The sequence below is a fragment of the Nuphar pumila genome, chromosome 2 (genome assembly GCF_984573655.1).
Source record: "Nuphar pumila chromosome 2, dmNupPumi1.hap1.1, whole genome shotgun sequence".
Classification (NCBI taxonomy): domain Eukaryota; kingdom Viridiplantae; phylum Streptophyta; class Magnoliopsida; order Nymphaeales; family Nymphaeaceae; genus Nuphar; species Nuphar pumila.
The window spans coordinates 145,584,784-145,656,872 of NC_143250.1; the positions used below are offsets into that span (position 1 = coordinate 145,584,784).

Sequence of the window (72,089 nt, forward strand, 5' to 3'; positions counted from 1 at the left end):
TCCTAATACAGAGGAAACTGCATTAGATGATTTCAATGATAATCTAGGCAAGAAAAATTTGCTTCTATCGGCTAAAGGATATCCACGAGGAGTTTCTTATGGTACACCCCAGGTTAGCTGTTTTAATGTTATTTAAAATCAAACACATTTGTCTGTTCCACATCTATTTTTGATAATGGATAACTTTGTCAACCACCTAGCAAAGTTCAAGGAGTTATGTACTTCAGAAGGTAGGTTTGAGGAGATGGTTCTTGTAGTAGTTTGCCATAAAAATTTATCTTCTGGATTATTAGCAGACCCAAATGCTGATGTATTTAAGAACTTTGGAGGCAGTAAGTGAACAAGACATATTCTTTTGCGGTCACCATTGAATTTGAAACATAACTTTAGCACGACAAGAAGTGTTTCCATTTACTCAACAAATTCTGTAACCATGATAGTTGTATGAGAAATTCAAAAGGTACACATTTTTAACGCTCACAGAAATATCACATGAAATTCATGAAAAGTGTATTTTCAAAGTATCATGGGAGAACCCTGATTTTTTATAGCAATGTTGTATTAAAAGTTTCTTTGAAAATTGATGATATTATCCTGGAAAAACGCCATGAAGAACAATCCAGGAAATTTCCTTGCTGATGTCAATAAGGGTTTCTATGCATGTGTATATAAACACAATGAAGGACATTTTAATGCGTATTCAATGAGTATCTTGTATGGCATATGGCATGATACCTGTCTGACATATGTTGTATTGAGGGAAAATGGAGTTCTCATGTGATATGGCTAAGCGTCAAGTCCAGACATTTTCCACAATGACCTGATGAACTCTGCTCTGCAATGGATTTAAACTTTTCGTTAACTCTTTTGTGGATGAAGAGGAAGATAACAAACTTAATGCTGGTCCATGTCGAAATGTTTTTGCATTGGAATGGCTTTATTAGCTGATATGCATCTTTCTTCCTTGTAAAAGAGAGTATGAAAATTCATAATTAGTGATGATATTAATTTGCAGTATGGGAGGATCTATCGCTGTGCATTTGTCAGCAAAGAAAGTGATTTCGAACTTGGCAGGATTGGTTGTGGTTGATGTAGTAGAGGTCCGGTTCCCAGATTAGTAAGCATATCTAGTATATATGTATCAGTTAGTGACTGTGATTTCATGTTGTACAGGGAACAGCCATGGCATCTTTGATACATATGCAGAAAATTCTTTCAAGCAGGCCAAAGCATTTTCATACCATTGAAAAAGCAGTATGTGCCATTCACAATATTCCTTCAGTTGCTGTTTCTAACATTTCTTCTATAGTGAAGTGATCTTAGTTTCCTACATTTGTCTAGTTGAGAATGCTTGGTTGCATCCACCAGAAATTTCAAGTGGATGTACTTTAAGCAGATTGAATTTTAGTGGTTATTGTTTTATGCCAGTTTGATTTTTCTTCATGCTCTGTTCAAAACTGTGAAAGGCACCTGTTATACTGATTCTTGTCATAGATTGAATGGAGTGTCAAAGGAGCCTCTTTGAGGAATGCCGATTCTGCTCGTGTTTCAGTCCCATCAACTCTGACATATGATGAAACGAAGAAATGGTATCATATATATATCTTCATGCTATTTTATATTATTTTATATGTATATTTTTTGTTGGGGTCGTTATGTTGTGTTTATGGTTCATCATACCTATAGATGAGTAGTTATATAATTCTGAATTTGAAGACATGTTGCAGTTATACATATCGAACACCTCTAGAAGAAACTGAAAGATACTGGAAAGGCTGGTAAGACAATATCTATTTTTGTGTTCTTCCTTGAAATCTTTTGTGTCCACTGTGCGAATCGTGAGATGCTTTACATTGTTTCTCATTTGGATATTTTTCCAAGAGAGCTATATTGATCACAAGAGTTGAAAGACCTTATTGGCAGCCTAATTGCAGATTTTGATGAATTTTAAGCTGCGGCAAATGGTGATTGTTCATGACGGGTTGCTGGCAAAAATTAGATACTGGGATTCCTAGCAGTGCTTATTTTTCTGTGCAAAAAGAAAGGAATTTTAAAACAGGAATTATTGTGATTTCTTTGAATGCTTTATTGCTCTGCATACTATAACTAAGAGAAAAATAATATTTACTGCCTATTAGAGATCTTTTCTTTGGAAATTGTATATATATATACATGAAAAAATAAATTTAGCATTTCAGAAACTTAACTCTTAAAGTTCATGTATGTTGACAGTTTCAAAGTTTTCACATGAGAAGAGTTTCTGATTTTCCTAAGCAGTTCCAGTTTTTGTTATAACTTCAAGCTGTTGAGATTGAACATCCAAGTCCTTGGAGGGTGATGATTCTTATGTGTAGTAGGGTTTTAAACAGTACTTCTGGAACCATTGTTAGTCATATATTTGGCCCTTGTAATGCTTCTTTGCTTATTTTTAAATGTATTTACTGAATTATTGATTGAATCTATTTCTTCTGTTGTGCATTTGAATTATATTCAGGTGAACTTCTCTATAGTGCATGCATTGTATTTGGTATGTATAATGAACTATGGTACATCAAGTACTAATTGATCTATGTATGACTAGCACTCAGATTTCATGAACTTGAGATCTGTGGGCAGGGTGCCCAATGCCATGGTTTTTGCTGCTCATATGCATTTGTCAGTGTACACCCGTAATCATCGAGCTTTGGTAGTTAGATCACAAATTTTATAAAGGTGTACCATGAACTAAGAAGGTATGGCTTTGCACCTCGATGGAACTATACTGTTCAAGGCATTCACCTCTTTTGGAAAATAGCAGGTGTGTGACACTTGGTCATTGAGTCTTACGCTTCTGTGAGAGGTTTATGGCTTTGATAGTCATGGCAAGTTTCAGTTGCCTTGTTTAGTCTTGTTCTATTTTACGAGAATACTATCTAAATTTAAACCTTGATTGGGCAGTTGTGTACCCATAACATGTGTCTCTCACAAGACATCCTGATATGGAGGCATCACATACATGGAAATGTTGGTTCAACTTTTTTTTTTTAATTCTTCAGAAAGTCCGGCTATATGATTCTACCACATTAGGGTCGTTTGAGCCCTAAATCTTGTTCATCATATGAGGCTTCATTTTTTCATATCGCTAAGGTTGTTTATGGTTTCCAATATGAGAAATTTTAGATTACTGAAGGTTCTTCTCTCGGTTGAGACTAATTCTTAAATTGATAGTTATGGGATTGGTGAGCTTTTTGGCTGTTCTCTTCCTTGAATACAAATAAAATGGTTGATTCATCGTATCCTAAATATCCTAAGGCCTTAATCTTTCCTCATTTTCCTGGAGATTTCATTAATTAGAATAAAGTACTTTTGGTTCTGTAAAAGAATCACGAAAAAATATGCCTATTCTTACTGAAATTGTTTGTTGTCACTAGAAATTCTATAGAATCAATGTCTTGAAATATGCCTAGTGGGTTCTTTTTAGTAGATTTTCTCCTTGTATCATTAACGTACAACTGAGGTTCTTCTTTTCATCAGTTTTGTGGCATGGAAGTTATGAAATATTTATTTATTGCAAAAGTCTAATTGAGGCGAATGTTATATTTTTCAGGGTCATGTCTCTAGCTTTCCATCTAAGTGTTTCTCCTTCATTGGCTTTTATTATGATTGTTGGACTGTTAGTGTTAAGTGCAGGTTGGATTCACTATAGGAATTAAAAGATAGTTTATGTTGCATTTTCTTAAATTCTACATAATTTATTCGCTGATATATCATCGGTTCTGTATGTACTAGTATACTTAGCATCTGGTTCAATATGCCAGGTATGAAGGACTTTCAGATAAGTTCCTCTCTAGCCCAGTGCCAAAGCTCCTATTGCTAGCAGGAACTGACAGATTGGATAGGTTTTTAACTTCTTTCTTTTTTCTCCTCTTTCATTTATTATCATATCTTTAACTTTGGAGATAGTTTGTCACATATTGTGCTTAAAAAAAAGTATATCTTTAACATGTGAGTTCTCTACTTTCTTGCATTGAAATGTGCATGCACACATAAGTGCTGCTTTAGTCTTTTTACAATTAATTCCAACAATGTGACATTATGATTGTAATGTTATTTTACAGTTCTGATTAGTTAACTTTTTCCATTTCATAATTGCATTCCTATTATAAAACTTTAGCTACAATTAGACTGCTTTATCATGTTACTACCAAAGCAAAAATATCCAAACATGGGACAGTTTAGCAGTAATTGTTGATTGGCTGACCTACTTCCTTTATGGAACTGCGTTTGAGCTTTCAAGTGCACAGAAATTCTAGCTTTTCTATTTTTTATTTGTTTTGTTTTTGCAGTAAAAGGAAAGTGATTTACTTTGTCCAAATGAAGCATGGCTTTTTTCCTTTTCCCCCTCTAAGATGGGGATATCTTGAATGATGAGGTCATGGAACTATGTTAGAGCATCTACTTCTGGTGAGCGTCACCAATTTTTTCAGACAAGGCCTCTGGTGGAAGGTGGAAAGTTCATGGGCTAAATGCTAATAGGGGGGCATACCTTAGCCATTTCCTTGGGGAAAAAAAGAAAGAAAAAACATCAATTGGAATGTTGATAGAATAGCACTGTTGCAAATTAGGATTGGAAGGAATGCGGTTATAACTTATATTGGTTCATTTATGTTTAGAGCTGTGAGAGGAATCTTAGTGGTTTTGAACTTCCATCAGTGGTCCAACCAAAAAATTCTGCATTGTGGGAAGAGAGAGGGATAGTCTCTTTATAGGCTTTCATATTCCTTTTCCAATATTAGTTTACAGCCAATTGCATTCTTAGAAGCTGGACTATAAGAATCACGTCTAATAGAGGTTCAAGGCACTGACTTCATTATTCACAGCTTCAGCTGATGGGATGTCTTTAGCTTCATTATCCTACAACACCCATGGTTATTCAAGGCACTAGAAATTAATGCTTCATTCTGAAGACATACTTTGGATCGCTAGTGTGTCAAATTGAAGATGTTGTAGTGACTCATCCAGGAAATCGTAGACTTCAAGGGAGGTGCTTGGCTGTATTTGGATCTGCAATATCGAAAAATAATTCAATTAGGATGCCAAACATCACCTATTCTTCTCTTGGATTTCCTGATGAAAAGGGATGCTGTTCGTCTGGCAGGATTTCTTCGCATGTGCTACAAATATGTTACCAGACTTTTCACCAGATGGTTCAGCATTTTTGTTAACATCAATTATGTGCATTATTTAGTATTAAAGCTTGAGGGATTTCATTGTATATAGGATCTTTCAAATGATAGTTATGGATCTGAATCTGATGAATAGGTTTGGATCATTATCCAATCCAGATATGATCTGGATGTGGATGTAGATCTGCTGGATATGAATCAGACCAATATCCAATCAGATATATTCTGGATGTGGATATGGATCTGATGTATCGGATTAGTTCAATATCTAATTCAATAAGATTTGGATGTGGATATAGATCAAATCAATTGGATCAAGTCGTTATCTGATCTGGATACGATCCAAATCTAATCACTCGAACTAGAACATTATCCTATCCAAATATGATTCAGACATGGATTTGGATTTAATAAATTGGATCGAATTGTTATCTGATCCGGATATGGATTCAGAACAGATCAATCAGATTAAATCATTATTTGTTCCGGAAACAATTCAAATAGGTTTGGATTGATCGGATCAGATGGTTATTCAATTAAAATGAGATCAAGATATGAAATCGGATCTGATCATTAGCTGATCCAGATATGATCTGGATATAGGACATATCAGATGAATTAAATGAGATTTTTGCCTAATCCAAATATTATTTGCACCCTATTTGGATCGGTTCTAGTTATTTACAATCAGATATAATTCAGATATGGATATTAGCTTTATACCAATAGTTCTGTTGTAGATGTATTGTTGTGGATCAGTTTCGGTCCTTTACATAGTTGATACTATGTTGATTTATGTTTGCTTTCAATTGGATCCGAAAATAGATCCAATTTAGTAAAAGTATATTAAATACATTTGTTATAAAAGAATTTTGAGGAGTTTTGAACCATTAGAAAATAACGCTTTGATTATCTTTGTTCCGAGTCTAATTTTGGCTTAAATATTTATTTTAAATGAAGTTACAAATTTTTTTTGATGGATTATAATAGGATCCATTTTAATTATAGTTGGATCCAAATAAGATTTCAGGGTTCTACTTATAAAATATGATATCCAAATTAATCCAAAATTTTAAGGCATTTTTACATATTTTTTTTGTTGGTTTTATACTACATGCATGCATAAATAATACTTTATGTTGCCTAGATGAATATTCCGTTTGTATGTTTTAATCTCTAGCGAAAAATTTGTGGCATGACATGTGCTCGTGTAATGAAAATGCAACATGTATGCATGTTTTATGTGGATGCAAACTTATGGATAATAGGGCTATTCCTCATATGGATTTATGTATGAGATCTATGACTATGAGTTATAATAGGATAAATGCATGTGAATGACTTTTTCTCCTCTATTATCCTTTCTTTCTATCTCCTAACATGTACCTCCTGTAATGAAACAAGAAGTCTTCACACACCTCACTCAAGAGGCACAAATTTTACCCACAAATGGTCCAAACCACAAAAACCACTTAGGACTTACGAAGAACACAATCACAAAGTGCACGTGCACAAATCCACTATGGGACAATCCAAAAAGCACTAAGCCTTACACAAGGACAAGAGTGGATACAATATCAAAAGAGAGACACCACTTAAAAATAATGAATTTATTCATCAAGGAGCTTCAAACAAGCTTAGAATACAAGGGGCCTGAAACCCTTATTTATAGACAAGAGGAGGCCAAGAGGTAGCCTTGAAAATAGACGTTGGGAATACTCCCCTATGTGGAGGCATATACAACAATGCCTTTACATAAAGAAATAGAAAATACAAAAATTAAAAAAAAGAAGAATAAATAAAAACCTATTTTCTAACTTGTACAAAATGACCAAAATGCCCCTGGCGGGCAACTCAAATTACATTATTCATTATAGTTATATATATTTTGAATATATATAATATAACTATATATGAAGTTATACATATAACTTAAGACCTTGCTAAGGATGACAGGTCTTATGCAGTTTCTCTTTTACAATGGATTTAAGCTGTCGACTCCTTAAACAAAGCTTCATCTAAGGAAGCCCTATAAATATAGGGGCGAGCTATCCTCTCTTTAAAACAACCTTCATCTAAGGAGGCCCTAAAAATATAAGGGTGGTTAGGCGGAAGAGAGGTACATCTAGATCTATTCTGGATTGGATATTGATCTGATCAGTTTTATCATATTCAAAACGATATCCAGATCACATCTGGATTGTATCACGAACTGATTCAATCCATCAAATCTATATCTGCATCCAGATAAAATTTGGATTGTGGATATAGATCTGATCTGTACATTCAATCCAAATCTGAAAAAAACAAATCAAATGTTAAAGGAAATGCATTATCTAGGGGTTTTGAACTCTTTAACCTCTAGAAAGTGTGCTAAAAAAAGATCACCAATAGAACAAGATGGTATAACATGATGTATGTAATGTGCACAGTAGATACATTTATGCTGAGACAAGTCTGGGACCATAAAGTGAAAAGTGCAGGGTACTGTGCATGACCAGACTGCCATGGCAACTAGTACGGTTGGACAGCTGTACGAACTCACGTGAATACTAAAAAAATACAAACTTTATTAATGTGCTACAAATACCATCACTTAACATTAAATATAAAGAACAAAATCAATAGGAAAACTCCAATCTGGAGCTCTGATATCGCTCTAATGATTAGATCATTAGAAATGCATGACTTACAAGGACTGTTAAAGGATTTTTAAGAAGTATATCTATGACTTTTCGGACATTGCAGTTTGTTCATGTAATCTCGTTTTTGTAGTGTTCCATCTTACCAATTGGTTCTTGGTTTCACCAATACCCTGAACATCTTATATAACAAAAGATTGAAGTCAATGTGCTCATGATTCGAAATTGATCCTAAACCAACGTCTTTTCTTCCCAAGTTCTTGCCTCTCATGAACAGCTTTTACCTGACTGATCATATTGGTCAAAATGTGTAATGACGTGATTTCAATAACTGTGAAACGTTATCTGAAACAGTCAATTCACATGGACATAACACAGTGCATCTTGTTTACTTTGTTGCAAGTGTGGATTTTCTATTTATCAAAGCTCATGACATTTATCTTTTACTGCATGTTTTTTCTCAGTTGTTTCCCTCCCTTTTTACCTGAACTTCTACATGTTTTGGCTTTAGGACCAATAGCTGTTTTGAATTCGGAAATCAGTACTGTACTTAATAAAAGAATAGTTTAACTCTGAGCTCCCTTTACCATGGCAGAACCTTAACAATTGGTCAGATGCAAGGAAAGTTTCAAATGGTTGTTGTTCGACATACAGGACATGCGATACAGGTTTATGCTGTTAGATTCTAATAAAGGTTTCGGCAAATCTTAAGAATGATATTTCTCAGGACTAATTTAATATATCCGTATTTTTAATATTTCCAGGAGGATGTTCCTGAAGAATTTGCTTCTCTTGTACTCAACTTCATTTCTCGTAATCGGATAGGCCCTTATGGTGTTGAGGTACATTCTTTATCCTCTATCAGTTAACTCAGCATTGGCTGATCTGCTGCTGTACTTGCATTATCCAAGTCAGCAGAGTAAAATCTGTTTGATCTTTTAATTTTTCTAATATCCTCATGGATATAAAGTGTCCAATGTGTATTATATATGGCATCTCTGGTGTTCAGGTCTCTACTGGATCACATAATAAAGGTGGCCCATTATAGTGATAATTTTTTATGATGCTTAGCTTTACTTGCATAATAGTTTAGCTGATTGCTTCAATTTACTTCCTTTAAGTGGTTTACTGCTAACTTTTGCTTCCAATGTTTTATTTAATCTGATTCCTAGTGCTGGGAGGGTGTATTAGAAATGTGGTAATCTCCTGTCTTAGCATTCTTTCCACCTTTCCTGTACTTTCCTTATCCAGCTTGCGCTTCACAGCTCAATAGCAAATACAACACTGCTAAGTCCAGAACAGAGACATGTACATCTGCGACTAGCACAGAAAAGAGGCAGCCTCATGGCCAGCTGAGCTTGCTAGTTCTATCTCTACTAAATTTCTACTGAAGGAGACCCCTTTGCCATTCTGTATGAATAGGCTAACCAGTGTATTTAGAGTATGCTAAATCAGTATAGCCATTTTTCCTCTGACACAGCAGTAATTGTTTCAATCAGCATTGAAATGATGCGAAGCAGATTTGACAGGAGATTGGCGGTGAGCCTCCATTCTACCTATTCAGGTGCATTCATTTCGGGTTGGTAAATTTCATATATTTGATTAAGCTGTCACATGAATTTTAGTGCAATAGCATGACAACAAAACATTGACAAACATATGAATTAGGTAAAATTTGTGAAGGCACGGGAGGTAGATCTGTCATCTTCTTTTGTGGATTGTGCTGCAAAGAGGTGGAGTTTCTTATTCCATTGCCTAATTCAGCCTTATAGATGATGCTTTTGCACTTTTAGGGATTCCTTGTACATGCACCTTTAAACTGTTTCAGGACAATGTACATAAACAATTTGGTATATGTGTTATTATATTTGCTAGAAGCGACACTTATCTGGTATTGATATTAGTATACTAGAAACAATCTTCAAGTACTTAGGGTCATGAAACATAGCATAAAATGGGTGCACATTTATGTGTGCGTAATTCTACTGCATACCTTTGGATGTTTTGTCAAATATGAGCACAGAAGCTTAGTACAACTAATCTGAAAGGGAAATGGATGCTGAGGCAAGAGACATATCTAGCACTGTCTTTTGCATTTAATCATTGGATGATGAATGCATAGTTGTTGCGGTGTTCCTGTTATTTGATAAGAGTGTCAGATTTTGGCAGTCTCAGCCTAAATATGAAGAAGAGAGAGAGAGGGAACTCTATGGGACGTTCCTCTGTTTCTGCATATACATGAGGACGTCCCCGTGTATGTATTTATAGAGAAACTATACTAGATATTGAGTTACAATGAGCCTGTTATACAAGAGATTGTATTTGACTAAAACTGGTCCAGCACAATGACCAAAATACCCTCAGCTGGGACACCATCTAGGATCTGAGTCATAATAGGATTGTCATGTCTAAATGACCAGAACACCCCCTCACGTCTCTATCCTTAACACTCCCCCTCAAACTTGGTCATTTTTAGACCATATGGGTAAATCCGGATTTCGTACAAGTTTGTCTGTCTGCTTGCCATCCTTTGATTCAGACTGTAGTAAGAACTTCGAAAGAACAGGTAGATTCCCGTCGAGATGCCCAATCAAACCATAGCTGCTGATAAAGGGGATGATCTGTTTCTTCCAAGTAACAAAGTTGGAACAGTCTAACTTGTCAGGGACAAGTTGACTAAGGAAGGAAGAGTTGATGGTAGAGCTGGAACTTAAGGTAGCCATGACAAGGGGGATACGAGGATTTGAGAAAGATAGAAGAAAGGGAAAGCAGAAAACCAGCACCAGTCTTTTTTTTGCTAGTCGATAACAGTGACTGCAGACTAACCAGATATCTGCTGAAACAGAAATATATATACTCTTCCAAGAAATAAAGAAAGAAAGAAAGAATCAAGAAGAAATAAAAGAAAGGGAGAAAGGACTCAAGAGAGTAGGCTGTCAGCAGATTCAGATCTGGAATAAAACTGGGTTCAGATCTGAATCTTTGAAGATTCGTTCCACCTTTTTTTTTTCGGAACGACAGTTTTTTTTTTTTTTTGAGAAACAATAAAGGAACCAGGCCAGTAATAAAGGAAGAAAGGAAAGGGGCGACTCAGATCTGAAATAGAACAAATCAGATCTGAATCATTTTTTTAGAGGGCATGATTTTGCATTTGGGTATTCTGGAAATAATAAAAGGATTTTTTTTGGCTTGAACAAGAATGAAAAACAGGATTTAAGAAAGGAGGAAGACAAAAAGTAGGAGAAGAAGGTAGAACACCTTACCAGCAGCCTTTGATATGATGGGTGCTTATTCTCGCCCCTACTCTGATACCATGTCAGATTTTGACTGAGTATCAGCCTGAGAGAGAGAGAGAGAGAGAGAGAGAGAGGAGGAACTCTATGGGACATTCCTCTGTTTCTGTATATACACGAGGACGTCCCTATGTATGTATTTATAGAGAAACTTTATAAGATATTGAGTTACAACGGGACTGTTATACAAGAGATTGTATTTGACTAAAACTGGTCCAGCACAATGACCAAAATACCCTCATCCGGGATGCCATCTAAATGACCAGAATACCCTCATGTCTCCATCCTTATCAAAGAGAAGGATAAGGAGGGAGTCAGTGTATTCTGTTTCATTCTTTGTCATGTTACTCTAAAATGTTGTCTCACCTCCCCTGATCTCTCTACCTCCCCGCCACCTATGTCACATGGGTGCAGGTGCGGTGCGGGTGCGGGGATGCGGCATTTTAAAAAAACTTGGGTGCAGGGGTGCGGGAGGGCAAAAATATAAATCTCTCTCTCTCTCTCTCTCTCTATATATATATACAAATTTTTGAAGTTTTAACGGTTAACAACAGTAACACTAATGAAATAAAAATGTTTATCCTGAGTACATTTTAAGAAAAAAAAATTATATATATGCTAAAATTCATCATTATAAGACTGCATTAACCAAGCTTAATCGAGTTTCAAAGCTTCATTCGGGTTTAATAGTTTAATCGAGCACTGCTAGATGCATATATGGTTTTAATTTTTTGCTATTGAATCAAACAAATATCAGGATTTGATGAATATTTGATTACATGTAAAAGAACCAAATAAGGTACGAACACCGGTCCAAACGGGGTGAGACTCCATTTTCCCCTTGGCCAGGACATATCTGTTTGGTTTCCCATCCGATTCTTTTAGTTATTCTCTCCTAGTTACGTAACTGAGTTACTTTTGAATGGTAACCAAGCTGGTCATCCCTGAAGAAAGGCTGTATTGTCCATGATCATTACATCCTGCCCCCAAATCTGGCAGCTCATTGGGCTTTGGATATTTTGTATTAATTTTTGTAGTACGTAACCTCCAACCCAGCACATATCTCGAAAGGAAATCAAAATTTGATTTAATATTTGCAGGCAGGTACAGTGGACTGCAATCTGTACGGGCCAACATGGGCATCATTACCCTTTCGCCTTCCTTTTGTGAACCCTCTATTTTAACAAAATCATCAGTGCTCTCTTCAATTTTCAGGATACAATATGGTTGTTCTCTGAGACCATCCAGATTTTCATGAAAAGTTAAGCTCTCATCAACTACGAGAGGTGTCAGATCTTCAGTAAAAGGTGAGAATGATGAAGAAAGCCACCAGGTGCAGTATCAATGCATTGCCTGATTCACTCTTCATCAAAGTTCCGGTGAGGACCAGCATCCTGTCCAAGAGATGGAGGTATCTCCCGACCGCAATCCCCTCCGCAGAATTCAATGAGGATCATTTCCCTTCAACCACGAAGCAACTCAATAGACAAAAGAAGCTCGACGAGTCACACTCGCCGCTAGAAGGAATCGATCTCTTCACCACTGTCAATCGATTTTTGTTGAACCAAGCACTTGCGTAGGTTTAGCCTGCGCTTGACCCTGATAAACGATTCAGAGAAGAGACTCCTTGGTAGTTGGCTACAACATGTGGTTGCCGTAAAGAAAGTTGAAGAGCTGTGTCTCGAAACTCGCCATGTTGACAAACCAGCTCCTAAGTTTTCTGCCTGTCATGCCCATTTCAGCAAGTCTCTTTTTTTTTCAAGTCCAAAAGTTGGACATAAATGACCCTGTGTGCATTGACCGCACCCAGGGTCGGGTTGACCACACCAGGTGCCACACCCGGACCCGCACGCGCACCCGCACGCGCACCCACATCGTGTCGATGCTGGTGCGGCACCTGGTTGGCCGAATCCTTGTGACATAGCCCGCCGTTGTCATATGTTGAGAAGAGACTATTAGGCAAATATTTTTGTAGTTGTGAATCCAATTAAGGATATGTGGATCTCACTTCTTTTTGAGGTTCATGCAAAAAGTTCGTGTGGTAGTCATAGGATGTATGCTGGTGGAGGAAATACTATACATGCAGAAAGTTTCTTCATTTATTTTAATAGCAATCACCTGGACAAGCATAATTAAGGAAAAATAGTGATATTGTTCCAGACCGTCATGCTTTTCACCTTTTTGTTTCTGATGTATATATCTCTTTGACACTCTCGAGTGCCCCACAAAGCCTTACGGCTTAAGAACCCCGTGTATTCGAACCCTCTCTTCTCCTCTCGATGCACTTTGCTTTCAAGTATCTATAAAGAAACTTTTTGCATCCTTGCCTCTTTACTCTCTTTGTGATTGTGCATGCGCATACTCTAGCTTTCGCTCGTGCGCGTGTGCTGTACATAAAAGGCATGCTTTCGGTGTTTGCGATTATTAGAAGCTACGTCACGAGGGCCTTCGCTTCTAAGCCCGTGACAAGTTGATACCAGAGCCTTGTCGATATTGGGATTGACAACGGTGCCGAAGAAGAATGTCATAACTCCTTCCTGCAGTATGGTTCCTCCTGAAGAAGACTTCATGGTCGATGATCGGGTGTCAGCTATCTCGCATGATGTTGCCAAGCTGACTAGGACAATGACCAACATGGAGAAGTTGGTTAATGGGACTTGTGTTGCTTTTAAAGATCTCAATGCAGAGATCAAGACAACGGTAGAGGGAGTGGAAGACTGTATAAAGTCTTGCCACTAAATTTGGTTACTCAGTGGAGGACCTTGCCACCAAATTTGATGATCTGTTGGGTTGGTTCAACATCATGACTGCTGAATTAGATGTTGTCCGACGGAAGAACGATCAGTTGGAGCGGCAGTTGAGGACTGCCCCAGTTGGCGGTGCTGCGGCGTACGTGGATAGGCCACGTTACAGGCTACCTAAGCCCACAAAGTATAAGGGCATGTGGGACTCAAAGGATCTCGAGAACTTTATCTACGGGATGGATCAATTTTTGGAAGCTGCGAGAATAGAGGAAGACACAGATAGGCTGCGGACTGCAACAATGTACTTTACAGATGAAGCGACTCTTTGGTGGAGACGTTGCTTGGGTGATGTTCGACGTGGGTTGGTTGCTATAGTCTCGTGGGAGGACCTCCAAAAGGAATTGCGAAACTACTTTTTGCCTAAAAATCAAGAGAAAATGGCTTGCAAATGGTTGCTGGCATTGAAACAGACAGGGTCGGTGCATGACTATGACTATGTCAAGGCATTCTCTTCGATAATGCTGGAAGTCGAGAGAATGGATGATCAAGATCGGTTGTTCTATTTCAGTAACGGGTTGCAAGGATGGGCAAACACAAAACTCATTCGGCATGACCCTGCAACACTAGTTGAGGTGCTTGTAGTTGCAGATAAACTTGTCGAGCTTGATAGGAAAAACGTGGCATTTCAAGGTAGAAAGCAGGGAAATGACCATAACAATCGAAGGAATGATCATGCACAGAATGCTGGCTGTGGGAACCAACAGAATCATGGTCGACATGATGGCCAAAATAACAATCAAAACCAGAATAGCTTTCAGGGCGACAACTATCATCGTCGTGACTATCGTATCTGCCACGGTGATCATTGGGCGGATACATGTCTTAACAGAAATGACGATCATGGAAATGAAGACAACCGTGTGCCCCGAGCTACGAATGCTATTTAGGGTGAGGAAGATCATCAACCTGCAGAGATGCCAACAGTTGGTGCAATGTAGATGATGAATGCAATGAAGGTGACAGTTGTTGCGGAACCGATCGTATTCAAAGAACTGATGTACTTGAAACTTCTGCTCAACGGAAGACTCACCAAGGCATTGGTAGACACAGGTGCTATGCATAAATTCATCTTGCGTGAAGAGGCAGAACGGTTGGGACTGCAGTGGGAAAAGAAGGAGAGCCGCATGAAAGTGGTTAACTCGAAAGCCAGGGCCATCTACGGTGTTCGTGATGCGTCAGTGCAAATCCACAACTGGTTAGGGAGGATCATGCTATCAGTCGCGCCCATGGATGATTTCAAAGTCATCCTCGGAATGAAATTCTTGAGAATCAACAAGGCCGTGCCGATGCCTCACCTCAATGCTGTCAGCTTTGAGAGTGAGAATTAGCCCTGCATGGTTACTACGATACCGGTGAAGCCTTATGGGTGCTTGGTGTCCTCACTCCAGTTAAAGAGAGGCATGAAAAGTGGTGACGAGACTTTTCTTGTCACAATTTGTGCTATAGGCGAGGCAGAAGAAGCTGCAGATGTCCCAGAGGCCTTAGCGCTAGTATTGAAGGAGTTTGGCGATGTTATGCCCGCTGAACTGCCAAAGAAGCTACCTCCGATGCGCGAGGTAGATCATCAAATTGAACTGGTGCCGGGTGCACGACCATCCGCAATGACTCCCTATCGCATGGCAATTCCTGAGTTGCAGGAATTATTCAAGCAATTGGATGATATGCTCGAAGCGAAAATCTTCAACCATCCAAAGTTCCCTTTGGAGCGCCCATGCTGTTTCAGACAAAGCACGATGTGTCAAAGTGTCTGTGCGTCGACTATAGGGCACTGAACAAAATGACTGAAGAATAAGTATTCGCTTTCCTTGATTGCGGACTTGTTTGATCAACTTGGAAAGACGAAGGTCTTTTCTAAGTTGGACCTGAGATCTGGCTACTGGCAGGTCAGAGTTGCGGAAGGGGACGAGCAAAAAACTACCTGCGTAACGTGATATGGGGCGTTCAAATTTTTTGTTATGCCCTTCAGCTTGATGAACGTGGTGCCCACTACTTTCAAAACTCTAATGAATAAGATTTTTTTCCCGCACCTTGACAAGTTTGTCGTTGTGTAATTGGACGATATAGTTGTGTACAACGATTCTATCAAGCAACATGTTCAACACCTTCATATTGTGTTTCAGACTCTGAAGGATCACAAGCTGTATGTCAAGCGGGAAAAATGCCTATTTGGTTAGAAGGAAGTCCACTTTCTTGGCCATACTGTGAGAGGAGGCACTTTGAAAATGGACCACAAGAAGATACAAGCTATTTAAGCATGAGAGCCGCCTTCTAAGGTTCCTGAATTATGCTCTTTCTTGGGGCTTGCAAACTGCTATCGGCGCTTCATCAAAGAATATTCGCAGATTGCTACTGTGCTCACAGATCTGCTGAAGAAAGACAGACCATGGCTATGGTCTGATGCATGCCAAAAGGCTTTTGATGGGTTGAAGCGCGCCTTGACAAAGAAACCAGTGCTAAGGTTGTCTGATTGTCGGCAACCGTTTGAGGTGTAGATCAATGCGTCTGACTTTGCTATCGGAGGGGTGTTGCTCCAGGAAGGACATCCCATTGCATTTGAAAGCCGAAAGTTGAACGTCGAGCGTCGATACACTATGCATGAGCGCGAGATCTTGGCGGTTGTGCATTGTTTCCGCACATGGAGACACTATCTTTTGGGGTCGCAATTCGTTGTGTGTACTGACAACGTTGCAACAAGCTACTTTTAAACTCAGAAAAAGCTAAGTCCAAGGCAAGCACGCTGACAGGATTTTCTTGCAGAATTCGATATGGTCATCGAGTATAAGCCAGGAATGCCCAATGTTGTTGCTGACACCTTGAGTCGGAAGGCGGAACTTGTAGTTGTGCTTGCTCGGGATGGCAATGTGAGCCAACTGACGAACGATCTTCTCGAGCAGGTTTGAGAAGCTTTAAAGAGTGACCCGACGGCTCAACAACTGATCACATTGGTGAAGGAAGGAAAGACGTAGAGATTTTGGTTGGAGGAGGATTTGCTCTGCTCAGCGGGCGACCACCTATATATCCCGCGACAGGATATTCTACGGAGACGCTTGATGCACGAGTGCCATGATACTATCTGGGCAGGTCACCCAGGACAACAGAGAACATTGGCGTTGCTAGAATGTGCATTCTACTGGCTGCAGATGCGCGATGATGTGGATGCTTATGTACGGACTTACTTGATTTGCCAACAACACAAGCCCATCAATCAGAGACCTGGTAGATTGCTGGAGCCCCTACCTGTGCCAAGCCGCCCATGGGAGTGCATAACCATGGATTTCATTGTGCGCTTGCCAAAAACACAAAGTTGCAGTTCTATCTATGTGATTGTGGATATGTTTTCGAAGTATGCTATCTTCGTGCCTGCCCCTGCCCCTGCTACATGCTCAGTTGTCGATACTACGAAGTTGTTCGTGTGGAATGTAGTCAAGCATTGGGGAATTCCAGAGAGCATTGTCAGCGATTGCGATGCCCGCTTCATTGGCAAGTTTTGACGAGAAACCGTTTCACGAAGATGAATGAGACCCTCAACGAAGCATGCCTTAACGTGCTCCTATTCCGCAACGTACACCCTCAACGGTCAGCACCCCAAGCAGAGAACCAGAAGTTATCCTCGACCATTCCAACAACTACTTTGGGGAAGTCAAAAAATATTTAGTGCAGTGGAAGGGATTGCCAGAATTTGAAGCTACCTGGGAAAAGGCCAACGACATGTTTCAACAGCGACAGCTTGTAAAAGACTACCATGAACAATTGGCGTCGAGGACGGTACTAACTTAGGCGGTGGAGCGTGTTCCGGACCGCCATGCTTTTCATCTTTTGTTTCTAATGTATATACCTCTTTGACACTCTCGAGTGCCCCACAAAGCATTACGGCTTAAGAACCCCGTGTATTCGAACCCTCTCTTATCCTCTTGATGTACTTTGCTTTCAAGTATCTATAAAGAATCTTTTTGCATCCTTACCTCTTTGCTCTCTTTGTGATTGTGCATGCGCGTGTGTTGTACATTGCTTGTGCGCTAAAAAGGCTTGCTTTCGGTGTTTGCGATTACTCGAAGCTACGTCACGGGGGCCTTCGCTTCTAAGCCCGTGACAAATATGATGGCCCATGTTGAACCCAAGCATCAAGTCTCGATCATTTCGTGCTGGTAATCATACAAAATAGGGGTACTTATGGAATTAATAAATAAAGAGCTATCTATCAGGATTTTTTGCCCCAACCTACAGATGTGCGAGAAATCCTTACTGAACCTGAAATGGGTACTTCAGGTATAAGATAAGCTTTTTCTTTGAAGCTCCTTAGATAAACAACCTCAAAAGGGTGCTAAGTGGACACTGCACCGACCTACCTAAGATAGGTACATTTACCAGCCCCTCGTACCCACGTCATACCCACATTGGTACTTGTATACTTCGGGTATGGTTCAACTAAGTTTTGGACTGGACTGGACTGGACTTATTCTATCCATTTCATGATCCAATTGAAGTGTAGATAATACCCAAGGTCTAAGGTGTCCAATATTAACTATAATACTTTTTTATTAATAATTGTTAGTTAATTATATATCTTTAATATGTTTAGGCCTTTAATTCTTATTCACAGTCTACAGCTCCACGAGTAGAACATTTTGCAAATCATAGTACAGTAGTGCATTTTGCTATGTTTACATATATAGCCGTACCCATTCTTTTGGAAAATCCCATGTAGTACCCGGTACCCACACCCGTACCTATGTGACATAGGCGCCAACACTCCAACAAGATGTAGTGGATATTTAATAACTTAAAATTTTCTCGCTAATCATAATTTCCTGGTAGTTATTTTATTTTTATCCATGTTGCAAGTTTTGATCATAAAACCCCTTCATACCCGTATTGTACCCCATACCCACACCCATAGTGGAGATTTAATAACTAAATTTTCTTTTTATCTATGTTGCAAGCTTTGATCATAAAAAACCCCTTCTACCTGTATTGTACTGCATACCCACACCCGTACCTAAGCGACATAGTCACCAACACTCCAACAAGATGAAGTAGTGGGGATTTAATAACTAAAAATATTTATAACTAATCATTTTCTTGTAGTTAAATTTTATTTTATCTATGTTGCAAGCTTTAATCATAAAAACCCTGATTATGTTCCTGTTTTCTTTTTGTTGATTCATGTTTAATGTGCAATTCTTATCTGGTTTTGTTGATTTAATAAGTGCACTTATAGGTTCAGAAACCTTAAATTATTTTTATTGTCCTTTGGTAATTTATGTTATGTGGAGAACCATTGTTTCTCTTATTAAAATGTGGGCATTGGTATATATTTTGTGCTAATTGGGTGTCATAATTTCAGCACAAGGACATGTAATAATGTGGTTTCTTCCCATAATTAAAAAAGAAAAAAACGTAGTAGTGTTCATAAAAATGCATTATTTTTTTTGCTTTTGTTGGATGAGAGCGGGGAGAGGGAATAATTTGCTCCATTTTTTCTATCCTTTATCAGCCCAAGTAATACTCTGCATGATTTATAAGGAAAAAGAAGAGAGGAAGAACTGCAGCAATTGTAACAGAAGTCTAAATTTTGTTTTTTCGTCTGTGGCTGTCTGGTTTTATGCATCATGGGTTCATTTATTTTGATCTTATTCTACTTTTTACATGATATTTCTTTTTCCACTCACTAGTTTTTGAACACAAAACTCTCCATTTTTAGAAGATGGTGGAATATTTCATACTTATTTTTGCTGTGGATCATAATAGCAAGATTTTTTCTTCTATGAAGTCATTGATTTTTTTTACACGAATTAATTTTATGCTTAGATTTTATTTAACTCTTAATACAAAAAAATAGCATCGAATCTTGAGCAGTGGATCTTCGTTTGGGGTGTCTAGATCCACATGCACAATACTTGCAAAAACATCTCTCTCTCTCTCTCTCTCTCTCTCTCTCTCTCTCTCTCTCTTTCTTCCTGTGCTTATAGACAACTATCGTGTTCAAATTTATATCTATGCTTTATGCAAGGATATTTACTTCACGCTTAGTTCATTGGTGATTTGGGCTGGTTGGTCAATTGTGGTTAAACAGGCATTTTCCTGGGCAATTTAAGGACAGTTGAAGCTTTTTATCATAATTTGGTTACTGTTATGCCTATATCTTCCATGATCTTTTCTGCTCTCGAAGTCATTTGTTGCTATAAAATTTCATTGTGTTGTCGATAATTTACTGAAAGTTCTTTGAGCTTTTTGTAGATTCCAGGTCTTCGGCGACCCCTTAAATGAGCATTTTCCCCTACACGAAAGGATCCATACTCCCTGCCCAGGGTTCGAAATGTATGCGGAAAACATTGGACACCTGTTCCCTGTTTTTGTGGAAGGGACCAATCTGACGACAGTTTTCTTGTTTTTTTTATGATATCGTGCAGATTTTGGGTCAGCATCTATATAGACTTTTTGCTTAAAATACCTTAGCATAAAAGATATATATTCAGTAATAAAACTATCTTCAAATATTCACCACCAAGGTGGTATCCCATATGGTCAGTGGGGTCCTGTACCAAGCTGAAGGCCCAGGTTCGAATCCCTCTGACACATGGGGCTTAAGAGATATCTGGCAGCTTGCCTTTAAAAAAAAAATCTTCAAATATTCGTGTGTTTTACTACAGTGATTCTGCCGAGCTTTCTTGATTGAACAGTGTTTTTGCCTTGGTTCGTAGCCTGACAGTCTGCGCAGCTAGAGTGCTTCGGCAGCAACCGTTGCAACTCAAGCTGATCCGTGACCTGGCTTGGCTTGCATTCTCCGCACAGAGTGGGGTTCAGGCAAGCTCTCTCTCTCTCTCTCTCTCTCTCTACAGCCTACCAGAGGATAAAAGATCTCCGCCACCATTTCCAGCCTACCAACTTGGGCTGCCACCACGAACTAGAATGAACTTTTCATCTGCCTCTTCCCAGCACGACCATCCCCATGCTAATCTCCAATTTGATTGATCATGAATTTCAAAGTAACACTGGTTAGAACATCTCGACAGAGTTCCACAGATATAACCTGGACCTTCTGTACTGGGAATTCATACAGGGAGTTGGAACACCTATCTTGGTTTTGACCTGGTTGACAACCTAGCTAAATGTGACTCGTAACGGCATGAGAACTGTCTAAACGGTGAACACGAAGGCTCTTGATTGCTGGATGCGGCTCAAGTGGATCACTGATTATGCCAAAATTATCATTGATTTGGGATCTCCACAGTTGATAGTAAAGATCGCACCAATGTGGGTAAGTTATGATGGCATATCACCTGATGTGAGTTCATCTTGGTGAGGTTTGCCTAGCGACAAAAGCCTGGGGGAAATGGGTTGCATCATGCTTGACCCGACACGACACAATTTTTGAAAAGTGGATCCAGGTCTGATTCTAAATTTGACGTGGATCAGGATCTCACGGTGTAGCCTCAGATCAATTATGGTCTGAGTCCCCACAGTGCTGGATCCTTTAAAATGGGTGAAGCCCATAGATTTTCATGCTGTTTTAAACAAATAATGTTAAATCCGATTTTGATCTTAATCAGGCTATATTTTTTGCCCGTTCAGACCTGGTTTTGACTAAGCGGACCATGTTTGTTTTAAATCCCACCCAGATGCAAGTATATATTTTACCCTGATGATACAATGAGTCCATTTCAGACGTGGATTGCACCGCCAGACAACTTTGGCGAATAAAAAGAAACAGGTAAGAGTGATGAACTAGGTGAATGTAAACGCCATTTCAGGTGTTGCCATCAAATTCGTCCAACCCTTGATCGCAGATATGACCCGAGAGGACGTAAAAATTCATCCGGGCAGCGTTACACGCCCAGTCCTCGATTGCATTTAACCTTACGGTGGTTGCAAAAATCTATTTTTACTGGTTGATTCCAGCCCCTACCAAGTACGAGCCAAGCCCTTCCTAGTAAAAAAATGGTGTTATCGGGATTTTGCCAGAGGAATTCTCGCGATAAATTGAAAATCTGAGACAAAATGATGACTTCCAGTAAATTTATAAAAAAGAATTACAATATGCACATAAAAGACTAATAACGTAGTAAAAACATGGAAATATCAGAGCATGTTTAAAAATGGCGAGTTTTTTAAAAAACTCAATTATGTGATTGAAACTTTGAGAGCTTGTGAATATCTAGAACTGATATCACAAGATTTTCACATCTGGCGATATTGTATCCATGTCTCGCACCCATCTCCATGAGGACTTCCGCTGAGATCAGGTCAGAGTATCACTGTAAGCCAAGTCTCATCCACTTAAATATGATTTGGTCATCGAGACTACCTCATACCGAATACATAAATTGGTTGGAGAACAAAAAATCAAAGAAACACCTTGAAACAGAACCACCGTGGAGGAGATTAGGATCTAATCGCATCTTTAAGAGCAAGCATCAATCCAACTATCTAAATAAGGCTTCTCTAGATAACATTGAAAACGATCAAGCATGATTCATGCCATCCCGTACATTACCCATTTTCTCTTTCCAAACAAAAGGTCGTTGTGTAACTTCACTGTAAAACTGGGTTATCACAACGCTAAAAGGTTTTAGAACATAGCAGTTATTATTTAAGAAGCGACACGGAAGCTTTAGAATATGCAACGAAGCCAGTTTGTATGAGTGCAAAAGTATGTATCAAAAGATGGAGCAGCCCAACCGGTTGGGAGAGCATGCATGACCTCAAAAGGTCTTATTGCAAAAAAATACTACTCAGCATCCAAAATGTCTCTTCTCGCCGCATGCAAGGATAGAAAAATACAATGGTTGAATAAGGAAGAAGTTGAATTCTTGAGGTAGGCGATCAGATCTGCTCATTCCTGAGGCTTCTTCAGACCGAGGAAAACCATCTTCGTCCCAGGGATATACTGGAGTAAACACAATAGAGCAATTATAGCGTCAGAAAATTAAGAACAAGCTTCATACATAAAAATACTAAAACACCCATGCCAGTTGTCCAAGTTTGAAGTGGGGCAGAAAAAAATGTGGTCGACTAGCACAGTTTTTCTGCCTGCATGTGCTCATTTATGAATCAAAATAAATAAATGTCAAATTTACCATATCTAAATGAATAACAAAAGATTGGCTTCGTTGATTGGGCTCTTAAAAAACCATTGGACCTCAATTGTATTAGCAGTGATGCATGTAACAAAAAAACTTCACTTGACGCTGGGAGAGAACATGACACCAGCATGAACATTGTAATACACTCCAAAATTTCATGAAAATAGCCAAACTTTTATTCCATATAGCAATTACTCACTGTCCATAATTTCATCCATTTTTTTCAAAGGTTTATTTATGGTTATAGTTTTCTTCTTTTGAAAATAATATTGGTCATGTATATTTGTGTTTACGACGGGCCCAGTTTGTGTCTATTTTCATAAACAATAAACAGAAATGGTGTATTTAATCTTTTATTACTCATAACAGCCTAAAATTGTTGCTCACGAATTTCCACTTTTAAGATGATGTTCATGTTTCATTGCTTTAGATAGCGAATTTTATACAGATACAATTCTATCAAGTCTGGTTGCTTGATCTAACATACAGATGCACTCAGAATGGCATGTTTACCAAAAATTGATTTGGATTGAGTCAATTTGTCATCAAACTTTGTTTCTTTACTAGAGAAAAACTTAGAATTTTTTACTGTGGACTTCCGGCACATTTTAGACTGTTGCACGATCCAAGACACACTAAGCAAACTATGCAGAACATACATGTGGCTTGATCTGCAAATCATGTGGCCAAAGCTGCACAAGAAACTAGTTAGGTCTGCTAGATGGGACATCCTAACAACATGAACTATATTAGTCCTCTCTCTCTCTCTCTCTGTCAAAACACACACACCTCTGTAACAAATATCGCGAGATTTATAAAAATCTCGCGAGAAATTGCCTGAAAGTTTAAAACAGCAATTTCTTGAGAGTTTTTCAAACCGTGACAAATATCGCGATATTTACTGTTTTAGCAGATATTTATCACGAGATTTTCATTTTTAAATGTGTTTTATTTATATTTTCTTATAAAAATTATTTTTTTATATTTTTTAATTTATTTTTTATTGCCAAGATTTTGCCCAAAAAAACTCGAGATTTATGAAAAATTTCAAAATCTCCCAGAGTTTTTGACTCCTGAGATTTTGCCGTTTTTAACTTTTGTCACTATGACACACACACACATGAAAAACCAACAGTATATATTGCATAAAAAACTTGATTAACTAAAAATCAAGAATTCTTGTTAAATTGATTCCATCCAAAGAATGGCTTTCAGTGAATAAGCAATGATAAACACCAGGTTTGAATTAAGCAAAAAAATTGCACAAATAGGTTTTTTAAAGAGGTCTGGGAGATGAATGTTCTGGAAGGTAATATATATATATATATATATATATAGCACGGACCCATTTTTGTGTGGATTCTTAGTAAATCGACCATGCCCAACACATTTATAGGGTTAGGACTGCATAAAAAGCACCAGAGAAGTTGAAAAACCCATTTAGCACGCGATTTAGCACCAAATGGGTTTAGCACGGACCCATTTTCGTATATATATAGGAAAACTCATAACACTAGATGGCCTTAATGTCGAACAATGCTCGTTTGTTGGTTTTGTGAGATTTAGGGTCTTTAGCGGTTCAGGACCGCTGCTAAAGACCTGAGTGAAAAAACCACCTTTAGCAGTGGCTGAGAAGCAGTGGCCGAGAACCACTGCTAAAGTTCATTTTTTGTTTAAAACAGCACCCACGATCAGCGACGGGAGCGCATCCAATCTGTGTCATCCACTGTTACGCCCCATATATATATTTATATAAAGAGAGAGAGAGCCGAAAGTAATTCAACATTACCACTCATGAAGATCAACAAAATGTTGAACCCATGAACTGAACAAGAACAAAAGCCAAAACAAATAAAGAAAGCACAAGAGAAAAGAACATTAGACAGATAAAATGGGCTCACGCCATAGCCACTTGCCCAGATTGCGACAAAGGATAGGTAGCATCAACAGAAGGGAGTGGAAGATCACTAAGATGCATACGCAAGATCGCATAAACATCTACCAAAATTTTATGCACCAGGTTTTGAATGTTAACTCGAATATGACGAAAATGAGCATCGTTTCGCGCCATCCAAACAAACCACCAAGAGGTAAGCAACCACGTCCGCCAAATGAACCTACACCTCTTGCTGCGCCTAATACAAACCGGCCCCAAGATCAAATCTAGCGCAAAGGACACCTCCTTAACAAATACTTCCGGATGCCTCCAGGTCCTACTAAAGATTTTCATAAATATTGGGCAAGACCAGAACAAGTGAAACGTAGATTCTTCTGTAGCTTGACAAAGCACGCACCAACTCGGGAGTTGAATGCCTCACTTCTTTAAATTACTGTGGGTCTGGATCCTATCGTGCAAAATTAACCAAGCCAGGACTCGAGAACGGGGGGAAGGACCCTTCGCCCAAAGCACATCCTCGAGCAACCAATCAGCCCCTGGCAGTAGCAACGATCTATAGACTTTTTTGGTGAGAAACTCTCCGCTTGGTGTCAACGCCCACTGCAACCACTGACCAAAATTTCCGGAGACCTCAAAATGGTCTCTAAAGCAGGATAAAGCCCTCAACCACGATTTACGCAAGTGCAAGAGCGCCAAACCTCGGGTTCCCAGACGAACCAGAATAAGAGTTGGATCCCCATATTTAGCCAGAAGAAAACTAGCAAAAGGGTTATCCGGTTGGTGGGCCAACCAACATTGCTTGGCGACAAGAACAATGCTTCGCAGTCTGGGCACCGGGATGACTAAACCATCCATACGCCGAGGTAGAACCACCGAACGCCAACCAATCAAGTGACGCTTACCTGTGAGTTTACACCCAGACCAAAGAAAGCCTGCCAGCAAGCACGTCAGCTGCTTCTCTACTCCCACAGGCATCACAAACAGAGACATGAAAAATTCTGGAATAGTTAAAAGAACATGTCTGACTAAGGTTAGACGTCCAGCGCTAGAGAGATAAGACGACTGCCACGAAAGCAATTTGCGCTTCACTTTTTGAAGCGTCGGAGCCCAAGCCGCTGAAGATAGAGGCTTCATTTGTAACGGCAAGCCAAGGTACATAATAGGCAAGTCAGAAGTAGTGCAATTAAAAATTATCTTTCCAGCTGCAAGCATATTGGCATTAACATTGAACATGGTAATAGAGCATTTGGTCTCATTTAGAGAAAGCCCGAACATGGAGAGAAAGAACTGAATGATAAGCTTGAACCTAAGCATTTGTTGAACATTTGCATGACAAAAAATGATCATATCATCAACATAAGTAAGAATATGACCCGGGAAGTCAGAAACCTACAAAGGATCAATGAAACCCGATACAACAGCCCGCTTAAGCAAGACCACAAGACCCTCAGCAACTGCATTGAACAACAAAGGTGATAGGGGGCACCCTTGCCGCAAACCCCGCCCTTGCTTGAACCGGTCTCCTCTAATACCATTAATATTTAACATGGCCTGGACATTTAAGACCAGCTCTCTCACCCAACCAGAAAAACGACGACCAATACCGAAATTTGCTAACATTTGAAATAAGAATGGCCAATGCATAGAGTCAAAAGCTTTATGAAAGTCTAATTTAAGGACAAAGTAAGGTTGACTGCTATGCTGCAAGGAATGGACCACCTCGGCCGCCATGATGAACGAGTGCTGGACCCTCTTATATGGATAAAGGCGAACTGAGAGTCTGAAAAAATCTGGTTAGCCACCGATTTCAGCCTATTCGCCAAAACTTTGGCAAACATCCGATAGAGAGCACTCATAAGTGAGATTGGTCGGAATCGAAAAATATCATTGACCTCATCATCTTTCAGAATGAGCGAAATAATAACAACATGCAAATGATAAGACAGTCTGAAGTTACGATGAAACTCATCAAACATACTCACCACGTCTGATTTAACACAGTCCCAAAAGATTCTAAAAAAGTCGACATGAAACCCGTCAATGCCAGGCGCTTTCCAACCTGACAGATCCTTAATGGCCGAAAAAATCCCATCTTCAGAGAACCTTCTTTGCATATATCTGGCTTGCTCTAGCTGAATTGAGCCAACTAGGATATTACCAAAGACACCCTCCACAGTTAACAAAGCAGAATATAAGTCCTTAAAGTATAGCAAGACTGCCAGATTAACGTGCTGATTGAGATAAGAAACACCCTCAATAGAGATAGAAGGAACAACCTTCCTCCTATGACGATGGGAAGCATATGAGTGAAAAAATTTAGTGTTGCCATCACCAGCCGCAAGCCATTTCACCCTAGACCTTTGCTTCCAACGAATTTCCTCTTTGATCCTCCAGTTTTTTAAGAGCATGGTTAATTCTAAGGACCTGGCCTGAAGATTGAGAAGTTGCAAATCAGAAAGAGAGCCAGGAGAAGACATAGACTGATACAACTCAGAAATCTCTTGATCCCATACGGCTATTTGCTGAAATTTGTCCACCTTACGACTATGAAGCCAAGCTTTGATATCCTTAGCTAGACGAGAAAACTTATTTTGAACACGTAGCGCGGCCCAATGCACATCAACAGTTTTGTTCCAAGAATTAGTAATAACCGTGAGAAAATCTGGCTTCTGAAGTCACCATTCTTCAAACGCAAAGCTCCTAGTGGGTTGAAAGCCATCCCCCCAATGAGTGATGATCTGCCCATGACCCGAGATAGAGGGAGCAAACATCACACACTAAACGTCGGGAATGAGGTCCAATAAATTAGGTGTGACAAAGACCCTATCAAGGACCCTACAGCACGGACGAGACCGCATATTCGACCAAGAGAAGCGCTCTCCGGTTAAAGGAATAGGGTAGAGAAAATGACAGTGAACAAAGTCTTGGAAACCTCGCATAGAGGGATTAGGAATTACGAGGTTATTAGAGTCATGGATAGATAACAAACAATTGAAATCCCCCATAAGAAGGTGACAATCCGCGCTGGAAATGACAACCCTATCCAAATCATCCCAAAAAGCGGGCTTCATGACGACGAGATTAGGTCCATAAACAACAGAAACCACTACTCTTCTATCAACTACCTGCAAATTGAAAGCAACAGACAAAGAGAAAAGACCCACATCCAGCTGTGATAAATTTAAAGACTGCTTTCCCAAGATAAGGATACCGCCTGCATGATTTACCGTTGGCTTATAGAAATAATCAGCTCCCTGCCAGATGCTAGAAACGACCACGAGCGAGATGACCTCTATTTTAGTTTCACATAAAGCAAGAAGGTCAGGCTTTTGCTCCCTAACCCAATTAGCCAGAAACAGGCGTTTAGTGGGACAATTTAAGCCCCTAACATTCCAACAAACAGTCTTCATGGAACAAAATCTGGAAAAACCCGTGGTTGGTGGCATCAAGATGACCTTCTTGGGGACCTAGCATCGGTAGCCGAAACAAAAGAGAGAGAGAGAGAGAGAGAGAGAGAGAGAGAGAGAGAGAGAGAGAGAGAGAGAGAGAGAGAGAGCAAATAGGCGCTGAAAGTGAGAACCACACCTCCCCTGAATGTTGAGAGAGAGAGAGAGAGAGAGAGAGAGAGAGAGAGAGAGAGAGAGAGAGAGAGAGAGAGAGAGAGAGAGAGAGAGAGAGAGAGTAATGCGTTCCTTATGCCCCCTTAAAAAATTGTAGTTTTAAGCATTTTTCTCACGTCTAACACCGTAGATGTGATCTATAGGTTTTGTTTAGTGGGAACCAACTTTTGGATCGCCCGAATCGAACCTGTATACAGGTTTTTGCGGTGATCCAAAATCAATGGCTAAGAAGGTACCTGATATAAAATCGATGTATGAGTTGATTCACGATCCGAGATCCAAAAGGATCTCCACGAGGGGAATCAAAAGTGATAACAGGTGAGTCCGAACAAGACTCAAACAAGCTGTGATTCAAGGCCTGATCACTCTATTTCGATAGAGGTGGCCAACACGAGGAAGTTACGCGACACACACACACCTTTCCAACGGATCCGACAACGCTAGATTTGGATCTGCGTAGGCAGAGTTAAGATTGATTCTATGAGGCGGATGGACAGGATACCCAGAACAGATCGATGACCAGTTCGACAGCTTGGAGAGATTTTTCGACCCCTCAGATGGCTGAGTTTGGAAAAACTCAGAACATAAAAGGTGTTCAAAATTATCTAATCTTCCCAACAAGCCTATGTTTGCAATTTTTAAATTTATACCTAAGAAGATACGAGCCAAATACGTTGATATGTTCTCTTCATTAATTTTACGAGTTTCAGTTTGGGGATTTCTAATACGCAAAAACAAACCAAATTTTCGATGCAACAAATAATCGAATCACTAAATGTGTAAAACATAAAAGTTGTTCCTTTCAGTGTTAACTTTCCAAAACATCAATCAGATCACTAAAAAAATAAGCAATGAGCAAGATATAATTCAAATACAGAACACAATCAGAACTACAAATAACAGAAGATAACTCAGGTCACATGCAACAACCTAAAATTTGCTAAAGATTTTCAATGTCAAATAAAATCGAATCAGCCAAAACGTTAAACACAGAACTTGTAGAGCCAGATGTTAGCTTTTAAACAAGATACGGCTCACAAATTTTAATGCAACAACTTATAAGATATGACGAAAACACAAAACACTATCAGAGATGCAATGGACAAGACAAAACTCTGGTATTTTCCAGATGTCAGAAACTTGCCAGAAATTTTCACGGCCTAACAATGACGCTTCAAGAAAAACAGTAAACAACAAGCTTGAAGGAGAGGATCTTAGCTTTTCAACAAGCCAAAGATCACTCAATTCAGACCAGTATCTAGAGAGATACGGTCGAAAAACTGGGACTGTGTCAGACAGACCCGAGTGTAGAAATGACTTCTTTAGCAGAAAAACGAGATTCAACAAAACCCAAAACATACAACAACAAAATGAGTTTCAGAACAACCAAATCCACATAAACAATATCATTAACACTTTGGAAATATTCTCACATTTTATAACAAGACAACTAACAGACGATGTCAACAACTATGCAAAGAACACAAGATAAAAGTAACAAGTTTGTAGAAAATGGGTATCTCTTTTGCAGTCATGAGTCACACTCTCCAGAAGCGATGCAGATGGCTCACGAACAACAATACAACGTCTCCCACATCCAGAACAAACAACAACAACAACCACGACTTCACGCCCTTGTTCTTGCACAACAACACCACCGCCTCCCATGGCTATACCTTCTTTGTTCCCCCATTTTCCTTATGCAGATTTTTTTTCAAAATGAAATGAACAGCCTCCTCTGCCGGACGCCCTACCCATGAAATAAAATCAACGCAATATCTGTCCCAAGGAGTAAAAAATGAATTATACAATGTAATCATCAGATATATAAGAGAGTAATTATGTATGCTTGGCAACTGTTATAAAGCTCTATTAGTAATCAATACATTAACATTTGCTTCATGCAAATTAATATTCCTTGCAAATTTCAATTCAGAAAGATATGATTGAAGCACAAAAGTATCTAAGACATGGTATTTAATAACTTTACCTTGCATCAAAGCTCTAACGATTGTAACAAAATTTGGATCTGTAAAGATAGAGATATGAAAAATTCTATGAGGCAGATGGACAAGACACCCAGAACAGACCGATGACCAGTTCGACAACTTTAAGAGGATTTTTGACCCTTTAGATTGCTGAGTTTGAAAAAACTCAAAACATAAAAGGTGTTCAGAATTATCTAATCTTTCCAACAAGCCTATGTTTGTAATTTTTGGATTTATACCTAGGAAGATATGAGGCAAATACGTTGATATGTTCTCTGCGTTAACTATACGAGTTTCAGTTTGGGGATTTCTAGTATGCAGAAACAAACCAAATTTTCGATGCAGCAAATAATTGAATCACTAAATGTGTAAAACATAAAAGTTGTTCCTTTCAGTGTTAACTTTCCAAAACATCAATCAGATCACTAAACAAACAAGCAATGAGCAAGATATGATTCAAATACGAAACCCTGTCAGAACTATAAATAACAGAAGATAACTCAGGTCATATGCAAGAGACTAAAACTTGCCATAGATTTTCAACGCCAAACAAAATCGAATATGCCAAAACGTTAAACACAAAACTTGTAGAGCCAGATGTTAGCTTTCAAACAAGCTATGACTCACAAATTTTCATGCAACAACTAATTGAAAGAACGTAGCAATCCCTAACAAGGATTGTTTTTTCAATACTCACAAAAAGGATTTACGAAACAAAGACATTCACACAAAAGAGCTCACTCATACACAATACCCAAAAAAAGGGTATACATAAAATAAAGAACAAGATTTCATAAACTTGGGAGAGAACTCCCACAAGAACAAAGAACTACTTTACAAGGGGAAACAACCTCATATTTATAGAAGGGGAGAGGAGCCTCAAGGGAGTGATTGGACTCCAACGACTCCCTTGGAGCTGCACCTTTTTGACTAGTAAAAAAGGTGAAGCCTAAAGCTGTCCTAAAATTGGGTTTTAAGTGAGTTCTAATTGGGTTTAAACTAGAACTAAACTAACTAAAAGAAGGAAAAAACATTACAAAGGATTACATGAGTTGTCTATGAGATTACATATGAGATATGAGTTGTCTATGAGATTACATATTTTAACACCCCCTCAAACTTACGGTTGAATAACCGAAAGTTTGCCTAAGAGAAAGTGAAATCTAGGAGCAACAAAAGGCTTGGTGAAGAAATCAGCTAGCTGGTATTCTGAAGCAACATAGGGAAGATTGATGGTGCCGCACAAGAATTCCTCCCGAACATAATGACAATCCATTTCTATATGCTTGGTACGTTTATGGAACGTCCAATTGCTTGCAATGTAGATAGAGCTCTTGTTGTCATAACACATGTCGGATGCTTCTGAACTTTCAACTCCCATGTCGAAAAGCAGTCGTTGAAGCCAGACTACTTTCATAGTTGTAGTAGCCATTGCTCTGTATTTAGCCTCTGTTGATGAAAGGGATAATTTCTGTTGCTTCTTACATCTCCATAAGATCAATGATGCCCCCAAGAAGATACAAAAACCTATCGTTGAATGACGATCATTCAGATCACCTCCCCAATCTGCATCAGTATAAGCAAGAAGTTTGAGATTAGAAGAAGCACCCATATAGATAGAGGTTGGAGCATGTTGAAATTGACTGATTGTATGGACAACATGTGCAATGTCAGGTCTTGTAATGAAAAGGCATGACAAAGCTCCGACGAGTTGTCTATACGGAGTTGGGTTTTCAAGAGGTTCTCCATCATCACTCTTCATCTTGACATTTACAACTTCTCAAGTGTCCACATGTCTTTCATCATGTGAGTCATGAAGATGAACACCTTTATATGAAATGCCATATTTTTATGTGAGTTCACATGCTATTCGGTATCACAAGAATGAATCATGTGAGTCATGAAGATGAACACCTTTGTATGAAATGTCATATTTTTATGCACTACAATATTATTTATTTTAAGTGCTTTAGCATGTTAAGATTACCTTTATGAATAGGTTGGTCTCTAACTCATTCTAGTGATCCTTCAATATTGTTATTCTGCTATTCTCTCAACTCAAATGAGAGATTCTTTATACAGAATCAACAATACACAAAATCATAGAGAATCAATTTAGTTTCATAAATATGATCACATATAACCATAATGTATTGTCATACATCAAAAGAAATTAAACGGACCAATCCTTATTACATATTGCAAATATATTCCCAGTGCTAGCTCTTTTGTAAGGAGATTCACAATCATTTTCTTCATATTGATTGTATTAATACACATTAAATGATTCTTGATCCTTTCTTTAATATCAAAGTACTTTAACTCCATGTATTGATATGAGGTAGAACTTTTGTTATTATTCCAGAATGACACAACTTCATTATCACATAAGATCTTTAGTGACCTTTCAATAGAGTCCATTATGCCAAGACCTATAATAAAGCTTCTAATTCATATTGCCTGAGATAAAATCATATTTAAATCAATAATTTTTGCTTCGGTGAGAGATGACACCTCGAATATTCTTAGCTACTCGTGATTGCAAAAGTAACAAGATAAGATTATTTGAGCACTCCCACTTCTCATTGACATCTTTCTAAGCGCTCTCAGTTCTAATAGACAACCTTCGGAGTGACTGTTCTATTCTCTTTATGAGTAAGGGATCAACCACTTTATGCGAGATTCATATAAAAAAGGTAAATATGAGACTCTTTATTATTCACCTATTCTAAGGTAAGCATAATATAGTCATTATCGTTTCATTTTGGTAAAAACAATAATACTCTAAGTTGCTTCACCTCCTCAATTATCAAGAATTTGACTTCAATTCGTGAAATTAGTAGATCATGCAACTAGAGGCAATTAGGCACTGTACCTTTAGGTACAAACATGTTTCATGGGTTGGTGTACACATCTACTATTACACCCTGTGTGAATTTGAAACACAAGACCTACCTTTGGATAAAATTATTGTTTCATAAGGTCACACACAATATCAATATCGAATTTCAATCTCAATACAATCTAAGAAACACTCAATCAACAAAACTTGGATCACTTTGGTGATAACCAAAGTGAGTTGATCAAAATCTTTTAGTGTAAGTTCATGTAAAGAATGTCATAACAAATAAAATACATACATTCATAATCTCATGCTTAAATAATCATAGATAACTCAAAAAATAACATGAAACATATCTTATATCATGTTAAAGTTACCAAAAACTATGAGATGAATGACAAAGACACACATTTATGAGTTATATTCATAATTGAGGTCTGAAAACGACCTAAATAAGTCTTTAAAGACCCTAAATCGGTCACAAAAAGCGTTGAATCAGTTACAAAAACCCTGAATCAATCCAAAAAATCGCTTAACCAGTCAAGAAAACCCTCGAGTCGGTCATAGGAGGCCCAAACCGGTCTCATAAACTATTGAACCGATTTTATAAAGATCAAACTGGTCTCAAAATGCATGAACTAATCTTAGAAACCATAGAACCAGTTTTCAAGATGCCTGAATCAGTTCTAGAATGTTTGAACCGGTTTCAGAAACCTCAAAACCGGTCACAGGAACCCCTGAATCGAGTTATGTCCTTAATAGGTTAAATGATTTAGTTCTGGACCTAATCCGATCCATGGTTACTAACTTGGTTCACCACCCAGGAACAATAATGGGTCTTGGACCAAGTTGCAACGGGTAAGGAGTAGACCCCAAACCCCAATGGGTTTGGGTCCAGGCTCAGATCCCACCTGATCAAGCGTAGACCCGATCCACTCGGTCTCTCGAATGAGTTTGGATTTGGATCGGATCCTGCCAGGTCAGGTGCATACCCGATCCACTTGGACCCACCAATGGGTTTGGGAATGCTCTTCCCAAAATATAATCTATTGGAGATCTCAAATGCCGACGAGGTTTGAATAGAAGTTGCTCAGAATTTAATGGAAAACAACTTTCGTTTTGATTTTGTTATTGAATTCTGCACCGATTCACTGAAAAATGCCAATCAAGGTGCCAAACTGTGCATGGACAATTTTTTGCCAAAATTCTATAAAGCTGCCGAAAAACATGCGGGAATCCCTCCACACAACTCTAATGACACTCAAATCACTCAAACAAGATCATCATACATGAATGAACTCAGATCCACTTGTGGATCATCGATCCTCCGTGGGATATGGCCAAAATTTAAGGATGTACAGTAAAGACCACCTCATCGGTCACCAACAAACAACCAACTGAATGACTGGCTGAAATGATTATAGCAAGCAGTGAGTCACTTGTCAATGTTTTCTTAATCGTTGTTTGACATCCCAAAACCAAATGGGAGTCTGTCGAGAGAGAACAATGTCGACAAATTTTTTTGGTAAGCGTCGCATGGATGCCGACACACCCATATCCTAAATATGTGCAACAGATACATGGTGTGGGCACATAATCCAATGTTAGCATAAAATGAATCGCGATAGAGACACTTACTGGATGCGACCTTGGATGATTTGAATGACGCTTCGATGGATGCGGGTAGTCGACATTCTTTTCAACCAATCAATGCCCTCAATAAGCTCAGGTCAGAATATCGAGAGGTGAGCAAGATTCTTGCACCTAGATAGAAAGATCACACACAAATGTGACACTCAATGACCACGTATGCCCTCATGATAGTCCTCATCAAGCTACACGGGATCTCTCTTATTTATAAGGACATCTGGGAGAGGCCTATGATGGGTTCATAATGTGCATTAGTGGAGGTCTCTAATGGATATGAATGGACACTTATGAGACTTCTATGCTCTCCATAACCCAAAAGCCTGTCTCATGTATGTCCCTTGACGTGCTCATGTTAATATGGGTTATTTTTAGGTTTGATCTGATACTATTCAAAATCTAACAAAGACACATGGGTGGGAGGATGATAAAGATAAAAGAAGCTCTCCATGTGGCAGCCCATGAAATGAGATGTATTGTGTGTGAATGACTTACCTAATCCAAAAAAAAAAATTGATGGGAAAAATTCTTTCACCCCTCCGGGTAGAGGAATTTTTCATATCCAAAAACACACATTTTAGAGAAAAAATTATTTCAAAATTTTCTTTAAAAAAGGTTGAAAAAGTTGCCATTTTTTCTTATTTAACGTGCATTTTCTTTTTATCATTTTCCCGCTTCCAAATTACCCTAAGCACCACTACTTTCACAAACATGGAAAAGTTTGGAAAAAGTGAAGGATGTGTTGGTTTAGGTTCTAATGTGGTCACTTGTCATCTAAGTCTACCTATCCTTTCGGGATCACCGACAAGTCATTACAGAATACGTACAACAATGATGCCTTGACCAAGTGAATCTTAGCAAGATCGTTAAGAAAAAAATGCTTTTGCAATTTGCACACATTTAGAGATAAAATTTATAAAAGCCCCATGAAGGAGTGGTCTCTGTGACTGCTGCTTTTATTTTCCCACAGAAAAGTGAATCTTGCTAAAAATATATGCAACGACGTTCAAGAGGGTTTTGTCCATAGTCAAAAGTGGCTTCTTGAGATTGTTTCATTCCCTTTCTTATGAAAGTGAACCTCTTTCATAGGAAAAAAGTCATCTTTCCTAAAATGGGTGAAACAAATATCTTCATGAAAAATCTGTGGTTGGGACCACGTAATAAATGCGAGAAGGCACTATTCCTGTCAAAATGGGTTCATACCTCCCCCATGGAGAAGCATGTATGTCCATTTCAAGGGAAAGTGGGAGTGTAACAAATGTCTTTTTTTTCGACAGAAAAAACTGGGGTTAGGCGGACTCCTACCAGTCATACGACCATACCATTTGGGGTTCGAACTTGAAACGTCCCAACACAAGGCGACGTGCACTAACTGCTCCTGCCAGACAAGCGGAGCCCCGTTGGGTGGGAGTGAAACAAATGTCGCATCGCGAAACTAAACATTTGTTTTAATTCTTCTGAAAAAAAAATTATGAAAATCTTGTTCTCTGAAAATGGAAAGTTTATTTCTTCCAACAAGAAGATACACTTCATGGATAGAAACTGTCTTTCTATTGTTAAAAGAATCAGACATTTTAAACATGCTAGATCATTGTAACTTCAAGTTTTAAACATCAAATCTTAGGTCAGATCTTAATATGAACTAAATCGGATGTCATAGAGTTGAATCTAAGTCTTGATCAGATTCAACAACACACTCGATGCATACCTACATATTGTGTAGATTATTATATATGCCCTATGTTTTTCCAATAAAATCCATAATTTTCAAAATATCATCATTACACCCAAATCCCTACAATTCTGTATGCAGTTTGAAGAGAACAATACAATCTTAACCGTTTCCCAGTGAATCGCATGAATCCCAAGTATCACGTTTGCATCACCACAATACAAAGACTGAGGAACGCAGACAATGGAATCCAATGCATAATCTCAAGAGCCAATATAAACAGTCCAGGTTGTTCGGCTTAGTTTGCGTGACTCAGTCCAACTTACATTTGTCTGTCTAGTTCTAATTACAGAGAGAGACTCAGAGAGAGAGACTCAAGCAACCCGAGGTGACAAATGATGACTTCTTTCACTGGTGGGCTCTGTAAGGGCTTGGGTGTGGGTGATCGAGATTACCCTAACCCCAGCTTGCCTTTCAATATATATATATATATATATATATATATATATATATATATATATATATATATATATATATATTCCTTAACCTTATAAAAAATGAGTTTTTTTTATTTAAATATCTAGCTCTTTTGGAATCTGAACTCCAATCTGAAAGAAATCCTCCCAAACAACTGATACTTGGTTCACTAGGTGAATCTGTTAAAAAAAAACCATAAGAATCAAATCGAACCAAATCTTTTTTTTAATCGACAATTTTTTCCCATTAGATGACACATTCAACAGGGGGCTCGGCTTGTCTGGCAGAAGCAGTTTGTGCACATCACCTTGTTTTGGGACGTTGCAAGTTCGAATCCAAATGATATGGTTGTATATAACTGGTAGGGGAATGCCTAACCCTAGCTTTCTCTGTCTAAAAAAAAAAAAAAAAACAACCCTAAAATTTATGCCAGTCCCTGCGAATGGAAAGGGAGTTAGAAATGGGCAAACACATTTTAAACACTACCAAGTCCATCTGCTTGCAAGACAGAACCGTGGTAAAAAACTTTATGATTTACAGGGGAAGACCAAGTAAAAAATCACAAGATTCACAACCATTTTAGACCCAAAATCCCTAAAATCTACAAGCGGTTAGAAGACAAATGATACGATCTTAACCGATTGAGGGCCCCGTGAAACAACGGATCATTCGTGTCACCACAATACAGGCCCGAGGATCGCATTGTGCGGACAATAGAGTCCAATGTGTTATTCACCAAAAAAGAAAAGAAAAAGTTTCTAGGAAATAGGAGTCATCCTGCTGCCCTTTATGGATGCATATGTTGGAGTTTGAAAAATAGTTCCAACTTGGTCTATGTGCCTAAATTCCTGCTTCTTGGTGTTAACCCCACCTGGTCCATTTTTGAACCATGGGTCTAGTTGGGCTAGGTTAGTCATTGACTTAGGCTCAATGCCCATTGAACAGTCTGACCTAACTTAGCTCACCCAACTTAGAGAGAGAGAGACAGAGAGAGATGACTTAATTTGGAACGAGACCAAGTTCCCAACTTGACGTCAAAATGAGGCCACTTTAAAAGGGGTAAGAATAAGATTAGGGCACCAATGACCAACGAGACAAATGTAGGGGTACATGTGGAAAGCCAAGACAAATTCTTTCTTTTCTTTTCGTTTGTTTCTTTCCTAATTCATACCGGAGTTGAGTCGTGTATGGATGAAAGACATGTATAAGCTTGTCATACCCAAGTCAATTGGGTTTGATTGGATCCAAACCAGGCCCAAACCCGTACATCATTCATTGCAATATCTCTTTATTACTTTATGGAACATGTATGTTAACATGTGTAGGACACATAGTTGTTTGGATTTGGGATCCAGATACCAGTTTGGTTTTGCTTGGGACACCAACACCTAGCACTCATAACCGGACCCGGTTCCTTCTCTAGTTGATTTTATCCCATTTTGCTGGTCTTGTAATGAGGGGGTCCTTAATCCCCCAGCTTGATTATCTAGAAAAAAGAAGAAGAAAAAACCTTGTTAAAACTACATGAACAGCAATTATCTATTTTGTCCTCAGGGGCAAATATTTCAAAATTTTCAAAATTATTGTTGTTTTATGATGATGCTTAGTAACTAATAAAATTATTATAAAATTCATGATATCTTTTGAGAAAAATAGTGACGTTAGCGACTTAAAATTTTCAGGTTTTGATTTTCCTATATATATATATATATGTATATATTCGGATCCTCCTCCCTCCGAATTCGTACAAAAGGGCCTCACGTCTCCACCATTGCACCTCCCTGCGTTTTTTCTCTCTCTCTCTCTCTCTCAAGCACGGATCTCCATGGAGAATGCAACCAACGGTCTGTATGTCTGGTTCTGGCAGGCCTGCGCTGGATTGACGGTCAGGATCTTGCCTGCAGGCTCCCGGGTTTACTACTTCCCGCAGGGCCACGCCGAGCATGCCTCCTCCCCTCCGGCCATCCCTCCCTCCCCTCCCGTCGTCATGTGCCGTCTCGATTCGGTTCGATTCTGCGCGAACCGGGAGACTGACGAGGTGTTCGCTGTCTTCGCCCTGAACCCCGTCTCGCCCACCTCCGGTCCGATCGGTTTCTCCCCCACCGCCGCCGACTCGGTGGAGCCGGCCGCCGCCGCATCGTACTCGAAGGTGCTGACCCAGAGCGACGCCAACAACGGCGGGGGGTTCTCGGTGCCGCGGCTCTGCGCCGACTCGATCTTCCCGCCGCTCGACTTCGACGCCGACCCGCCGGTCCAGACGATCACCGTCCGGGACGCCCACGGCTCGGCGTGGAGCTTCCGCCACATCTACCGCGGCAAGCCGAGGCGCCACCTGCTCACCACCGGCTGGAGCAAGTTCGTCAACAGCAAGAAGCTCGTCGCCGGCGACTCGATCATTTTCGTCAGGGCGGCCTCCGGCGAGATCTTCGTCGGCGTCCGCCGCTCCTCCGGCGCATGCGGCGGCAGCGGCAGCGGCGAGGTGCCGCGGTGGAACACGCCGTTCAAGGACTGGAAGAGGTCGCCGCAGGAGGCGGCGGATCAACCGTCGCCGCCGCCGTCATCGTCGTCGGCGCCGTCCGGAACCCTGGGGTTTTGGCGGAGGAAGGGTTGTGTCACGGCGGCATCAGTGGCGGAGGCGTCCGAGAGGGCGACGTCCGGCCGGGCGTTCGAGGTGGTGTACTACCCGCGGGCGGGGATGCCGGAGTTCTGCGTCAGGGCGGAGGCGGTTGAGGAGGCGATGAAGGTGAGATGGACGGCGGGGATGAAGTTCAGGATGCAGCTGGAGACGGAAGACTCGTCGAGGACGAGATGGTGCACCGGAACCGTCGCCGACGTGAGCGTCGCCGATCCCGTCGCTTGGCCCAACTCACCCTGGAAGATGCTTCAGGTGAGCTCCCTTCTTTCTTCTTTCTTCTTTCTTTTTCTTTTTCTTTGATTATGTTTGATCAGGTTGGGGGGCGGGAATCGTTAATCTTTGATTAATGTGAGTATAAAAGTCCTGTGCTGAAATCTTTAGTGATATGTTTAGTTTGTGATCCAACCGAGAGCAGAGATCTGCCAAATCGCTTTAAAGAAAGTGATTTGGCATCCTAAAGACCGTGGGGTGGGGGTCTTCTGCAATGAACGTTGAAGATGTCAAATCACTTTCTTAATGTGATATGATGATTCACCTGCTCTTCATCCACTTGAGGAATCCGAGCTGCCATTGCTTTATCACGGTTGGGGCCCATGGGTGGGATTGGGTCGTTTAGAGATCGGCCTGTTGTTATGGCCTGGTTCTTGGGTTTGAAGAGCCGGCCCATTGGCCTAATAGACCAATGTGAAGTGGGTCGGTCTGGGTCTGTGACCCAAACCCAACTAATTAGGTAACTAATAAATAATTAATAAGTTTTCATGTACTTAATTAATTATTTTTTATTTTTCATAAAATTAATATAACTAATTAGGTAAATAGTAATAGTTATCAAGTTACTATGCAATTAATTATATTTTTAAAATTTTATATTATTAATAATTAATAAATAGCTTTGGTTCATTGAGCTGGCCTAGTAGCCTGCGTGCTGACTTAGCTCAGGTATATAATGGGCCGGGTTTTGATCAAGTAGCTAACGGGCCCGGACCTAAAACCATGACCCAAACCTGGTCCATGACTGGCCGGGTGGGTTTGGCCCAACCTGATGTGGTTGCCCACTCCTAAGGTTGGGTGGTTGTGGATGGCCGGTGCAGTAAATGACCTGGTTTTCGTTGTCATAATTTTTTTTTTGTTTAGTTTGGGTTTAAAGATTAAAGCATTAAGTATTCAATGATTTGGATTTTATAGAAGAAGTTGGAATCCTGAAAGCGTGGAATTTTGATTATTATGGCTAATCACAGAAAACTCGAAGTCTAAACATTTAATGATTTTGGTTGTTTGGGAATTGTGATTAAGGCAGGAATGTTTAATCTACAGATTAATATGAAAATGCCGAAAGTAAAAATGTGAAAATATTTTAATATGTGACCTCTCTCTAAAAAATAATTTTAAGATATGAGAACTGGTAGTAACTTAGTATGAAAACTTTCAGTCCCCACAAGCTGGGCTGGGCTGGGCTGGGTTTGAGTCAAAGTTTTAGGCGCTGACTCATTAGCTACGGGGCTGAAACCTTAATTATCCGTTACAGTTCATGAGCTATTGGGCTGACCTCATCAGCCTGAGCTACCTAATTAATTTTTTATGTGCAGATTCATGGGCTTCGCCTTCCCTGTCAATATTAAATAATAAACTCTTCTCTATTCTTTTATTTTTTTATTTTTCTTTTGGTGCCCTCTCTAAAGGGATTTTCATGGTCTTGCTCGCAAAATGGTCTAAGGGTAGAATAATTATTTTTCTCATTCTTTTTTGCAAATTAGTCTATATATGCCTTATTAGTGTTTTGCAAAATGGTCCTGTGTAAGAGCAGAATCATCATTTTGTTTGCCCCTTTTAACGGTAGGGGTGGGCATGGTCCCGGCTCGGGCCCGTTTAGAGCTCGGTCCGCTGGGCTTTAAGTGCGGCTCGACCAGGAGATGGCCCGGTTCTTAACGAGCAGCCCATAGCCCAGCCCATTGGCTCGAATGTGAAGCTGAGTTTGGCCAGGCCTAGCACAAATACATTTGTAAATAGTAATAATTAACAAAGTTTTCAATTTCTTATGCACCCAATTAATTATCTTTCTAGTTTTCATACAATTAATGTAACTAATTAGGTACTAATGTTACTATGCAATAGTTAATTTTTCAAAGTTTTATATTATTAAAAAATTAATAAATAACTCATGCTCATTGGGCCAGGCTACCACCTGGCCCACATATATAACGGGTAAGGTTTCAACCCGATAAGTAACGGGCTAGATTCTAAAACCTTGGCCCATGACAGACCGGGTCAGCTTGGCTCATGGGGCCGCCCGGCTGATTGCCTACCCTACTTAACGGTTACCCTAAGATATGTTAACTTCAAGGACTAATTTGCAAGAGTAAATAAAAAGGCAAACAGAATAAGGTGGGGATTGATTTGCAAATTGCTGAAAAGCAGGGCACATTTTTTCAAATAATTCTTTTTTTTTTTTTGATGAATAAAAAATAGTTTTTGTTGATTGTACATATTTTTTAATATTGTTTTTTTCTGTTACAATGTGATGAGAAGGCGGGTACGGTTTTTTCTTTAAACTTTTTTATGACGAAGAACCTTATCTGAGAAAGCTCAGTTAAATGAGCCCAGTCCCTGCAAGGTGAACCCCGGGTAGGGTCATCGACACCCAAGCACTTCTGGAGTCCACTAGCTAAAGGCACCCGCACACCCAATGAGAGTCGAACCTGGGATCAAAGTGTCAACACCTTCTCTCCAGGCACTACAGTAAATGATGCGGTCAAGTGTGATGAGAAGGTGAGTGCTCGAGGCACTACAGTAAATGATGAAGGAATATAGTGGGATGTTAGTATGCCTGTACCTTTTTTTTTTTTTATGAAGGACAGAAAAACCACCCCTGGAATAATAAACCTAGACGCACTGGCTAAGCTTGTGTACTTACCTGTCCCGACAGTGTAAACCCATGGTACACCGCTTGTCCTCAGGCAGTCACCAAGCTTCGGTTGAGCTAGGGCTTATCCCTTGCCCTCAATAATGCAAGGGCCTGATGCTCATGGGAATGGAACCCTGACTACCCGTCTAGGGGCCAAGGCTCCTCCCACTGCACCAAACCCCTTGGGGATGTATGCGAGTGCCTTTAACCTGGTGGACTCCATAAGAACTTGGTTGTTGGTGTTTCTATCTCGCAGGAGGCAGGCTCATTAAGTGACCCGGTTCTGGGCGAGAGTTATTCATCGTAAAGCCATTTCTACCATTTTTTTGCCCTCTGAAAAAATGTTTTATATAAGTGCATGGAGAAACCAGCCTTTGTCATGATGTTGCAAAAGGGTTGGTACCGAAAGTTGCTGTTCAGCTCATCTTTTATTTATTTATTTGAAGAAAAAATAAATTCCAATTTTTAGCATACATGAATAAAGGTTGACGTTCAGCGTCGTTAGTCACATACATATGAGTAGTACTGCCATAATTGTGAAAATGTCATTTCCATGCAGTTAAAAAAGAAAACAAAAACACTATTTTTGATCATGAGTAAATGTTAATATCCAGTTCTTGTCTTTGTCTATTTTGAGCATGAATAAATGTTATATATAAAAACAGCATAAATATATTATCTAAATAAAAGAACTCTATGTAATAGAAAAAATATCTATGACCATAAAAATATTAGTATATTACCTTTGTCCATTTTGAGCATGAATAAATGTTATATATAAAAACAGCATAAATATATTATATAAATAAAAAAACTCTATGTAATAGAAAAAATATCTACTACCATAAAAATATTAGTATATACTATATACCTAACAATTGGGTAATGTAACGTTTAATGATATGACTAAAATACAAGCACTAAAAGATATGAATTAAAGAAAGTAACTTGATTATTTTATGAATCATCAAGTTATTATGTCAAGCATCACAATCAACTAATTAATGTGATGAATAAACGTCAATATAAAAAAAAGAACGTAGCAGTGAAATCGTGAATTTGGTAAAGTAGATGAGATTTTCAGAGTAAGAATAAGAAACCTAAAATAGCAAGTAGTCATAATTAGAATGACTAAAATGCTATTTCTAATGAAAATTAACATGATAACAGGTTCATTTGCAAGTAAAATAAGTAAACATGTTTCTATCATACAATGTCAATAGTGCCTTATTAAAACCTAAAAAGTTTTAAATTGAGATTATGATTAAGACAAACCATTCAGTGATAGCTATAGGTAGGGGTGTAACTAGGTCCGATACAACTCGATGTCCCGAACCAATATTGGTGGTCCCGTGTGTGTGGGTCTTGGTTATTTTAAATGAAGACCCAAACTCGAACGGACCTGACTTGACTCTGTACCTGCACCCAAATGGTTCTCCATATTTTAAAACCAAATCAACCCGAGCCCGACCCAATTATGTACTTGAACCCGCTTTGTACCCAAACCTGAGCCAACCCTTACCTAACCCGACTATATACCTGAACAAACCTGTACCCGAACCCACTTCATACCTGATCCATCTGAAAGATTCTAATTGGTAAATAATATATATTCAACTAAAAGATGTTTATAAACTTAGAATTAATATGCAATGCATTTTGGTAATCTAAACTTTAATTCATTTTTTCATATACTTCCTGTTGCCTTTTTATCGTGTAAATTGTCTGATTGAAGTGGAATCCCAAAATAATACTCCAGAGTTCATTGATATATCATTGTTTTTTCTTCAACTTAAAATGTTTGGTTGGCATTGATATATTCTTTTTATACTCAGATTTTGACATTATTTAAAATAGTTATTAAGCTTCTATTTTGTTAGCATATAATCTTCTTAAATTTGATGTTTCAAATGATATAGATGAGCAAAACTAGAGTTTTTTTGGGGAGTCGATTTAGAAAGATAAACAAGTATGATTCCCCAATGCACATGGTTGATCCTCTTCAGAACTTGTAAGTTTGAAGAATCCAAACTACATTGTGTGTTAAGATGTGGTTGCATTGAATTTAATCTCACATGTTTATTTTCAATAACAATTGAAAATTATAGCTAATGCATTGACTTAGTTCCTGAATATGATTTGTTCTTTATATGTTTAATAGCAGCTTGATTGCCGATAAATTAACAATATATGCTATATATAGCTGATTGGAAAATGATAAATTGCTAATATATTCATTTGCTACCATGGTTTATCCACATCCTACATTACATCGTACCTATTTTTATATATTAATCAGACAACAAATTCCAATGCACAAATAGTTTAAGACGAGAAAATTCTACCCCTTATGTTAAAAGGGAAGACCAAACAATCATGAGGTTCATGACAGGATTTAAGTGAGGTTTATTAGTTGTACTGCGTTTTTCAAAATACTGAACAGGACAGTCAGTTAAGAAGTGGCCTTATTTGTGCATTTGCATGTATTCTTAGTGTGTGTTTTTTGGGGATGGCTCCATCTTCTCATTGTGTAATTTCTGAACATCAGGTCACATGGGATGAGCCTGAAAGTTTGCCAAACATAAAGCGAGTGAGCCCATGGGAGGTTGAACTAGTATCCACCATGCCACAACTCGCAATCCCCACCCTATCCTTCCCAAATAAGAGATCAAGAGTTCTGGAGAGCCCCGAGTTGATAGTAGAGAGAAGAGGAACTCCCTCATATCCTGTAGCAGGGTTTGATACAGTACTCGGGAACTTGATCCAACCAGTGGTGAGCTACAGCAGTTTTCCTGCTGGCATGCAGGGAGCCAGGCACGACTTGATGTTTACAGGCAGTTTGCCCAACTTCTCCCCCATCAAGGTCCATCAGAAAACATTCTCTGGCAGCCATGTTGGGCAGAACACTCTTCCTGAATGGAATTATGGGCCTGCTGAATCAAGCACAGACAAATTGTCAAGATCTGAGCAATCCTCACCAGATAGCTCTGGTGAGATGCACCATTTTGGAACCGATCGTGTTGAGGGTCAGACAAGGAGCCTACCTAATGTCCTCCAATTATTTGGAAAGATCATATGTACAGAACAAAATGGAGGTGGTGGTGTCTTTGATAATGAGGCAAACCACACAAACCAACTTGAAGAAGGTGGCTTCAACAACAGGTTCTCCCCAAAACTGCGCTTAGATGGTGGCTTGAAAGACAAATGCCAGATGCTTGAGCGTTTTGTTGATGGTGGTCTGAATGATAAGTGCCCCACAAAACAGCTTCAGGGTGGTGGGCTCAAGGACAAGGAAGAGGGAGTGAGCAACAATGGATGGCTGAAACCGATGTTGGATGGTGCCATGGGTTGTGATCTTGAGCGTGAGATGCAGCAGCATTGGGAAGGTGGGCCTCATGATGATCAGGAACTGTTCCCTACCAAAGGCAGCATAGTCTGTAAGGACTTCAAGGAAGCTGAGGGTGATGGCCCTGGTCCGGCGCTTGAACACTCCAACTTTTGCTCGTATGAACAGTTGTACCAGCGGCTCTTTGAGGCATGCAGGTGAAGGGCCCATTCAGGTACATATGCCTCTCTCTCTCTCTCTATCTATATATATATACACTAAGATTGTCTATATCTTTAGACCATTGTCTGCTAAAAGTTACAAACTATAGAAATAGTTCTTATGGTTTGATATGTTTGAAGATTTTAAATATAATGAGAATCTGTTGTTTTCCCGTGTCTAAGTCAAAGTCTGAGTTTAAGGCTTGGCGAGCCTAGGGAAAACCCCACATTTTTTTTCTTAGAACTTGGTGAAGATTTTACTTACCACCCTAAATTACAGACTTGAAAAACTTAGATTTGTCCAAGGTTGGTTCGATCTGTACTTGATATACGACCAAGATTTAGTCATCCTAGTGTCCATTAGCTTCTTATAAACGAAACTCTTCATTGAGTTGGTATCGTGTATATTGAATTTTGTAAGACTAAGAAGTTTTACACTACCAGGACGGTGACCGTAAGTACGGCCTGCGCTCCTGGGAGCGGTTTCTCCGTGTCACAAAGAAACAAAAAAAAGGACCCACCAAAGTTGGTTTGATCTTGATCCTTTCAGCTGTGAAGCCAGATTCTGTCAGCCAATTCTTCATTGGCTTCTGATAAATTGAAAGAGTCTTCCCTGATTTGCTTTAGGTAAACCAAGTCAACTAGGATGAATCAGGACCTTTTATCACTCATTCATGTTAGCTTTTGAAGTTTTGTGAGATTATATTCACTGTTATTGAGTCTAGATTTTATAATCATTGCAGTGCATGATTTATGCTTTGGTATTGCTTATTCTCTTGTTTATTACCTGGTTATGTCCCAACGTGGGCGAGATATGGGATTTGATCTAAGCTGAAGCTTTGTCTCTAAGTCTTTTGCTGCAAGTGACGTCATTTCCTTCATTTGTGCACATGAAATGCATGCAGAGATTTCCTGAAGATGGCGAGGAAGCTGATGATCATTTAACTTGGAACGGGTAACATCCGATGCCGGGGTTTGGTTGTGCTATATGTTTGCATCTAGGATGCCGGTGCATCTTGTTTCGAAGAAACAACGGAATCTGACTGTTACGATGTTTGCTTTGTCTTAACTTTTGGTGTAGTGTGGTAGTCATCCATTAACCTTCCAGTACAATAACTGTTCTGATTTTAGGGTAATCGTAGTACAAACTGTATACTCTTTAGTTTGTCTGGCTGTTCATGTAACGATATGACTTCAGGTTAGGTGATCGTTTGGAACTATTTTCTTCTCAATCATGTTTCATTGTTAATCTTTGATTTAGCTGTTTGTGAAACTTATACATTCTGATTTGGAGCTAGAATTTAGAGTTCCATCAAAATCTGTTTGGTAGTAAGTTGTTGGGGCACATTTGTGCATTTGGGGGTTAGTTGAGGATTATGCCTCTATGATTAAGCACCTAAAATTAAGGCACATTTTGCCTTTCATTTCTCCACTACCCAAGTCCCCGGAAGCTGGGCTACCAAACAGAGCCTTTCAGCTTGTAAAATTCCATCCCATTAAATTACGTGCATGCATCAAGTCTGTTCGAGTGTGCTGTCTAATGCTCATATCCATAATCATCTTTATTGTTCCTAGCATCTTTGAGCATATGTGTACCTCTAGTTTATGATGTTCAATATTTTAGGAGGTTTCAAGCAATTGCCTATCTGATACTTATGCCAATCTTATGTGGAATCGAGTCTGCTATGCGCAGACCGAAGGGGTTTGGCATAGTGGAATGGGGCCTAGAACGTTTAACGGGCAGTCTAGGTTCAAATTCCACAGGCGTCACCTCACCCCTGCATAAGCCGAAGCTTGGTGACTCCCTGGGGTCGGAGTTTTACGCTGACATGAGCAGAGACCGTAAGTATGGCAGGCTTAGCCAGTGATGCTAGGTGTCTACGCCTGGAACGGTTTCTCCGAGTAAAAAAAAATCAAGTCTGCTATGCACACAAAAAATGAGTTGGGTGCAATTCACCGCGACTCTGGTGGTTCCCTTTGTAAGGTAGCCCCACCTTGTTGTTGGTCCCTTGTATTGCTTAAATTGTATGGGGGAAGTTTGTAGGGCAGCAGGGTTGATGCTTGACTTGGAATAGATTTGCAGTATCAAAACATAGCTGTACTGGGTATGGCTTGGTTCGGTACGCTTGAGATTGGCCTTAGTAATTAGTCCTCTTCATCATATTTAGTATACCTACCCGGTCAATGGACTTGAACTGTGAATGGATCACAGAGGTCTGAATCACTGATATATCACATGTGATATTGGGCTGAAGCTCTCATCATCATCAATCCGCTGAAGCTCAAAAATTTTGATAACCGAAAGTATGCTGGGCCCGATCGGCTTTTGGGAACATTCTTTCATCAATTTGTTTACTCATATTTTAAAGCATGTTTGCATGCCACAGAAAGTTGGGGGATTCCGCGGAAATGCATGGGGCCCCATGCATTTCAGCGGGACCCACAGCCTCCCATTTAAACGAGTCATTTTTTTTCAACGGGTTGCAAAACCTGACACGACCCGCCAACCCTACCCGTTGACCCGTCAAACCGACCTGCCAACCTGACCCGTGAACCTGAGAACCCGTTTACCTGACCCAACCCATTTATTAAATGGGTTGGTGGGTCATGTCGGGTTACCCGTTTATTAAACGGGCCGGGTTCGTGTTTGCCACAGCTGACCCGTTTAATAAATGGGTCGGGTTTGGGTTGAGGTATGCTGACCCGCCAACCCGACACGATTGCCACCCCTAGGTTGATTACACTTCCAGCAAAAACTAAGTCCGACAGGGGGGTGATCGGACTTCTTTTCTGCCAGACAGGCTTAGTGACTAACAAACGGGCGCTCAAGGGGGGGGGGGGGGGGGGTCTATACGTTAATACGGCTCTTCAATCCACCAAATTATATTTTAGAAGTGGTCTAAAATAACTTAAATTAAGTTTATATTATCACAAAGCTTCTCAAGGTCAATGATGAAACCATGAGAAAAGTACAAGTTGAGATTGTGATTGCCAGCTGCAACTGTTTTGCTTGGGATCCTTACCAACAAATTGCATGACTTAAGATGTCAACACATAGTATTAGGTTAGGCCTTACTTTTCAAAACAAATTTAGGACGATTTACTACCGAGGTGGTATCCCATGCAGTAAGCGGGGTCCTCTGTCAAGCTAAAGGTCCAGGATTGAATCCCTCTGTCACATGGGGCGGGTGTTGTTCTGGTAGGGGTCCGCCTAACCCCAGCTAGACTTAAAAAAAAAAAAAAACAAAAAACAAAATTTAAGACAATTTGCTTGAAGAATAGGGGGAGGATTAGGTGCAATGTGATTGCAAACTTTTTGGGTGCTGATGCACCTAATCACCCATTATCTTTGGGATACAACCTGTCAGCGGTGGGCCCAACATCAGATGGTGGGTGATCAGGTACAGCAGCACACCTAAAGTGTGCAATCACACTGCACCAGATCTCAAATTCTGGAGAATAGCTGCCTATAGGTATAAGATACCTAGCGCCTTGTGAGTTGTGAAGCCACCTAAGACTCGAGATACAAGTCACTATAAAATATGCCAACGACTATGAGGTGTCACAGCTGCCCAAGACTGACCCGAGTTAGGGTTTAAACTTTAAACGCCTGGCCTGACAGCCTCCTTTCCGGCTGGCACCATGAATGAGGCCTTCTGCATAGCAGTGCCACAGCCAAAGCCCGAGGGTTTCGGTTTGCCATTCCCCTACAACCAACAAAGTGTCCACCCGGGCAGTCTAGGTTAAAATCCTATGGGCGTCACCTTTGCATAAGCTGAAGTTTAGTGACTCCGTGGGGTCAAGGGGTAAGCCCTCAGAGCTTTACACGGACGTGAACAGAGACCATTAATACGGCAGACTGAGCCAGAGAAGTTTCTAATGTGAACAGGAACAGTCATAGCTGGCCCCATGCCTGTAAGGCTCTGCGCAGGGGCCAAGATCAATGACCAGGGCTATCCTCACCTCGTTAACATTGTCCTCCAATTTGTCTCTAATCCAATTACCCAATGAGAGAGAGAGAGAGAGAGAGAGTTACTTGACGAGGTACAACTCATAAGAGGGCTGGGCCACCACAGCCAAGGAACCACTAGAAGCTACAGAACCAACCATTGTCCTAATTCAGTCAGGCAAGTTTTCTTAAATCTACGCATTTCCCTTGAAGCACATCAACTCTTGCCTAGAAAAACAAAAACTCTTAACAACCGAAGAAAGAAACAAACAGGAGGTTAATTGAGTATGAACAACCGTTTTACCTAATGAGGTACAACTCATAAGAGGACCATCATGACAAGGAAGCACTCATACTAAACTTGGACCCTTGACCCGTAACCCAATACGGCAAAAAAAGTCCAGCTGGTATCTTCTAGCGGTCTAGTTCTAATCTCAAACCCTTTCCAAACGCAAGGTAACCAACCAAAGCAAGAAAAAACATCACTGTCACCCCCCCATCCTCAATTAACAAAGAGGACCACTAGAGCAACGTACCATTAGTAACGGCCTGGACACTTTCCCTTCACCCACACCTCAGCTGATTCACCATTTTGATCTAATGGAATAAAACTTGCACCAATTCCCCCTGAGCAAGTAGCCAGTACAGCAACTCCCTGGGGGGCAAGGGATAAAAGCCCACGGCGTTTTAGTAAGAAAAGCAGGCAGAGCCAGCGGGACTAAATCTTTGATCCTGAGGGTGGTTTCTCCCTATAAATATTAAAAAAAAAAGTAGCCAGTACCAGGACCAGCACAAACCAGTCAACCTAACGACACCGAGCCGAACCACTGACCTTAAGCCGTCAGATTCCTACTCGTTTTAGGATTTTCCTAGCAAAGAATCTTAACTCACACCCTTTTCATCTGACTGGACAAAACTCATAGGAGGACCACTAGAGCAAGGAACCTCTATAAACAACCTTTAATCTAATCAATCAATCAAGCTACAATTCTTATAATTAGACAGAAAAGCCTAGAACACGATCCAATCTCAGTCACTTTCACCTAAACTTTTTGCATCTCATGAAGACAACCAGAGTACGGCAGTTTTTTTTTTTTGAAAAGCAAGCTGGGGTTAGGCAGACCCCTGCCAGTTATACAAAGATACCATTGAGATCTGAACTTGCAACGTCCCAACACAAGGTGACGTGAACTAGCGGTTCCTACCAGACAAGCGGAGCCCCCCCCCCCCCGTTGGTGAGCGGGGCAGTTTATCCTAACGAACACTTGGACTAAAGCAATCAAGTTAATGATCATGGAGAGCCATTTTCCCCACAATTCACCAACTAAAGCTCTTCTTCCTTTTCTCTACAAGGCAAACACTAACAATTCATCTCTCTCTATCAAAACCCGTGCAAGGATGGAGGCGCAGATGGAAGCAGGATTTTGAGACAGCGGGGGTGGAGACCTTGTCCCCCACACCCGCCCCGCCCGTTGCCATCCCTAAGCACGGAGACCAAAAGATAAGAAAACAACAGAAAGGGACAAGTGATAAAGGGAAAAGTATGAAGCGATAGAGCAAGAGACACTGTAAGAGCAAGGCTTAATAATAGATTAGATAGACACTAAATTGTTTTACACCCAGCTAAGCCTCTTTTTGATAACATCCAGGCCAATTTGCTCATCCGGACCACCCCAAAATTGACCACTGATCACCACCACCACCACTCTCAACAGATAAAAAAGAACAAAAGGACGGGTTGTGAGAGCAAAGATTCTGCTATGCAACAAGGACAGAGGAGACGCTTTCAGGTCAGCATCAGGGCCTCAGATCTCTGATGCATCTTTCTGACAATGAAAAGCGAGAACACTTAAGATGATGCTTGTGACTGTGTGTGGTTAATCTAACCACGGAAGGGCTACGATTGACTCAGGAGGGTCAGGAGCATGATGATGAAGGCTACACTTGACTCGGGAGTCAGTAACATGATGATGGTGTCCTAGTGCAGGGTCAGACCATCATTTCTGAATGTATTGCTTGGGGCTGTGCTAGCCCTGAAGCCGATGTGAACAGAGGCAGCGTCAGATCAAGAACGAGTGGTGGGGCCCACCACCAACCGCATCAGGCACCGCAGAACCATGGATCCACCTCCCCCACATTCTCTCCAAACAAGAGAACCACACCCAGAACGATCAGAGAACCTCCTCCCCTACCTATCAGGCTATCACCATCTTCACTACCCACATTGAATAAGACACGCCGGCATAGATAGAAAGTAACAAGAGACTGGATAAGCACTTGCATCCACACCTACAACTTAAAGTTCACGTCTTTCCCTTGGACCATCCATCGCTCTAAAGACGCAACGGTGTGACATGGAGGCTACGAAGAAAACCAAAAGCAGACGCAAGATTGTCGGATGACTCTTAAAACAAAATTTGTTTCGAAGTACATCTGTGGGCAAAGAAAGGAAAGGGGGAATAAAAAAATAAGAGTTTTCAGCAGGACTGACCTGGGTGCAATCGTAGAAGCCTTCCATAAAACCTTGTATCGTTGAAGCATCTGCGTAGGAACCTCACAAAAAGAGTCAAATGATTCATGAGAAGCACGCATACACTGCAGAAACAAGTAACTGCTGCTAGGAAACGATCCGTATTAACTTTTACCCCTTGACACAAGTTCCACAAAATTGATACCAAAAAACCAAAGAGGCCAAACATAAAAAATGCGTGGCTCTTCTGTACCGACCTGGTTGAGTCTAATATCACAGCATGATTTTGTAATGTAATTCCACGATTCAACTCAACGTGGGGTGCATTTCGTGATTAAAAAGAAACGAAAGCAGAGAAAAATTACAACTGTTGAGACAATAAAGATGAATTAGAAGGAAGCTTCAATCGGATCTAGTTCGAGTGGAGGAATGGGGGACTTCTCTAATGTGTGCCATGGGCCTTCCTGGAAGCACTTGAGATTCGGGAGGAGAGGAGAGGCGGAGGGCAGTAGCAGAGAAAAGGTTGACTTCCTCGAATTCTGCAGGCCGGGCATCTTTCAGCATCGTCCGAAAAGAGATAGAACCAACCTTTGTGGACTCACTGTCCGAATTCCTTCCTGCACTGGTTGTAGAACCTAGCTCAATGACGCTCTGGTTGGCGATAAGGGAAGTATTATCATCATCAGGATCACTGACGACCATGGACGCTGCCGTGGTTGCAGTCCCACCTCCTCTAATACCAGATTCTATGCACCACCTGCTCAGTTCTAGCGAGTCTGCCACAGGGCAATAGACCAGGACACCAATCACAACTATTGCACAAGACAACAGTGCTAGGAATGCCAAGAACTCAAGAACTTCATATACTAGCTCCCCCGGCTTCGATAAAACGGTGAAGCCCAGGAAAAGAATTCGAATAGGAAGCAAGCCTACAACTGAGAATATCAGATAGTAAATCCTTCTTTGCAGGCCTTTGTTGATTACCACAGACACCAACCTTGCCCCAAGATAGAAGAGATAGCCTATCAACAGTGATGCAAAGAGTCCATGAAGAACTGTACTGAGTAAAGGGTACGTGCACAAGATAGGAACAATGCTGTCAACTGCTCTAACTTCACCAAAATAAGCTTTTGTAAAGTATGAGGGGATTTTCCTTGATTCATCTTGTTCAGTATAGACAGGGCCCACTAACACAATGATCATATGCAAGATGAATAGCGGTAGGCAAAAGAGGAGAACATGAGCAATTGTTTTTCCATTCCACTGCCGGCTTAATGTTCCTGAATCTTTTCTCTTCAGAGAAGCGTGAAGCAGAAGTACCACAGTGATGAAAAGACTTGGCTCAGCAAAACCAAAATTTGAAAGTATGTAGACTTTGCACAGATTCTTCCGCCATCGTGGGCTTAAGGAATACAGAACTCTCCTCTCAGTTCTGAGCAGATCAAGGTGCTCAATCTCTCCAAATCCCCACCAGATTGCTAACAAAATAAGCACAATCCTAACTACCCAAGGGCCATTAAAATACCCCAATTGCAGAAAGTGTTCTCTTTTGATACGATCCCGGAAGTGGAGTAGATAAAGAATGCAGAACACGCAGAGCAGTAATAACAAAACCACTAGACAAATTGTCACCACACCGAGTGTATCGGTGGCGAGTCTGGTCAGGGGCATCACCCGAATCTCGAATGACACGCATGCTCTCTTCCAGCATCGATACAATGGCACCCTTCTCTAACTGAGAAGGCTTCCACAAGAAGCCACAGATTAAGACCCCTTTTAAGTATATTGCAAAGAACCTGTTGCTCAAAAGTCCAAAATAATCCTTATCCAACAATCAGGCAGGATCTTTCTACATCTTATGATCCAACTTTACTAGATACTGATTCCCAAGGAAAGAACTGCACCTCAGATTATTGATTAACCCAGATCCTCTCTACACGGTGTCAGCCAACTGCTGGCCTTAGGCTACACAAGCATTAAACAACTTGATGATATTCCACCTGAAGATTCCTTGATGCACTTAATGTATCAGAACCTACGTGCTTTTGCGAACTCTTACTCCTTTTGACATAAAACCTAATCTTCTTCAGGAAGGTAGTGGAGAGTACGCCTGTTACAAGCAGCAAGAAGAACAGCGGTAAACATCCAAGTCCGTCTGAAAACACTCAGAAAAATCATTTCAGCCTCGATTGTTTTTCGATTAACAACCACTTAAGGTTTTTGTTCAAAGGGAAAGGAAGAAAGAGAGGTGAAGTGTAGAAAACGAACACAAGCAGCATGAGTTCATCTATCTTCCTTTATCAAAAGACTCGAATATAATTCAAAGGCGACATGGGTACTGATCAAACTCCATGTCTACATGGACTCAAGTAAGTCGTTGAAATCTGCATAGAGCTGGGTCAAGCAACCAACCAAACACCACACAGCCGAGACCCCTTTGAGTTCAACTGTGTTAAACCTCCATATATAGCAGAAGGCTGCAACTCCTGACAGGATGATCAAAAGAGGACACAATTCCCATGGAGATGGAAGTATGGAGTTGAAGCGCTCATCAGTAATCGAACAACCGCAATTATCTCTCATAAAAACCAAAGCTTTGGCTTGGGTAGAACTTGCATTTCATCAAATGCTTCCCAAAACCCAACCTACGGAACTACCCAAGTTCAACTACGTTTAGAAACGCCAAAATGTAGCAGCGCAAAAGGAAACAAGGGGGTAAATAGGAAAATACAGAATAATGAAAAGGTACAAAGTAGTGACACTCAATTTCCCCCCTCAATTCCACGTTAATGAGAACAATTCCACGTTAATGAGAACAATTTCACGTTAAATCTATTCTTTTTTCCGCCAAAAAACACATCGAACTCGACATTTATGCGAGAACCTCATTACAACTAGCAAAAATCCAACTTTAGGCAGAAAAAACGTGAGTTTAAAGAGTATAAAAAATAGTATTTCACGCTGCAACTAGAAAATTACCCAACTTTCCTTGAAATTCCTGCTGTCCAGAGAACCCCCAAAACACTCAGAAAAACCACAAAAAAGCAAAAGAAAGAAACTGAGAATTCCACTTGAAATCCAATAAAAAAAAACCCACTCAAAACAACAAACGTTTAACTTAAGTAACCGCTCGCATCTCAACATAACAGAGTACGGAAACCCTAAATCCCAACTAGACCGAGCAAAAAAACCTCACGAACCTAAACGACCCCCCCCAAACCCCAAACAGCAACTCGTCTAACCTACCAAAGCACCAAATTCCAGGCATACCGTACTGTTCTATGGATCATCCAGCACCATCCAACCCCTAAAAGCGAAAACTGAGTCCGAAACGGAAGAAAGCAAGCAAGAAACTAGCGAGTACCTCTCGGAGGAGTCTCCCGACGGTCCACATTACCACGAGCGTGCGCGATCCTGCCTCGTCCGAGGGACTCCTGGATGAGCGCGCATTTTCCGGTCGTAACACGCCGGAAACTAGCGATCCTGGAAGAAGAACGGGGGATCCAAGGCAGAGGCAGAGGCAGAGATAGAGAGAGAAAGAGGACGGAGCGAATAAGACTAGAGAGAGAGAGAGGGGAAGAAGAATGGGGAGGGGGAGAGGGTGGGTCCCGGGCGGGGGGCGATGGTCGCTGACAGCCTGGAGCCAGCTGTGTGGAAACCTGCAGCTTTGGTCCGAGCCTCAGCTTGGTTTTATCCGAACCTAGCTGGCTCAGGTCACGAGCTTCGGGCCCAGTTTTTTGACCTTTGCCTCTTCGGTGGGGCCCAACGACGGTCACTGGCTATAGCCGGTGGGAGGTCAAATGGCGCGCCGTGGGACGAGCGTCGACCTGGGTTCGCGGTAAAGGGTAGTACGGAGGATCCAGGTGGCGAAAAAAAAAATGACGGCCGTGTGCCTTGACTTTTCTGTCGCCGTGATGTTTGATCCGAATGTGAATCCGTTTTTTTTTTCCAGGAGGTCCAGATCCGAAATAGACAGCTGAAATGGTTTTAAACACTGACCCGGATTTTATGTGGTACTATCAGGTGGATTACTATCAGATCCGGGTTTTAATTGCTCATAAAGGGGTCTCCTCGTCGAAAGCAGATCCATTTGGCATCCTCACCGTCTAGAGTATGCACGAAAAGATCATAAGGTCCTTGTGAGATGAATCAATGGACGGTGAAGATGTCTAATCACTTCCTTAAAGTGATTTGACAGATAACCTCATCTGCTCTCCCAGAGATAAGTTGTAAACCTCGCCCCCCACCAGAAGCATCCTTTGCCGCGACGTCTAAGCTAAAGCTGAGTCTACTCAAAACGCTGCAGCTGAATATGAAGAGAGTATAAAAGTTGGAAATCAACCTCAAAACGTTCAGCCCCAAAGGGGTTTGGCATAGTAGGGTGGGGGACGGTTCAGGTTCAAATCTCATGGTTGTCACTCCAAAGGGGTTTGGCATAGTAAGATTTCTTGATTAAAATCTTTATTAGGTTATTCTTCTTCTTTTCTTTTTTTAAATTTTCTTTGATCTTTTTTTTTTTCTTTTTCTTGATTAAAGTCTTGATTAGGGTATTTTTCTTATTTTCCCTTCTAATTTTCTTTAAACATTTTTTTGGTTTGATGGCTTGTTCATGTTGTTCGTAACAAACGTTGGACTTTAGAACACAAACATGAAAAACGGTTGAAACAAATGTTGAACTTGCAAAAATTGTTACAGAACGAACAAAACAGTCTGTTATGTAATTTCATGGACAAGCCATCAAACATGCCCTTATGTAGCCAAATGTGATTGTGCAAGTAAAAAAGGATGGAAAATGATATTACAGGTAAAATAACTAAAGACTTTTCAATTATTTTAATTGACACCTGTGCATTTACAACTAATTTTTTTTTTGGCAATTTCTTTATAAAAGATGGATGCATCAATATAACATAGCAGATTTGGACCAGACCTAATTTTTTTAAGGTATTAAATCTTATTGGACTCTAGTCCACATCTTTTGCCAATGAAATCCCACATTACACTAAGTTGTCTTTCCAAACATGAAAAGGAATTAGGAGAAATTGAAAGCCTCAATCCTTGAAGAAATTATTTATGCTTCCAAAGAAATTAAACATACCAAGGTTGGAGACACGTTGATATACCCGACATACAACTGAACCGTATCCATATCTGCCTCATCTTGAATGGATATGGACATGGACTATCATCATATGGCCACCCATACCTTGGGGTGCAAGTGAATATATGGTACTGCTGATCTTCCTTAGATCCCACTTGGTAGAGTTAATCTGGATCCAAAATTCGACGTGTTGATATTGGATTTGATAAAAAAGGTGAAAATACATGTATAAGGTGCAAATGGATCAGATATGAACACAGTTCTGGCGAAAAAAAATACTCATCTACATATATCTGAAAATGAATTGATATGAACCGGATCTGAATACAGTTCTGGCGAAAAAAAAATACTCATCTACATATATCTGAAAATGAATTTTAGGAAAAAGTCTGTTGAAGATATCAGTGTAAATTGATTTTAAGTACACATTTGGATTTTATTTTAAAACCATATCAAAACCGCCATTTGCTGGATTCAAATAAATGAGATCTATTTAGAGTGCTATCGCCATATCTGGCCCATTTCCAAGCATTACCCATATCAGACCCATTTTTTTTCCGAAAGGCAAGCTGGGGTTAGGCAGACCCCTACCAGTTATACAACGATACCATTGGGATTTGATCTTGAAAAGTCCCAACACAAGGTGATGTGCACTAGCTTCTCCTACCAGACAAGCAGAGCCCCCATTGGTATATCTGACCCATTTTGACAAGAGCAGATCCGGTACTTGTTGAGTACACACAAAACACAGGAAATTGATGTGACATGCACTCATCGTACACAGCAACCGTGTACTAGATCTGCTCATCTAGATCATTTTGATCCTGTTGAATATTCATAGTAAGCTTCTAGTGAATCTACAAAGAATGGGTCTAGGTCTATGAGATTGGATCTGTGTATGCTTGGAACTTGCTAATGAATAGCAAGGTCTTGACGACCCACATATATTCTTTTGGGTAGTTGTTGATCACCAACCATCTTTGAGATACAACCTGTCAGCGTAGAGTGAGTGGTGCATCAGCATTAAAAAAGTGTGCAATCGCATTGTTGTAGGTCCCTAACTTTGATGTGGTGGAGGTCATGTGTGCTAGAAGGAGGGGTTGAACCGCTATTTTAACCCCTCTCCAATCATAAGATACTTCACAATCCTCCATTTAAGCTCACATAGTGCTCTATATCACTTGCCATAGGCCATTGTCTTATTATATAGGCAACCATGAAATATTGGAATTAATTTCACCATTAACTTGAAGATAATACTTCATTAGTATCAATAATCTCAATATAACCCCAATAGACAGGTTATACACCCAACCAATGAATATAATATTAATATGAGAGTTATAATCTACATTTCACATCAATTTTTTTTAACGAGTCCACCACTTAAGTAGCTCTTAGAGTTTTTTTTGGTGAGACCTTATGGTCACACTTGGATTTAGTACCAAGATCCAACATCTCTCACCTGGCCATGAGGGGAAAATAAACATATCATATCATATTTGGTCCATCAAATGTCACTTCTTAATAAAACATGCACCAAATATATTTGCACAATGCTATAGGTTATATCAATATTTGAGTATGAGATTTTTCACACATGTTATGAATTATTTTTCACATAATCATGTGGATTATTCCATCATACCAAAACACATTCATTCTATGCGTGAAACAAAATCATCATAGCAACTTGAGAATATTTTCAACGGGATTTATTGCTTGATCATTAAGCTTATTCACATATACTATGAATTATTCACGATATCATGAGGCATTTCATGCATATTTTCTCTATCATAATTTACGTCATTAAACTATCTCACATAGCTATATGGATTATTCATCAGGTCAAAGTTTCAATCATAACCCTTACTGTGCAATACCAAATTATGCTTTCACTTTTAATTAAAGGTTTCATCATAGACAATACTCTCACTATTCATCTCCATTATACATAAACATCATATGCAACATGCTCTACTTTTCATCACGTTAACCACTACCTAATCAATTTGGCTAATCAATTTGGATTGATACATCCATATCCAAATAATCATAATATGATTATTGAAAAAATAAATACAACTATGTTGCATACCATATATATAAAGCTTTTGAAGCATGAAAAACATTCATCTAAGTAATCATATAAGCAAATCATAAGGAGCATTATTTATGATAATTATTTATCATCATATGCAAATAAATAACTATATGTATGTGTACAATTATAATTAAGCTTTGACTTTATTAATTCATTGCAATTAAGCAATGTGTGTACATTAAGACATCATAGACTACAAGCAATATGAATTAAGAATAAAGCTTCTCTTTAAATCTAAATTTAATTTAGATATACACCAGATACATATCCAATGAAAATTATGTATGCACATTTTTTTTATATTCCATCACCATTTGGATATGCTAAATATTATAAGCTCAATTATTTTTTAAAGCTTTAATCATATCAAATATGATAATAAGCAATAAAACCGTAAGCATGTCAACATTTAAGTTTAAATCCATTAATAGATCAAAAAAAAAATTATATCCAAATCCAATGAATTTATGTGAATTCATATCCAAAACTGACTTGAGATGTTATCATCAAGTATAATATAACCCATAAAAAAATAGATTTACGTGCAAATTTAGATAGCTCAAGCAAAATCATGGGTTATAGAATTCGACTATAATCCAAATTAATTATATAAGTGGATCCAAATATATCTAACACCCAACTGTTCAGACCCATTCCACAATAGTGGACATGGAATCTGTAACATGGACCATCATAAAGCATACTTAACAAGATATTCTAGGATCTCATTTTGCTTTTATTAATTAAAATAACCAAATCAATGCATTCAAAATAAAAGCACGAAATTTTATATCATGAGTTTATTATTTATTTGAATCTATATAATTTTATGAGTTCAAACTGATTATATATCAAGTTCATTCACATGTTTAATCATATGTCACTAAAATTTGACTATGGTTTAAATATGCATCCATAGAATGATGCTACTATCCGAATCCATAATAAAACTGGATCAATACTAGATCTATACAATAAAGACATTCAATAAGGGTCTGTCCATCCATAAAGTATATGCATCAAGATGCTTCAAACTTTTTTATATCATGTAGCAATCCTATTCAAACCATAACTAGATCCAAAATATACATTGAGTTTTGTATAAAAAATAATTGTAAAGTTTGATCACAATATTCAAATCTAATGTTGGGTTTCCTAACCCAACCCCAAATGCCCACAAAACCCATAAGTTTGACCCATTCAAATGCGATAATAAGCATAAGTTCAAATTAACCAATAAAGAGTGTTTGAGGACCGAACTTATACCATGCAAGCAATAGTCCATCATACCTATTCATAAATCCCACATTGAAAATTGGTCCCGTTCTGGTTCTTGTCCAACTGGTTCAACCGATTTCAAATAGGTCCAATCTATTTCACTGGAACCAATCCAGTTCAAGTGGTTCGTTCAAACCCATTACACTCAATCACTATGATCTGCATTCAATCTTGTTTTGGTAAACATATCTGGTCCAATCCAACATGGACCAGTTGGATTCGGTATAGACTTGCCTAATGTGAATAACATGATTCATATATCTAAGTTGATCTGATGCAATTAGGTGGCCAAATCATTATTGGTTTGAGCTAATTTTGATATGATATGATCACCATAACTAAAACAAGAGTTGAACCTGCAATCTAAATAAGCAATAGAGTCAAAATGAATCCAATAAGATCCATCCTACTTCAAAAACTTGCATAGACCCCACCTTTTTTTATCTCCTCCTCCTCTCATTAACCAAGTGGGCAGTTTGGACTCACCATGAGAGCCACCTCTCTCTTTCTCTCTTCCACGTGGGTGGTGAGAGCCACTTTAAGGGGGGATTGACTACAATGATCATTGGCGGGGAGCTCTCCCAAGGGTCTTTGATGGGGGATAAGTAAATAAGTTCAGTTAACTAAAAGGGGCATCAACTATATATATATATATATATATATATATATATATATATATATATATATATATATATATATATATATATATATATATATATATATATATATATATATATATATATATATATATATATATATATATATATATATATATATAAAGAGAGAGAGGAGTGTGTGAGAACTGAACATATTAGGTCCTATTTCTTATTCTGCCCTATATGTTTTAAGTGTTTTATGCTAAATTTAAACTGTTAGATGTGTTTAGCATGCTAAATTTAGTAAATCATGTTTTTTTTATGAAAAAATAAGTTTTTTTGAGCAGAAAAAAATTGGTATCTTTATAGTCATGGATTTTGGATCATCAAAAAAACCTATATACAGGTCAAATTCCCGTGATTCAAAAGCTGGTTCCCACTAAACAAAACCTATAGATCCCATCTGCAATGTTAGATGCGAGAAAAAATACTTAAAAGTACAATTTTTGAAGGGGCCTAACCAGATCTAACGAAAAAAGGAGACCTAAAGAATACATTATATATATATATATATATAGAGAGACACACAAACCACTTTCAAATGAGAGACCTAGCTGCACTGGCTTTGCCTGCCCTGCTTACGCTGACAACGTAAAATACTGTAAGCTTATCTCTTACCTAGGGATGGGCATAAGGACGTTCCAGGCCCGTTTAGAGCTTGGCCCACCCTTCTTTAAGTGCGGCCCAGCCTGAAAATGGGGCTCGGGTTTGATGAGCAACCCATGACCCGACTTATTTTTTTAATTTTTATATTATTAAAAAATTAATAAATAACTCAGGCCCATCGAGCCGGCCAGGTAGCCTACCGGCCGACCCAAGCCCAGCCCACGTATATAACAGGCAGAGTTTGCCCGGTAGCTAATAGGCCCGGCCTAAAATCTTGGCCAAAACCCGGCCCATGGCGGGCTGGGTAGGCTTGGTCCATTGGGATGCCCACCCCCATTGCCCATCCCTACTCTTACCCCCAAGAAAACTGAACTTATTGGATTCTCATACTGGCCGGAGAACCATTGTCTCTCTCATTTTCATTCACTTTATTTCTGGTAGGTTCTTGCTACATTCTCCTTGCATCAGTAGGAGTATCTTCCTTGGTGTGTTGGGTCACACAAGGCAGCACCATGAAGACATTGGCTTGTTGACTGCCAAATGCTTTCAGTTCGACAGAAATCAAAACGCCCAAGATGTGCAGCAGGGAGTCATGTGAGCCCAAAGGTGGCACACGTCCATTTTTAAAAAGCCAAATGCTATCGCTTGGAGCCCCAAAGGGGTTTAGATGGGACCTAGGCCCCTAGGCAATTGGTCTAGGTTCAAATCTCATGAGCGTCACTACTTACACAAGCCGAAGCATAAGCATGGCAATTTCTTGTGAACAAGAAGTAAGCTCACCAAGTTTTACACTGTCAGGATAGCGACCATAAGTATAATTAAGTCCGGCAGAACCGACGTGGTCTCTGATTCTGGGGGTGGCGCTTGGTGGTGAGTTTATCCATTTGAGAGGGCTTTAAACGGTAGAACCATTCTACCGGTATAACCACTTTAAAGTCCCAAGGTAGTTACTCTCTCTCTCTCTCTTAGTAAATAACCGCGATTTGTGGATGGCATTTCGTCTTCCACATTAAATGCGAATCTCGTTTTCTATTTAGGGAGGGGCGGTTCGGCTAGCAAGAAGAGTTTTTTTTTTCATTTCTCTTTTGGGGCTGTTTCGTGCGGCTGTTTTTTCATAACATTTGTTCCTTTTTCGGTAAGATCTTTTCTCTTGTTATTTCTCTACACCTTTGTGTGTTGGTAAGGTTTATACTTTTTGACCTTTTTCTAAACTCTGTTTGAAGATAGTGCAAGAAACTGACCTACGTACCTCAATTTGAGGAAGCAATATATATTTTGCTTTCATTGATTTTCACTTGAGAAAGCATGTTTTTCTCAACAAGCATCTCTTGTTTACATAAAAAATTTTACTACCGTAAAAATCTCTCTTAGCAAAACTTGCAAATAGTAACATGAGTGGGTTGGGTTTTACTCAGATCGTTTTAATACCAAACTCTATTGGGCCAGGGTTTGGTGACAAAGGAAGACTAACTGAAATTTGGGTCTAACCCATCAACTGCAGGGAAGGGATTTTATCTCTAGAAATCAAGCCCATCAACTGCCAGTTACCTGCAAAATGTAAAAGAATAATAGGAGTTTCATGAACCTAGTTATATTTCATGATGTCCAAACATAAGATTTACACTTCAAGACCATCGTGGGGGTTGCCTAAGTGGCTAGCAGAGTGGTTAAGATGGTGCTGAGATGAAGGCACCAGATCAAACCCTGCAGGCACACTGGTGTATCCATAGCTTTCAGAGGTAGGTCATGTAAGGCAGGGTGGTTGTGGGACCCCACCCGGGGTTTTTCCTCGCTTCGGAGAGGGATCCTCGTCATAAAAAAAAAAGATTTACACTTCATGAACTTTGACAAATTTCATTGGTTAGACACTTCCAGCCCTAAGAGCGAAGGTTTGCATGCTTAACAAAGCATGGACAGTCTTCACTGAGGCGTTTTACTTTGCCACAACCAACTCCATGTTGGGTCCAGCCCTATTCCTAAATAATGGTGTGGGGAAGTGGAATAGCCACCTAACTCCCATTAATGTAGGAAGTTGAATGGTTAAAACCTCTTCGGTTTCTGGAATGAGTCTAGAAGGCTCACTTCTAGAAGGTTCATATCTAGAAGACTATGCCATCTATAAATAGTGGTGCAGAGGCTGTGTGCTGAAAGGAGAAGGGAATAATGCCTGTGTGCAGTGTGCAGAGAGAGAAGAAGTAAGAGAGAGAGAGAGAGTAGAAAGAAGAAAAGGAAGGAAGAAGGTTCGTCACCACACATTGATCCTTAGAGAGAAGTGTTGGTTGTGGTGTGGGCTTTGACTCGGGTTGTGCACCCGAGAGGTAATCTTGTATTTATTTCTTCCTGTGATTTCTTTGTTGTTATTATCTTTAGCTTTGGGCAAACTATTGGACGTTGTACTCTCTACATTGTACTCTCTACTTTCATTATAGTGGATTATTCTTTCCGTGCCCCGTGAATGTAGGTCGTGTTGACCGAACCACGTAAACCCTTCTGTTGTGATTTGATTGTGCCTTTGTTAGATCCTATATTGCTTCCACATATTTTTTGTTATCTTAATTTCTCTACAAGTGGTATCAGAGCAGGTTCGTGAAAAATCATGTCTTCTAAGTCAGTTAGCTCTAAGTTTGAGGTGGAGAGGTTTGATGGCAAATGAAACTTTTTCTTATGGCAAAGAAGGGTGAAAGCTCTACTTGCACAACAAGGGTTGCACAAGGCTCTTGTCGGGAAGGCGAATAAGCCATAAAGCATGACCGATGATGAATGGAATGATTTTGACTTGAGGGCTGCTGGTGTGATTGAGTTATGTCTATCAGATGAAGTCATGTGTAACGTGATGGAAGAGAGGACAACAACAGAATTGTGGTTGCGGCTAGAGAGCCTCTACATGACCAAGAACTTGTCCAACAAGTTACACCTCAAGAAACAACTTTATAGTCTTCGTATGAAGGAAGGTACTCCCATTCTTGACCATCTTAGTGTGTTTAATAAGATTATTGATGGTCTGTTTAGTCTGGATGTTAAACTTGAAGATGAAGATAAAGCTTTGTTGTTACTAACCTCATTGTCACCATCTTATGAGCATCTTGTGACAACCATAATTTATGAAAAAGAAACATTGGATATGGAAGATGTCACAAGTACGCTCATTTCCAATGAAATTAGGAGAAAACCATCACCGAATAAGGATTCTGATGAAGGATTGATTGTGAGTTCATCCAAAGGCAGAGGTCGGTCAAAGGACAAGAAAAATGACCGCAGATATAGGAGCAAGTCCAGGTCAAGGAAGGACATCACTTGCTATAATTATGGAAAGAAAGAGCACTTCTAGAATCAGTGCAAAGAGCTAAAGAAAAATCAGAAAAAGGAGAAAGAGACAAAATCATCAGAAACCAAAGAAGATACCACAACCACAGTTGAAGGTGAGCTTGTGATTTTGTCTACTACTAATGATCCATGTATCTGTGTATGTCAGGATACAAATTGGGTCATAGACACAAGAGCCTCGTACCATGCCACACCATGGAGAGAATATTTCAGTACATACAGGACCAGTAATTTTGGTGTTGTTCGAATGGGAAACACAGGAACGTCAGAAATTGTAGGTATTGGAGATATTCATCTCCAGACCAGTCTTGGGTACATGTTGGTGCTTAAGGATGTCAGACATGTTCCAGACTTGAGGTTGAATTTGCTTTTAGTAGGAAAGCTTGATGAAGAGGGCAGAAGCAGTGTTTTTAGCCAAGGACAGTAGAAACTCAGCAGCGGGTCATTGGTTCAGGCCAGAGGAAAGAGATGTTGTACTCTTTACAAGATGCAAGGCAAGGTATGCAAGAGACAGCTGAATACAACTGAGGACTCTTCTATTGATTTGTGGCACAGTCGATTAGGCCACATGAGTGAGAAGGGCTTGCAGATTCTTGCTAAGAGGGAGCAACTCCCAGAGTTAAAAGGTACACGTCTAAACTCGTGTGTTCATTGCTTAGCTGGTAAGAAACATAGAGTATCCTTTGCTAGAAATGCCTTTCATTGAAAATCTCACATTCTGGAGCGAGTTTATACTGATGTTTGTGGTCCTCTGAGAACAAAAACTATTAATGGTTTTTCTGATGTGAAAACTTTCAGTGGTGCACTTTATTTTGTTACTTTTATAGATGACTTCTCCAGGAAGGTTTGGGCATACTCTCTGAAAACCAAAGATCAGGTCCTTGATGTATTCAAGCAATTCCATGCTATGGTTGAGAGAGAAACAGGAAAACAACTAAAATGCATCAGGTCGAATAATGGTGGCGAGTACACAGGTCCATTCCATGAATATTGTAAAATTCATGGAATTCGCCATGAGTTGACAGTTCCAGGTACCCCACAACACAATGCAATTGCAAAAAAAAAAAGAATCGTACAATTGCAGAAAAAATCAGGTGTATGCTTGCACAGTCTAATCTGCCAAAGAAATTCTGGGGTGAGGCCTTAAGGACAACAGTTGATGTGATCAACTTGTCTCCTGCTCATGCCTTAGCAAATGATGTTGCAGATAGGGTATGGTCAGAAAAGGATGTGTCTTACAAGCACTATTTGGATGCAGAACATTTACACATATCCCCAAGGAGGAGAGGTCCAAGCTTGATGATAAGACGAGGCAATGCATTTTTCTGGGATATGGTGATGCCGAATTCGGCTACAGACTATAGGATCCAGAGAAGCAGAAGGTATTTAGATCAAAAAACATGGTATTCTTTGAAGACCAGACACTTGAAGATATCAAGAAAGAGGTGTCAATTCAGACTTCTACAGGTGGATCTATCCACTTAGATCCAGTTACTCCTCCAGTGGCACAAGTTGAAGAAAGAACAATGTAGGAAGATGATGCAAAGGCGGATGTTGATTTACCTGCAGGCCATGTTGAGCAGGAAGAAGTTAGAGAACAAGCTCTTCCAGAACCCCAACTGAGAAGATCTTCCAGAGAGTCACAACCTTCCAGAAGGTATTCTCCACATGAGTATGTGATGCTTACTGATGCAGGTGAACCAGAGAGTTACCAGGAAGCACAAGAGTGTGAGCAAAAAGAGCAATGGCTAATAGCTATGCACGATGAGATGGATGCATTGCAGAAGAACCACACTTATGATTTTGTGGAACTACCAGAAGGCAGAAAGGCCTTGAAGAACAAGTGGGTTTTCAGGTTGAAGACTAAAGAACAATGTTCTCAACCAAAGTACAAAGCTATATTGGTTGTGAAAGGCTTTGGTCAAAAGCAAGGTATTGACTTTGAAGAGATTTTCTCTCATGTTGTTAAAATATCTTCTATTTGTGTTGCTCTAGGTATTGTTGCTAGCCTGGACTTGGAGATTGAGCAGCTAGATGTGAAGACTGCTTTCCTCCATGGCGATTTGGAGAAGAAGATATACATGGAGCAACCAGAAGGCTTTAAAGTCAAAGGTTAAGAAAATCTTGTATGCAGGTTGAAAAAGAGCTTGTATGGGCTGAAGCAAGCTCCAAGACAGTGGTACAAGAAATTTGATTCATTTATAGCTGAAAATAGATACAATAGATCGGTTGCAGATCATTGTGTCTACATAAAATGGTTCAGTGAGAATTTTATTATTCTCTTGTTATATGTTGATGATATGCTTATCCTTGGAAAAGATATGTCTATAATTGACAGGCTTAAGAAGGAACTGAGTAAGACCTTTGCAATGAAGAACATGGGGCCAGCAAAGGAAATACTGGGCATACAAATCTCTCGTGATAGAAAAACCAAGAAGATATGGTTATCACAGGAGAAATACATCGAAAAGGTGTTGGACAGGTTCAGTATGAACAATGCAAAGCCAGTTGGTTCTCCTTTTGCAGGTCACTTTAAGCTGAACTCGAAGCAGAGTCCATCAAGTGACGAGGAGAAGGAGAAAATGAAGAAAGTTCCTTATGCTTCAGCAGTCGGAAGCTTGATGTACGCGATGATATGTACGAGACCAGACATCACATATGCAGTAGGTGTTGCTAGTAGATTCCTTGCAAATCCAGGAAAAGAGCATTGGGCAGCAGTAAAGTGGATCTTTAGATATCTCAAAGGGAGCTCCAAAGTTTGTTTAAGCTTTGGTGGTGGATCACCTGTCTTGACAGGTTACACAGATGCAGATATGGCTGGAGATATTGATACGAGGAAGTCCACATCTGGTTTTGTACTCACTTTTGCAGGGGGAGCTGTGTCATGGCAGCCAAAATTGCAAAGGTGTATTGCTTTGTCTACTACTGAGGCAGAGTACATTGCTCTTACAGAAGCTTGCAAAGAGATGTTGTGGATGAAAAGATTCTTGATGGAGTTGGGTTTTGAGCAAGACAAGTACTTGGTGTACTGCGACAGTCAGAGTGCCATTCATCTCCCCAAGAATCTGAGTTTTCACTCAAAGTCAAAGCATATAGATATCAAGTACCATTGGATCCAAGATGTGTTTGAGAAAAATTTGGTTCATCTTGCAAAAATCTCCACAAATGATAAATGTGCAGATATGCTGACAAAAGCCTTACCGATGGAGAAACAAAATACATGTCGGCAATTGGCCGGCATGAACTTCAGTTGATTAGTTGAATTGGAGTATCCCCTTGGGCTGGAAGGGGAGATTGTTGGGTCCAGCCCTATTCCTAAATAATGGTGCGGGGAAGTGGAATAACCACCTAACTCCCATTAATGCAGGAAGTTGAAGGGTTAAAACCCCTTCGGTTTCTGGAATGAGTCTAGAAGGCTCACTTCTAGAAGGTTCATATCTAGAAGACTCTATGCCATCTATAAATAGGGGTGCAAAGGCTGTGTGCTGGAAGGAGAAGGGAAGAGTGTCCGTGTGCAGTGTGCAGAGAGAGAAGAAGTAAGAGAGAGAGAGTAGAAAGAAGAAAATGAAGGAAGAAGGTTCGTCACCACGTATTGATCCTCAGAGAGAGGTGTTGGTTGTGGTGTGGGCTTTGACTCGGGTTGTGCACCCTAGATGTAATCTTGTATTCATTTCTTCCTGTGATTTCTTTGTTTTTATTATCTTTAGCTTTGGGCAAGCTATTGGATGTTGTACTCTCTACATTGTACTCTCTACTTTCATTATAGTGGATTATTCTCTCCGTGCCCCGTGGATGTAGGTCGTGTTGACCGAACCACGTAAACCCTTCTGTTGTGATTTGATTGTGCCTTTGTTAGATCCTATATTGCTTCCGCATATTTTTTGTTATCTTAATTTCTCTACACTTCAAGCCTGAGCATATCCTAAAAAGAAAAAACATAAATAATTACCCTTTAGGCCTGCATGTTAGGCATGGTGGCCAAGAAACATACTCTAAAAGAACCAAGAAACTGACCCTCTAGGTGAGGATGTATCCCTTTGAAACCAAATCCCATTAGTCAGATTTGGTAAAGCAAGTATAATTCAATTATTAATAGGATCTGGATTTGGTATACAACTTTACTTTTGAATTCTAATCAGAATCCAATGATTGATCTGACCTGATTACATGTAAAACATATTCGATCACTACAACAAAGCAGTAGATTAGCGATGACCACATTCCGTCGCTAATCCATCGCTAATCCGTCGCTAACATGGTTAGCGACGGATTAGCGACAACGAGGCGACAGTATGCTTACGTCGCGAATATTTCGACGCTAACTGGCGACGAAATTATTTCGTCGCCAGGTCCGTCTCTAATTGCGACGGAATATCGAGCGCTATATTCCGTCGCCAATCCGCCGGTACTAAACAACGACCACGGCTTGGCGACAAATTTACTTGCGTCGCTATGCCGTCGCTAGATTAATATAAATAGCGATGGATGGTTCCGTCGCTAATCCGTCGCAAACACGAAAAAAAATAAAAAAAATTTATTTGAAAATTAAATACCGAGCAATTTCTATTTCCTGTACAATTTCTATTTCCTGTAAATAAAAAACAAACCACACAAAAAATTTCATATAACAAGAATCTACAACAATTAATCGTTCCACCTTAAAATTAAAAAGTTTAATTATTTACAATTCAACAATTACAATTAGGAAACATAAAAAAATAGAACTTCAACATAGTCCTCTAATCATCGCCAAGATTTTGTGCGTCTTCTTGTTCATTGTCTTTATCTGTCCCTTCAGCTCCACTACACTGATTATCGCTAGCAGCCTACACAAGAAAAGAACAATCAGTATTGATAAACAAAATATAATGAAATAAATTACACACTATATGTGATTCTATCATGTGCTCATGTGTGATCTAAGGCAATAAAAAAACTCTATATGTGATTCTATCATGCTCATATGTGCTCTAAGGCAGACAAAAAGTTATATATATATATATATGTGATTCTATCATGCTCATATGTGTGCTAAGGCAGTCAAAAAATTGAATATGTGATTATAGCATGTTCATATGTGTTCTAAGGCATCTAGAAAAACTCTATATGTGATTCTACCATGCTCAGATGTGCTTTAAGGCAGGCAAAAAACTATATATGTGATTCGATCATGCTCGTATGTGTGCTAAGGCAGTATAAAAATTGAATATGTGAATATAGCATGCTCATATGTGCTCTAAGGCAGGCAAAGCAAAAATTTTTATATGTGATTCTATCATAAATGATATATAATATGTTCATATGTGTTCTAAGGCAGTAAAAAAACTCTATATGTTATTATAGCATGCTCATATGTGTGCTAAGTCAGTCAAAAAAACTGAATATGTGATTATAATATGCTCATATGTGTTCTTAGGCAGTCAAAAAACTATATATGTGATTCTAGCATGCTCATATGTGTTCTAATGCAGTTAAAAAAACTTTATATGTGATTCTATCATGCTCATATGTGTTCTTAGGTAGGCAAAAAAACTTTATATGTGATTATAGCATGCTCATATGTGCTCTAATGCAATAAAAAAACTCTATATGTTATTATAGCATGCTCATATGTGCTCTAAGGCAGTCAAAAAACTGAATATGTGATTATAACATGCTCATATGTGTTTTTAGGCAGGCAAAAAGTTATATATGTGATTCGATTATGCTCATATGTGTTCTAAGGCCGACAAAAAACTGAATATGTGATTATACCTGAGAGAAACCTAGAATCGAAGATCCCCTATCCTGAACAACGGCCTTGATCTCATTTCGGAGAAAGGGGGCGACGGTGTATTGGAAGTAGTTATTCAGTGATTCATTAATGATCTCGCGTACATCATCACTGGAAAGAATAGTCGGTTGCTTGGAGCTTATGTCGGCGCAAGAAGTCGGTGAGCCGTAACTGGAAGAACCAATAACTGGTGAAGTGTTCATATTACTCCCAAACCCGAACACGCGACCTTTTTTGGGTTCACCTGCTGCAGTCACCCATGCTGTAGGATCAAATGATGGATGTTGAGTAGCGTCATCGCCATATCGCTCTACCATCTGTTGCTCATATGCCTCATACAAAATAATGTTTAAAGTATTCATTAATAATTAATGATAACATTATGATAACTTGCATATATATTGCAATGATTATTAATAGAATTAATACATACCGTTGTCGTTCTCGCCTTCTCTGATACGAAGACTCCCGTGGTCTTCCGTTTATGTGTTTCTACAAACACATCTTTATATGGTACACTGCCTCCTTTTTCTGCTTCCTGCGAAGTTAAATGATAAAAGATTTAGTACACGAGTTTGCAACAATACTTATAAAATTAATATTATATATTGA

The 72,089-nt window shown here is 39.6% G+C and overlaps 3 protein-coding genes across 9 annotated transcripts in view; 2 read left to right on the forward strand and 1 right to left on the reverse strand.

The window, feature by feature from the left end:
- LOC149847486 (esterase/lipase/thioesterase family protein) overlaps window positions 1–20,205 on the forward strand; it is a 25,343-nt gene extending 5,138 nt beyond the window's left edge. Inside the window, exons 6-15 of one of the 7 annotated variants that reach the window (XR_016430622.1) lie at window positions 1,016–1,100; window positions 1,174–1,254; window positions 1,495–1,589; window positions 1,728–1,778; window positions 3,798–3,878; window positions 8,403–8,475; window positions 8,572–8,649; window positions 9,307–9,386; window positions 9,476–9,540; window positions 20,142–20,205. Coding sequence is in view for 1 of the 7 variants with exons in the window: in XM_089998440.1 (XP_089854566.1) it covers window positions 1,016–1,100; window positions 1,174–1,254; window positions 1,495–1,589; window positions 1,728–1,778; window positions 3,798–3,878; window positions 8,403–8,475; window positions 8,572–8,649; window positions 20,142–20,171 (574 nt within the window). In the remaining 6 variants the exon portion in view is untranslated. Of the gene's footprint in view, window positions 1–1,015; window positions 1,101–1,173; window positions 1,255–1,494; window positions 1,590–1,727; window positions 1,779–3,586; window positions 3,670–3,797; window positions 3,879–8,402; window positions 8,476–8,568; window positions 8,650–9,306; window positions 9,387–9,475; window positions 9,541–20,141 lie in introns of those variants that run through there. The other 6 variants (XR_016430621.1, XR_016430624.1, XR_016430623.1 and 3 more) reach the window with 6 other exon arrangements.
- An 18,750-nt stretch (window positions 20,206–38,955) lies between these two features.
- On the forward strand, window positions 38,956–46,222 carry LOC149847487 (auxin response factor 17-like). The gene is made up of 2 exons (XM_089994133.1): window positions 38,956–40,017; window positions 45,216–46,222. The coding sequence occupies exons 1-2, from the start codon at window positions 38,956–38,958 to the stop codon at window positions 46,212–46,214; spliced, it is 2,061 nt and encodes a 686-aa protein (XP_089850259.1). The 3' UTR covers window positions 46,215–46,222.
- Window positions 46,223–52,764: 6,542 nt separating this feature from the next.
- Window positions 52,765–56,193, reverse strand: LOC149847488 (uncharacterized). The gene is made up of 2 exons (XM_089998441.1): window positions 55,997–56,193; window positions 52,765–54,742 (listed from the first exon to the last, which is right to left on the reverse strand). Exon 2 carries the CDS (start codon window positions 54,301–54,303, stop codon window positions 53,035–53,037), a length of 1,269 nt encoding a protein of 422 aa, XP_089854567.1. The 5' UTR covers window positions 54,304–54,742; window positions 55,997–56,193; the 3' UTR covers window positions 52,765–53,034.
- Window positions 56,194–72,089: the final 15,896 nt, after the last annotated feature.

Excerpts from the sequence above, each read along its gene's own strand:
- LOC149847488 (XM_089998441.1), bottom strand. The coding sequence starts at position 54,303 with ATGCCCCTGACCAGACTCGCCACCGATACACTCGGTGTGGTGACAATT.
- LOC149847487 (XM_089994133.1), top strand. The coding sequence starts at position 38,956 with ATGGAGAATGCAACCAACGGTCTGTATGTCTGGTTCTGGCAGGCCTGC. Across the intron at positions 40,018-45,215 it reads CACCCTGGAAGATGCTTCAG|GTCACATGGGATGAGCCTGA; the intron begins GTGAGCTCCCTT and ends TCTGAACATCAG.